At 45.9% G+C, this 72,089-nt stretch overlaps 1 protein-coding gene across 2 annotated transcripts; it reads right to left on the bottom strand.

The window, feature by feature from the left end:
- Nucleotides 1-25,807: 25,807 nt before the first annotated feature.
- Nucleotides 25,808-66,709, bottom strand: MYL12B (myosin light chain 12B). Of its 2 annotated transcripts, none has more exons than XM_078687473.1 (4): nt 66,532-66,709; nt 36,758-36,958; nt 28,226-28,387; nt 25,808-26,308 (listed from the first exon to the last, which is right to left on the bottom strand). In XM_078687473.1, the coding sequence occupies exons 2-4, from the start codon at nt 36,939-36,941 to the stop codon at nt 26,136-26,138; spliced, it is 519 nt and encodes a 172-aa protein (XP_078543599.1). In that variant the 5' UTR covers nt 36,942-36,958; nt 66,532-66,709; the 3' UTR covers nt 25,808-26,135. The 2 variants fall into 2 exon arrangements, with proteins under 2 accessions (XP_078543599.1, XP_078543600.1); XM_078687474.1 differs by lacking the exon at nt 66,532-66,709 and adding an exon at nt 38,544-38,680.
- Between the last annotated feature and the right edge of the window lie 5,380 nt (nt 66,710-72,089).

Below are 72,089 nucleotides of genomic sequence, written 5' to 3'. Positions count from 1 at the left end.
TCTCAGGAGCCATGCTGCCAAACTCAACGATGAGAGGTTGGGGTGCACCATCTGCCCCCCAAACTTTGTGAGAAGGTCCAGCCGACACAGCAGTCGCATGTGAGGCTGAAGAGACCGGTGGAGCAGATCCGTGAACCACCACTGTCGAGGCCATTCCGGAGCAATGAGGATCATCCGTGCTCTGGACCGGGACAGCTTGATGAGCACCGCCAGAATCAGGGGAATGGGTGGACAAGCGTACAGAAAGCTGTTCGACCAGCTGATTCGTAACGCATTCCCCAGAGTCCCCGGTTGGTAATACCTGGAGGCGAAGTCTCGGAATTTTCTGTTTTCGGCAGTGGCGAACAGATCTACGTCTGGAGTGCCCCACCTCCCGAAGATGCCTTCTAAAACCTCGTCATTCAGAACCCATTTGTGGTTTTCTTGCACGAGCCTGCTGAGGGCGTCCGCCTGAGCATTCTGCACACCTGGCAGATGAGTGGCCGTTATCATCAATCCTCTGCGCTTCCAGTGACAGAGTGCGCGATCTCGAGCCCCCCTGCTTGTTGAGATAATACATTGTGGTCGTATTGTCCGTCTGCACAAGCAAGGAGTTGGTCTGGAAGGACGATGAAAAGCCTTCAGTGCCAACTGAACCGCTCTGAGTTCCAAGAAGTTGATGTGGTGCGTGGATTCCGCTGGGGACCACGTTCCCTGAATCTGTAGCTGGTCTGAATGCGCTCCCCAGCCGAGGAGAGACGCATCCGTGACGATAGTATGACTCGGAATGTCCTTGTGGAATGGAACCCCCTTGAGGATGTTGTCCGCTGAACACCACCATTTCAGGGACTGTAGGGCGTGAAGGGACAGCCTGATCCTGTCGCCCCAGCTCCCTCGCCTCTGATCCCACTGGTCCTCCAGACATTCCTGCAACGTCCTCATGTGGAGCCGTGCATGTGGCGTGAGGAAGATGCAAGAGGCCATCGACCCCAGTAGAGACGACACCGTCCCCACTGTCGGAGATGGAACAGCCATGAGAGCCTGAGCCTTCCGAAGGATCGATAAGCATCGCTCCTCCAAAGGAGACACGCTTGCTGACAGCGTATTGATGGAGGCTCCCAAGTACTGTAGGCACTGGACAGGAGTCGGGACAGACTTGGACATTTTTATGTGCAAACCCAGCTGGTTCAACAGAACGGCCGTCCTGTTGAAGTGCAATTGCGCTTCCTGGAAGGTGGAGGCTTTGATCAACCAGTCGTCCAGGTACGGGTAGACAAACACCTTGTTCTTTCTCAGGTGCGCTGCCACCACAGCCATGCATTTTGAAAAAGTCCTGGGTGCAGACTTCAGTCCAAACGGTAGTACGGTGTACTGATAGCGATTGGTGCAGACTAGGAAGCGCAGGAACTTCCGGTGTTTCCGTGCAATGGGCACATGGAAGTACGCATCTTGCAGATCTGTCGCGCAAAGCCAGTCTCCTCTCTGCAGCAGAGGATAAATCTGGTGCAAAGACAGCATGCAAAACATTTCTCTGTGAATCCATTTGTTTGCTTGTCGCAAATCCAGAATGGGCCTGAACTCGTTCTTGTCCTTCTTGCTTACTAGGAAGAACCGTGAGAAAAGACCCTTTCCCCTTTGAGACAGAGGGACGTCTTCGATCACCCTTTTTTTTTTAGCAGGGTATCAGCCTCCACTTGAAGCTTGCGCAGTTGAAACTGCGAGCAAACCGGTGGAATCGCTGGAGGCGGGCTGATGAAACGCAGACTGTATCCATTGCAAACAATATTCAGCACCCACTTGTCTGGAGTAATTTTTCTCCACTCTGCCAAGAAATTTTGTACGCTCTATAGGCTGATCTCTTCTTAGACCAGCACCGGCGCAACTGTGGAAGCAGAGGACAGGGTGACTACCGAGTCCTGGGACACAGTCCTGCACCTTGAACGTCCCCTGGACCTAGACTTCTCTTTCCTCGACATCTACCTCTTTTTCGACATCCAACGTCTCGACGTCGATACATCCCTCAACGTTGAGCCTCTATTTGTCGACGACGAACGGCGGTGTCTCCTGGACCCCTCCCGACGTCGATGGTGTCTCGACGTCGACGCAGTCCTCAACGTCTACCTCGTCTGAGGTCTCGACGTCGGTCCCCTCAATGACGACGGGGAGCAGATGGTGGTCAACCCCCTCGACGCAGAGGCTATCGACGTCAACGGAGATCTGTGCCGTTTTCTGGCCTTGTCTTGACTGGGGAGCCCCCCAGAGGCCAAAGTACGGGCAGAGGACTAAGTCCCTCCATGCCCAGACCCACCTTGATCTTGCGGTCTCCTGAGCTCCAGTCCTTGGAGCAGGATCTTCTCTGTCCTTCAGGGTCCTCCTGGAGAATTGTTGGCGAATCTCACAGTCTTCAGGGACATGAGAGGATGGGAGACAGAGGATACACACCCTGTGAGGGTCTGACTTTGCTTTCTTCCTAAACACACAAGATGATGGACGGAATGTTGCACAATGGCAAAACATTCACCCCCAGTCACAGATCGGAGTTTAATCCATCGTTATATTGCTCACCAAGCCACCCCAGTTCAGATATGGCCATATGCAAATCAGCCTTGACCCTGTGCCTCATGGGAACAGTCCAGCCCGAACTGCCAAGCCATGTCTTCCCTGGACCGGAATCAAGCATCCTAGGACCGGTTTCTGGCTATCAGCCGTCTTCAGCCAGGAGAGCTGGACTCCAGTGGCGTAGTGAGCACGGGACCCACGTCTGGGCATACCCTTCCCACATAGGGTGAACAGCAAAACACACAAGATGATGGATGGAATGTTGCACAATGGCAAAACATTCACCCCCAGTCACAGATCTGAGTTTAATCCATCGTTATTTTGCTCACCAAGCCACCCCAGTTCAGACATGGCCATATGCAAATCAGCCTTGACCCTGTGCCTCATGGGAACAGTCCAGCCCGAACTTAGGCCCAGATCTCTGTACTGGGGTGAATGTATGACATTGTTATGCATTCTGTCCACCACCTGTTGTTTTTGCATTTGTCACCCCGAGTGGGACGGGTATGCTCAGACGCGAGTCCCGTGCTCTCCATGCCACTGGAATCAAGCTATCCAGGCTGATTAGGGCTAAAAACCCGAAACCGTTCCTTGGATGCTTGTTTCCAGTCCAGGGAGGACCTGGCTTGGCAGTTCGGGCTGGACTGTTCCCATGGGGCACAGGGTCAAGACTGATTTGCATATGGCTGGGTTCAAACTGGAAAGGCATGGTGAGCAAAAAAACAATGGATTTAGGCCCAGATCTCTGTACTGGGGTGAATGTATGACATTGTTCTGCATTCTGTCCTGCATTCTGTCCATCATCTGTTTTTGCATTTGCCTTCTTCCTGGCACCCTCGAACAAGGCAGGGATATTCGACAAAAGAGTGGGCAAAACTGGCCAAAAACTCTAGAAACAGGTAGAAAAACCAGTCAGACGTCGAGTGAAACACTCTAAACACTTTAAAAGTGCCAAAAAAAGTGAAAAACACCCAAAAAGGGAGAGCTCAATGCTCCAAGATCCTGCTAGCAGGAGCCGGGAAAAAGAACTGAAAGTAAAAGGAGTTTGCTGTGCATCATGGGATACCGAGGGTCTCTGGAGAGTTCCTTAAAGGCACGGTATCCTTTTTCCAGACATATAATGGCAGGCTATGGGGGCTTGTCTGTCCATCCCTTCCTCTCTATCATTCTAAGGATTTTGTGAAGGGGAAGTTTCTCTATGGGTGAAACTTAACAGACTGTGTTAAATGTGATGTTGGTGGAATATCCTTTGCATTTCTAGTTGAAGTACTGGACAGTGAAGCCTTGTAGGTATAGGCTGCATTATTGTCTTTAATTTTCTCTTAAGTGTCGATGCATGTCTGCACTGAGGACAGCTTAAGAGATTATTTTTGATTGCTCCGGGGTCCACGCACATGGGCGGGACTATTCACTAGATTACGACAATACACAGAGATCCCCTACTACAGAAAGAAGATCGCCTTCAAAAGCTTCAGAAATAACTGCACAAGAAAGCATTTATATTTGATCTACTAAAGAAGTGAGGACAGCTTGTAGGCATACTTCACAATATTTGTTACATTAGGCTTGTGTACTCAGCTCTAGGGATTGGAACATGTTAAACAAGCACTAGAGACTTTAATCAAGGCCAAATTCATTTTTCATAAGTCACTGGTAAATGAAGTTCTCCAGTATTAAGGGTGTCTTTCATAGATTCACATGCTTGAATATTCCCCGTCGTCGAAGTGGGAGTCCCACGGTAAATAAACTAACAATAATGCTAAATATATATATATAAACATAATACAAGATAAAGAAAAGGAAATACAACTGAAATCCTCTAAAAAACCCGATTCCTACATAGGAAGGCATGGTAAAGAGAAAAGCTATTTGTAACACATTAGTGTCATTATGTAGTCCAAATTACAGCCAATCAGGCACAAGCACCCTCTAGAACCTTCTCCTCAGAAGCTCAAGCCCTCAGATTTTTTACCGCACGTCGAGTCTCCCTCAGCTCTGCTGAGTTTTCAACTCTACTCTTCTAGTTCCAATGTTTATCTCAACATGTCAAGTAAGAAGTCTTTATTCAGACCTTGCTCTTCTTGTGGGAAGCTGCGCCTTTTTAAAAAGGACCCCCACCAGAAGTGTATCTACTGTTTATAGCCTGATCATGAGGCTGGCAGCTGCAAGTTCTGTAGAACTTTTTCTACAAAGACTCTTAAAGACCGAGAAGGCCGTCTTCTCTTTTGGCTGCAACGTCTAAAGGACAAGGATTCTGCACTGTCAGACGCAGAAAGTTTTCATTCTGGTCTTTCTACACCAGCCTCTAAGCGTGGTAGTGTTCAGAGTTTCCATCTCCTTTCCTCAAAAAGACGAACATGGCTTTGTCTCTGGCTCCTGTGGTGTCTTCTGCCACTCCTACCACCTCTACGCCCACGAGACCTGGCTCTCAGGCTTCTTCTGCTGCCTCTCGAGGTATTTCTACGCCTCTTAGAGTTCCGCCGTCACGAACGTCTACGAGCGTTCCGACGACAAGAACAGCATTACCTGCATCATCGACGACGACGCTGACTACAACTTCAGCCTTCTCGTCGTCGTCGACGGTCTCGACAGCCTACACGTCGACGAGGGTTTCGTTGCCGTCTAAGCCTGTTCCGTCGACGATTCCCATCTCCTCGTCGACGAAGAAAGAATCCTCGTCGACGAAAGTCCCGAAGAAATCTTCGTAGTCGTCTACTCCGTCGACCAAGGTCTCGTCGACGAAGGCACCGTCGACCAAGGTTTCGTCGACGAAGACATCGTCTACCAAAGCCCCGTCGACGAGGACTCAGTCTACGGAGGCTCTACCAGCGTCGATGACGGCACCATCGACAACTTCGTCTACAGCGGATCACCCGTCGACAGTGACCCCGACGGCTCCGTCGACGATTTGGCTTCTCCAAAATTATCTTCGTCGACAGCCAAGTCAGTATCGTTGACGTTTACGACAACGGCACCGTCGACGGCGGCACCGATTTCATTTGCCTCTTTGCCGTTAGTGCCATTGAAGACTTCAGAATTTTCACATCATCGCACTAACGTTCCGTGCCAACAGATCTCTGATCAAGAGCCGCAACCACCTTCTCCAATGTTTGCCACTACCTCTTGAGCATGACACAGACTCGGAACATGAAGGGGACACGTTTGGGGCGGCACATAGTCCCTCTGATTTAATAATTAAATGTCAAGACTCTGATTCGGACGACGATGGCGGAGACCAAGAGTCTCAGCAGGAGGAGCAGTTGGTGCAAGTTCCTATGGCTACCATTCCATTAACCTTGATCTCAAATCTCCAACATATGCTGGATGATTACAACCGCCGTTTCCCAGCAACAACGCAGACTACACCTGTACAATCTCCTGCTCCCGTGGCACTACCTCCACCTTCTCTGCCGCCTATCTTACCACCTACAACTTCGTCTCAGGTTCAAACGTCAATAAGAATCCATACAACGGTTTACCCGCAGGATGCGGATGATGAGGCGGTCCCAAAGCGTGAGGACGGCGAGGTCCCTGACAATTCGGATGACGATGCAGGCGACCAGGATATGATGGAATGGGACGATTACCGGGCACCAACGCCCTCTCCTCAGCCAGGAAACTCTGGTGAATCACCTGCTGTAGATATCGCCAGTTTCCATCTTTTAATGGATAAAGCGGCTCAGCGTTTCAAATCACCAAGATCACAACGCGAGGAGGACTGTTTTCTTTATGATTTTAAAGATAAACCTTATAAGCAGGTCCACACAATTCCTATCATCGATTTTGTTTGGAAGGAAGGAATTAAACTCATGAATGCTCCAAATTCCTTACCTGCTCAGATACCGCGCCTTGAGAAAAAGTACAAGGCCCCAACTGGTTCTCCGCTTGCCTGATTTCTCACCCCAAGCCGGACTCTGTAGTGACTCAGGCCGCACAGTGTCGAGCACGGAACCCAGCGGCTCCAATCACAGCCCCTCCAGATAGAGAGGGTCGATGCCTAGATGCTATTGGCTGCAAGTTTTCAACGATGGCTTCAACATCTGTCCGGGCAGCCAATGCCTTAGCCATCTTAGGACGTTATGACCGGCAGATGTGGTCAGACATTTCAGATTTGATGGCCCTCATACCTGATGGTTCCAAGGCTGACGCTCAACAGATTCTTCGCAATGGTCAGAGGGCGTCGGAAGAAATGATCGACTGCGCAGTCGATATTGCTAACACAGGTTTCCGTCTGCTTGCAAGTGCGGCTGCACTCCGACGACAGGGTTGGTTAAAGTCCACCTCCTTCCGGCAGGAAGTCCAATCCAAAACACTGGATATGCCATATGATGGAGAATCGCTATTTGGATCCCATATCGATGACGCCCTGGAGTCCATTAAGAAGGACACTGATACGGCAAAGTTTTTGGGCATGTTGCAATTTCGAAAGCAGTCCTTTCGAGGTGCGCGCGGACGCGGCACTTCTTCCAACGTTCGAGGTGGGCAACAATATCGCTCCTACAATCACAGCGGCCAACGTTACACACCCAATCAGCAATCTCGTCAGCAGCCCTCCAGACCCTACAGAGGAAAGTCTTCTTATCGTGGATCCAATCCTAAGCACAATGACTTTTGTCACCCTCAAAGTGTTGGAGGTCGAATCTCTCTGTTTTCTTCTCAGTGGTCCTCTATCACCTCGGACCGCTGGGTTTTGGACATTGTACGACGGGGTTATACTCTAGAGTTTGTAGAGATTCCTCCTTGTACTGCACCTCGTGGCCCGCCTCCTCCACATCTCGAGGAGCTTTACCATCAGGTCCGTCTTCTTGTTTTAAAAGGTGCAGTCGAAGTGGTCCCGAAACATCAAAGAGGGAAGGGGTTTTTACTCTCGATTCTTCCTCATACTCAAGAAGACCGGAGATTGGTGACCCATTCTGGATTTGAGGGTTCTCAACCAGTTCCTAAAGTCCCAATCAGTCCGCATGCGGACGTTACTGGAAATCCTGCGTCTTCTATCCAGCGAGGATTTCATGACCACCATAGACCTTCAAGACGCATACTTTCATGTCCCAATTATCCAACAACATCGCCAGTACCTGCGTTTCAAGGTGGGACCAATGAATTTTCAGTTCAACGTTCTGCCCTTCGGGCTGCTATCAGCTCCTCGTGTGTTCACAAAGGTACTGGCCCCTGTGGTGGCTCACCTGCGTCTACAAGGCGTTCAAATCTTTCCATATTTGGACGATTGCCTTCTCAAGTCTCAATCCCACCATCAGCTATGTCAGGACACTCGCCTTTGCCAACAAGTGTTTCAGTCTCTGGGGTGGACCATCAACGTCGAAAAGTCACAGTTTGCGCATCTGCAAACCAGAAACTTCCTGGGAGCAGTCCTAGACACGAAGCTCTCAAAAGCGTTCGTCTCGAACGAGCGACGTCAGAAGATCCTTCGTCTGGTCTCCCTCATTCGAAGAAAACAGTCCGTTTCTGTTTGAATGTTAAAGTCATTCTTGGGAATGGCTTCATCTTGTATCGCACTGATCCCAAATTGCAGGTTGCGCACCCGTCCCATTCAGGAAGAATGGGACTTACAGTGGCGTCAGGTCTCCGGGTCCTTCAACGACCTAGTTGCAGTCACAGCCCGCATGAGAAAGCTTGCTTTGGTGGGCACAGCCAACGAATCTAGAAATGGGAATGTCCTTCCTCGTTCACGCACCAGATCTTACGCTGACGACAGACGCCTCCTTGGAGGGGTGTGGCGCTCATCTCCAGGGCCTATCCATCAAGGGCAAGTGGACTCCGCCCCAACGCACGTGGCATATCAACAGGCTAGAATTGATGGCGATCTTCCTAGCGCTCAAGTCATTCCTCCCTGTAGTTCACGGGGAGTCAGTGCTTATCCAAACAGACAATACCACCAGTATGCACTACGTGAACAAACAGGGAGGAACCAAGTCTCCACATCGGTCTCACTTGGCCCAGTCGATCTGGGATTGGGCTCTCCGCCATCACATCACCTTGACAGCCATCCACCTTCCGGGCGTGTCCAACCTCCTGGCAGACTCTTTGAGCAGGTCCACTTCCTCAACACACGAATGGGAACTGCACCAACCGACTCTAGATCTTGTGTTTCGCCAGTGGGGTCACCCAGATCTAGACCTCTTTGCAACACCGGAGAATCGGAAATGCCCGTCTTATGCAAGTTGGCATCCCCACCCCGGGTCGTGCAGAAATGCCCTTTTGATCGACTGGTGCGATCTATTTGCTTACGCTTTTCCACCGATTACATTAGTACCGCGGGTGCTGTGGAAAATGCGGAGACAGCCCTGCCACATCCTGTTGATCGCACCTCGTTGGCCCAGGCAGGCATGGTTTTCGGAACTGCTTCTGCTGTCCCAGTGCGAGCCCATTCCTCTACATCCTCGTCCAGACCTCCCATCTATAGACAGGGGCCTAGTGTGCCATCCGGACCCATCCACGCTACAATTGTGGGCATGGAACCTGAGCACCTTGAATTCGCAGATTTGAACATCTCAGGAATGCAGAGACATCCTGGCTCATGCCAGGGCTCCGTCTACCATCAAGACTTACAAACTCAAGTGGAAGAGATTCTGTCATTGGTGCGCGGCAGCCAATATCCATCCCATCCATTCCACTCCAGAGCAGCTTCTTCCATTCTTCTTAAGCCTCGCTCAGTCAGGACTCTCTCATGCTACCCTGAGAGTTTTCTTAGCTGCAATATCTCGTTTCCGACATGATGGCTCTTCTTCCCTCCGTTCGTCCAGAATCATACGTCAATTCTTCAAAGGGCTTTTCCGCAAGTTCCCACCTGTTCGGCACCCTCCTCCATCTTGGCACCTCAATGTTGTACTCTCTCAACTTATGAAGTCACCATTTGAACCTATCCATAAAGCTGATATCAAATTCCTCACCTGGAAGGTTGGGCTACTTTTGGCTTTGACCTCATCTCGTCGCGTGAGTGACCTTCACGCCTTCACTGTCAAGCCGCCTTATCTTCAGTTCAAGCCTAACGGGGTGGCGCTCCGCACTAACCCCTCCTTCCTACCTAAAGTACCTACGGATTTTCATTTGAATGAGCCTGTGTTCCTCAAAACTTTCTTTCCGGACCCACAGTCTCCGGCAGAGCAGCGCCTGCATTTAGTGGACATCAAACGATGCCTTAAATTTTACATTGTCAGAACTGCCTCCTTCAGCAAGTCCGACCAACTGTTCATTGCCTACGGACGACTGCGTAAGGGACATCCAGTTTCCAAACCAACAATTGCCCGGTGGCTTTCTTCAGCCATTGCCTTCGGCCACCAACAAGCTGGCAAACCTTTGCAGTCTTCAGTGAGGGCTCATTCTACGAGGGCGATGTCTTCATCCACCGCCTTGTTTGCTGGTGTGCCTCTTCATCAGATTTGCCGTGCAGCGACATGGTCCAGCAGGCACACCTTCACCAAACATTACTGTTTGGATGCCATCAATGAAGCGGATACCGCAGTGGGACAGGCAGTGCTTCGCTATCTTTTTCAGTAAGGTGAGCCTCTGTTCCCCCCTCCTTAGTGTTTTGCTGTGATTGCTATGATGCGTTACATGACTGTATTATTATTATTATTACTGTCTTGGTTTATTACATATATGCCTAGCAATCTCAGTTCTCAGAGATTACTGCTTTCTATTCTATTCTATTCAAGCATGTGAATCTATGAAAGACACCCCTAATACTGGAGAAGAACAATTGTTACTTACCTGTAAACAGGTGGTTCTCCAGTATTGGTGTCTTTCATAGATACACATGTGACCCACCCTCCTCCCCTCAGAGGCTCTCTTCTCCTCATACACTCTTGGTTACTTTGTGCTACGAAAATCTGAGGGCTTGAGCTTCTGAGGAGAAGGTTCTAGAGGGTGCTGGCGCCTGATTGGCTGTAATTTGGACTACATAATGACACTTACAAATAGTTTCTCTTTACCATGCATTTCTATGTAGGAATCATTTTTTTTTTTTAGAGGATTTCCGTTGTATTTCCTTTTCTTTATCTTGTATTATATATATATATATATATATATATATATATATATATATATATATATATATATTACCTACTGGCGGTCGCCAGTAGGTATATATAGTTAGGATTTTTTCCCTATGGGATTTTTGAAAATTCTATGTCTAATAACTTTGGCGTTTGTGGACGGAATTGGCTGAAATTTTCAGGAAAATGGCACATTTTGTTTCTGAGCAGCCCTTGAAAATTTGGGTGGGGTTCATCAAGGGGGGGCCCGAGAAAAAAGGGGGGGTCCCAAAACGTGTTTTTAACATTGAGTTTTCCATAGGGCGGTTGGCCTCACTTTTAGCCCGAAGGGCTGAATGGATTTGCACGAAACTTGGCAAAATTGTAGGGACTGGTAGCCCGATGTGCCTTTTGTAGGTCTCAATATATGTGCTTCAGTGGATTTTGAGAAATTAACGTTCAAAAAAAGATATATATCTGTAACAGCGGACCGGGCAGCGCTCCAGTTCGCGTACTTTTCGCGCAACGGAGCTTTGTGAAGCGAAGCTGATTGGTTCTCCGGCGTCTGTAAACATTCCAAACAGTCCGTAGCGGCCGCCATCTTGTCTCTCGGTAGGATCGAGAGACAAGAGGAGGCCAAAGCGAAGGGGCAAATGACCATAAGGGGGCATAGTAGATCCTCGCTGACCCCCTAGGTTTGATGTGGAGGTTTTAAAAGGGCCCCGCGGGGCAAAAAAATAATAATAATAAAACGGCTGAATGGATTTGCACGAAACTTGGCAAAATATTAGGGACTGGTAGCCCGATGTGCCTTTGCTAGGTCTCAATATATGTGCTCCAGTGGATTTTGAGAAATTAATGTTCAGAAAAAGATATATATCTGTAACAGCGCTCTGCTTCGCGTACTTTTCGCGTTACGGAGCTTTGGGAAGCTGATTGGTTCTCCGGCGTCTGTAAACATTCCAAACAGTCCGTAGCGGCCGCCATCTTGTCTCTCGGTAGGATCGAGAGACAAGAGGAGGCCAAAGCGAAGGGGCAAATGACCATAAGGGGGCATAGTAGATCCTCCTTGACCTCTTAGGTTTGATGTGGAGGTTTTAAAAGGGCCCCGCGGGGCAAAAAAAAAAATAATTATAATAAAACGGCTGAATGGATTTGCACGAAACTTGGCAAAATTGTAGGGACTGGTAGCTCGATGTGCCTTTGCTAGGTCTCAATATATGTGCTTCAGTGGATTTTGAGAAATTAACGTTCAAAAACAAGATATATATCTGTAACAGCACTCCGCTTCGCGGAGATAAAATTATATCTGTATTACCTAGCTGTTGCTAACACCAGTTAGCGACGGCTAGTAGGAGATAGCGACCATCTTGGGCCCCACTTTGCATGTGAGTGATATTTATCACTAATGACATGCAAAGTGGGGATGCCAAGATGTTAGCGACTGGAAACAGTCGCTAACATCGCTATCTCCTATTATCAACTTTTGGAAATATTCGCGATAAGCGCGAATATCTCCAAAAGCTAGCACCTGCCCTGAGCAGTTCTTAGCCATGTCATCCAATGGGAGGTGGATAACATGGCTAAGAGCATTAGCTCGGTAATGCATGAATATCGCTGAGTTTTCAGCGTTATTAATGCATTGCGGTCGTTTATCGTATTTGCGATAAACCTTGATAATAGCAAGGTTTATCTGCGATAATTTCTGATGATGCTTAGCGGTAAAAAAATCGTTGCTAAGCATCGTTAGGGATAAATATCGCTTAACTTTGGTAATATGCCTCAACGTCTGTTAACGTTCGATTCGAAGGAAATCAGGAAGTGTTGAAAAACATTGTCTGCGCCATCTTGCCTTTTTTCAAATGCCACACTTTTGTCGTGCACGGCAGTCATTTTAGATGCCTTGACCAGACCCACTCTGTGCACGCTGTCGATCCTTAGCATGGCTCCCCACCCTCGCAAGCATCTCCCCCAGGCAGTGGTCACCCCCGCTCTCTGTCTTATGCATGGGTAATAAACCACCCCCCATCTGCGCTGCTCTTCCCTGAGAATCACACCCTGTGCCCGCCCGACACCTCCCTTTCGCCCTATTCACTACCGCACCCTCTGACACTCCTTTTCCTCTGTGTCCGATTGTCCAGGCCGGTCCTAGGGTATCAGCTAGCCCTGCAGATGTAGTTTATGGCCCCAGCTGTAAAGAATCACCCCTCTTCAAAGGAGTTATAGTAGATCAAGGCCCACACTCGATGAGATCCGTCACAGCAGACGCGTTCCTATTATCTGAAAACCATCCTGTATTGGGATTGGGGAGGGGACCGAGCCTGAAGAGGAAGATTCCAGGGCTGACTCTTTGTACATCAAAGTTTTTACAATTATGTGTCACATTAAAAATATATAGCACTCCAACAAAGTAGTAAGATTATAAAACTTTAATAACTTATAAATATATACAAGAAAACAAAAACAGTAATAACATATAAACATTTTTAGGGAAAAACAACGACGTAGCGGTCGGCTGTGCGAATAGTCCCAACGCAGCACAACGTCCAGATTTCTGGCGTGGGGCGTCGCGGGGGGTGGGTCATCAGTAGCAAACTGTTGTGCGAATAGTTCCAAGGCAGCAGAACGATGGCACCAAGGTGATGTCCAGTAAGTTGCCGCACTGGTTTTGGTATCCTACAATGCTGCTCCGAATAACGGCGTGGGGCGCCCCGGGGGAGGCGGCGTGAACGGGCCTCTCCAGGTGAAGTCTCATCTGTTGTAGTGGGGCGCCCCTTTACCGTTTCAGTTGCCATTCCATCCGCTTTTGGTCCACTGTGTCAAAAGCCGCAATTCAGCTGAGTTGCGCCCACTCTTGCGGTGCAGCGATAGGCGGCTGCGCCCACTCTTGCGGTGCAGCGATAGGCGGCTGTCACAGGACTCTCAAAATGGCGGCAGGCTGTTTCCTTTTTGGGCCTGGTCCACTGAAATGGCCCTGGGACACCTTGGAAATCGGACGCTAGTCTGCTAGGTCTTGGACCCCATTCTCGAAAGCGTCCCCTCCGCCTTGAGGATTCATCAAAAGTTTTGGGGGCCCCCGACTCCTGTAGGCTTCTGGTGGGGAGCGGCTGCCATGATTGCTCGCGGAATGACCACGACGGAGCTACGAGATGGTGGTGCTCTCATGCTGACGCCAGCTTCAGTCTGAAACATCCAGAAACAAGGTGGGGCTTTCATCGTTTGGGGAAAAAAAAAAAGTTTTCATCCAATGAAAAGTGTTGTTTTTAGGTCATATGATCAAGCCTTCCATCATTAGGAAACCAAAAGTAAAATGAACCAATGAAAAGTTTTATAAACAAGTCACATGACCTGTTATGCGGCATAGGGTATAAAATGCGGAGAAAATACGTTGGCACGTGAGGCGGCGTCAGTAGCGGACCGATGTGCGAATAGGCCGAAGGCAACACAACGCGCCAAGATCCGGATGGCACCGAGGTGGTGTCCAGCAAGTTGCAGCACTGGTGTGGCCATCTTACAATGCTGAAAGTCGGCGTGGGGCGCCCGTTGGCCTGTGAGTTTGCGTCAGTAGCGGACCGATGTGCGAATAGGCCGAAGGCAGCACAACGCGCCAAGATCCGGATGGCACCGAGGTGGTGTCTAGTAAGTTGCCGCACTGGTGTGGCCATCCTACAATGTTGAAAGTCGGCGTGGGGCGCCCTGTTGGCCTGTGAGATGGTGTCAGTAGCGGAACGATGTGCGAATAGGCCGAAGGCAGCGCAACAATATTTCCTGAATAGAAGACACCACAAGGCGCTGAGATGCCAAGATCCGGATGGCACCGAGGTGGTGTCTAGTAAGTTGCCGCACTGGTGTGGCAATCCTACAATGGTAAAAGTCGGCGTGGGGCGCCCCGTTGGCCTGTGAGATGGCGTCAGTAGCGGACCGATGTGCGAATGGGGCCAAAGGCAGCGCAACAATATTTTCGGAATAGAAGACACCACAAGGCGCTGAGATGCCAAGATCCGGATGGCACCGAGGTGGTGTCTAGCAAGTTGCTGTACTGGTGTGGCCATCCTACAATGTTGAAAGTCGGCGTGGGGCGCCCCGTTGGCCTGTGAGATGGCGTCAGTAGCGGACCGATGTGCGAATGGGGCCAAAGGCAGCGCAACAATAGTTTCTGACTGACACCACAAGGCGCTGAGATGCCAAGATCCGGATGGCAACGAGGTGATGTCTAGCAAGTTGCTGTACTGGTGTGGTCATCCTACAATGCTGAAAGTCGGCTTGGGGCGCCCCGTTGGCCTGTGAGTTTGCGTCAGTAGCGGACCGATGTGCGAATAGGCCGAAGGCAGCACAACGCGCCAAGATCCGGATGGCACCGAGGTGGTGTCTAGTAAGTTGCTGTACTGGTGTGGTCATCCTACAATGCTGAAACTCGGCGTGGGGCGCCCCATTAGCCTGTGAGATGGCGTCAGTAGCGGACCGATGTGTGAATAGGCCGGAACCAGCACAAGGCGCCAAGATCCGGATGTCACCGTGGTGGTTTCATAGTTGAGAGGCACTTCATCTGCAGTGGGGCGCCGAGATCCGGATGGCACCGAGGGGATGTCTAGCAAGTTGCTGTACTGGTGTGGTCATCCTACAATGCTGAAACTCGGCGTGGGGCGCCCCATTAGCCTGTGAGATGGCGTCAGTAGCGGACCGATGTGTGAATAGGCCGGAACCAGCACAAGGCGCCAAGATCCGGATGTCACCGTGGTGGTTTCATAGTTGAGGCACTTCATCTGCAGTGGGGCGCCGAGATCCGGATGGCACCGAGGGGATGTCTAGCAAGTTGCTGTACTGGTGTGGTCATCCTACAATGCTGAAACTCGGCGTGGGGCGCCCCATTAGCCTGTGAGATGGCGTCAGTAGCGGACCGATGTGTGAATGGGGCAAAGGTAGCGCAAGAATATTTTCTGAAGATGAGACACCACAAGGCGCTGAGATTCGGTTACCACCGAGGTGATGTCTAGCAAGTTGCCACACTGGTGTGGCCATCCTACAATACTGCTCCGAATAACGGCGTGGGGTGCCCGAAGGGGGGGGGGGGGGGGGGGGAGGTGGCGTGAACGGGCCTTCCTAGGTGGAGGCTCGTCTGCTGTAGTGGGGCGCCCCTTTACCGTTTCAGTTGCCATTCAGCTGAGTTTCGGCTGCTCTTGATGCTACAGCGACAGGCGGCTGCAACAGGACTCTCAAAATGGCGGCCTGTTCTTTGGATTTGGGCCTGGTCCACTAAAATGGCCCTGGGACACCTTAGAACTCGGACGCTCGATTTTTTTTCCTTTCCTGTACATGCAAAAAAAGGTAAATGCCCGGTACGTTACACGCTTCATCTGCCACGATGAACTCTCCAGAGGAACCGAAAAAAAATATAGTTATGGTAACTATACCATGCATCGTCATATGGAGAGGTGGCACCAATTAATTATAGTGCTGCATTAAAGAGATTTGGAGGAGAACCCCTGACCTGCTAGTACATTCATCAAAGAAGTGGCACTCACAGCATCAGAGGCAAGGGAAACGTCCCAAATATTTAGAAGAACTTTGGAAAGATTAAAATGACATGTTTAGATTGTGGCAAATTAATTTCATGTGGACAGATGAGTGTTACTCTAATAAATACAGCATATGAACATCATCATAGTCGATGGTTGGTAGAGACATTTTGACTATATCCTGGACCTGCCCGTCCTCGCCCAAAATGGCACCGGAATAAATGGGACTCGTAACTCCTTGTTGTGTACTGGTTGCAGAACCTTGAAATCACGATACGTATGCAGTTTTGAAGCACATGGCGGGCGGGGACGAGAATTGATTGAATATTTCGACATCCCTATTGATATTAAGTTCTGATGTGTTATTGATTACTGTACTATTGAAAGTTCGAATTAACGTCACCCATGGTACTTGCCCGCAAATGTATATCTAGATAATTTTATTGTAACTGGCCCGGTCGTATTTTAATTATAAAATGTACGTCCACCGATTCCGTAACTGTTAGACACCTTAGTTCTTGCAACCTAATGGCCCGCCCGTTACGTTCCTCTACAGTGTAAATGTCTACTCATCATATACGATTACAGTTTGCTCCGTGGCCGGGCCACGTGGTTATAGGCCCGTATTTGTATAATGAAATTTTCACAATAAAGGTTTTTAAAAGAAAACATGGTAGTAGTATATACATTGGTAAAGTTTTTAATAATAGTCACTGTTTTAGAATCATTAAAAGGCAAGTGAAATAAAGCAGACCAATTACATGAAGGGTAAAAGGTATAATACGAAGGAACGCAGTAAAGATAAATGTTCAAGGGCTGTTGTGTTTTCTATTCCTGCAACATAAAGTGATCGATAAGAATCTCATATTCAGGCGTATCGGCGACTAAGACAGCAGGTCGACCCTCTTTTGCTGAACGGCTCAGTCATGGGACGAAGAAACGCTCTTTTTCTCGAAAAAAGAATATATTTTACTTGCAGGACAGTTGTAAATTTTCCGGGAAAGTACATTAGCCTGGAACATTATAACATATATTTAAGAAAAAATAATGTTCGGAAGTAATAAAAAGCGTAATTTTTAGGTCATATGACCAAGCCTTTCATCATTAGAATAAGAAAAGTAAAATGAACCAATGAAAAGTTTTATTAACAAGTCACATGACCTGTTATGCTTACGTTACGCGCTGCGCGTCGCGCCCCGGATGACTTCCGGATGCGCTAACGCGGCGCGTCATATGACGCATTACGCGACAACGCAGGTCCAGAATATAGTCAAAATGTCTCCACCAACCAGCGGTCGGAACACAACCCCTTTCAGCAGGCTAAATAGTTCTGTTAAATGACAACAGAAGGGACAGGCAACAAGAACCATCAGTCAAAGAGGGGAGGGCTAGTTCTTCTCTACCGGGTTACATTGGGGCGCTACCGGAACTGATCGAATTGGTAGTCTACTGTGTTTCTGGATGTTTCAGACTGAAGCTGGGGTTAGCATGAGAGCAGCACCATTTCGTAGCTCCGTCGTGGCCATTTCACAACCAATCATGGCAGCTGCTCTTTATCGTTATTTTGGGCGGGGTGGGTGGCGGAGCCGAGCTGTTTTGCAGCCATCATTGTGTGGAGTTCAGTTCATTTCACTAGTTTTCTATTTGTCATGAGGGGTTGTTCCTAATGTTTCTATTTTAGCGAGGTCAAAAAGAGATCCCATTAGTGGCCTACTGATTTTGCTCGATTCCTTTTCTTTTTTTTACACGATTTTTCGTTATCTGCAAAGACTAAACAGAGTATTGCGACTCTGTGTTTGTTTGTAAATAGAGAATGAATCAAAGAGAACCAATTCTAAAACAGTAAATACTTGGATAACAATCAATCAAATGGAGAGAGAAGCAGGCACGACGTATTACAACGGGGGCAAAGGCCTGCGTTAAGTACCCTTCACTATGTGCAAAGAGAGAGTACTCCTAATAGAAATGAAGGGGGGGGGGCACCATTCAAAGCAGATCAGTGTGCATAAACACGAAAATGTTTTCAATTACCACGTACTTGACATTCAACAGCTTATGATATTTGCTATTAAAAAACCATTGAAATTCACTGAAAAAACCATAGGTTATAGACCATATATAGTTAGGAATTAGCATTTAAAAAACCTTATTTTACTCACACAAAACCATTGAAATTCCATATATAGTTAGTTGCACTAACTATATATCGCGCACCCGCAATCCACTGCTGATGATGTCACATATTACATCATTCATGACATGGTCAGTGACATCACTGATGACATCTCATTTGACATCAATGACCACATCACTGATGATATCATTCATGTGACAATACAATGCATCTCCTCACACTTTAATATAACCTCTGTTACACCCAGTGTTAAATACAGAGTATATTTTTTGAAACCATTGACACACCAATACTAGTTACTACATACGCACTCACTGATTCCTACGTCTACACACACATTCACCCATACAATCATTCATACATACAATCACTCATCTTTACAACACTATCATATGCACTCATACACCTATACAGACACTCACACTCTGCCACTCATCCATGGAGTTACTCACACACCTAGTCAGTCCTGTAAAGAATCAATCACACTTCCATTTTCTAATCTACACAGTTAAACATAGAGTACCTTACATTTTCAAACATATACTAACACATACTTACTCTTATAGAATCACTGATACAAGTACACATTGATCTGCACAGAGTCACACACCTCCCAGCCAGCCATACACACACTCAGTCTCCCATACAAATACTTGTGCAACCAATCAATAACGAATATAGCTACTTATCTAGCTACTGATCAACACATGCAGCAGCTTGCACAACAGACATACTGATGCACACTTTCAGACAGTTTAGTCACTAACCCGTGCATTTAGTAAGACGCATTTAATCACACTCATACAGTCAATCACGCACCTACTAAAACCTTCATTCAGACACTTATACATCCACTCATTCTTCAATATGTAAAACATATTTAAACTTTACAGAAACACATAATCACTGGATGTTGTCATCAGTGATGTCACTGACCATGTCATGAATGATGTAATATGTGACATCATCAGCAGTGGATTGCGGGTGCGCGATATATAGTTAGTGCAACTAACTATATATGGAATTTCAATGGTTTTGTGCGAGTAAAATAAGGTTTTTTAAATGCTAATTCCTAACTATAAATGGTCTATAACCTATGGTTTTTTCAGTGAATTTTCAAGGTTTTGTAAATGCTAATTCCTAACTATATATGGTCTATAACCTATGGTTTTTTCAGTGAATATATATTATATATATATTTAGCATTATTGCTATTTTATTTACCGTGGGACTCCCCACTTCGACGACGGGGAATATTCAAGCATGTGAATCTATGAAAGACACCAATACTGGAGAACCACCTGTTTACAGGTAAGTAACAATTGTTCTTATTTTGCCTAGGATCAAATGATGTTGAGCCGATGGCAGGACTCGAACCGGGGTCTCCAAAACCAAAGTCAACACCTATGGCATTATATCCAAATCCGCTCCTCCTTGAAACCTCCCAACGTTCCCACTAGTAGTGGGATGAAGAGGAAAGGAGCGAAGCTTTCAAAAAATAAAAATAAAATCTCTTCCCTGCCATAGAATGGAATCTTCAGGAAAGATACCATTGTAAATTCCTTGCAGTAAAATGCAGTAGCTGTCAGGGTACAAACCAGGGTAACCTTGATGGGGAAGGATTCAAGAGCGAGGCGAACCGCAGCAACCAGATGTCAAATTCAGCAACCACAAGGCAAAAGGCAACAGTGAAGAAGTGCCGTTTCATTAGCAAATTTGAAGTATTTTGCAACTTTATGTATACAAAATTTGCGGCACTCCCAGGCATCTCTGGTTGTGTAGCGTCTTAGGCTCTGCTTGCATTTTCCTGATTCATGCCCTTATATAGGCATAGAAATCAAGCCCTTATTTAGGCACAGTCCATGCTAGCCAAATACAGGCATGGCTACTTCCATCCGTTCACCAAACGTCACAACGATTTCTTGGAAAATTAGCTTAAGCCGTTAGGGACTTCCCCTTGCTTGAATATGGATTTCTCCAAGAACTCAGTTAGTTTAACAATGAACTACTACTCCCCAGGGGTTCATTCATGACGTTCATAGGCCCTACTTTACGTCAACTATGGCATTCCTAAACACCTTCAAGGTATAAATATACCTTCACTTGCTATAGCAAGATACGGTGGTTCTGAGCAGTTCGACGCAGCTCGCTACAGCAAGTGCCGAAGGAAGCAGACTCTCCAGCTGACGCACTGATCAGGAAGCTGCCCTTCTCGGACGAGAATCCAGCTCCAGTGTTTCTGGCTCCCCTTGCGGGGTGTTGGGAAATCGAGTCCCGAGACAAATACCAGACCTCCTTCATTCTAAAAAAATATGGAGCTGATTAGAACCCAGAGAAACCTTTGGTAGATTCTTGGCAAAAACAAAACCTATGCTAAACAATACTTACTTCTTCCCTCGTACTAGACTTAGGTTAGTTACATTGGGGTAGAAGTATTTTAGAAGCACCGGTTGTGTATTTTAGTCTATGTTATTTATGTATGCATTTTTAAATGGCCAAGAAACCATACAATGCTCTTACAGTAGGATTTCATATTACTGTTTACGCTGTACGCATTATACTTTGCATTCTGTCTAACGATTGTAGCAGTTCACCTCTCTTGCATGAGAAAGGTGACTGTTCAATAAATCTTTTATAGAAAACGTCCATCTCACTATTTCTCTGCAACTGTGTAGAAACTAAGTATGCACTATTGACCGAGTAAAATAGTTATCTATTGTTTCCACAACTCTGAGAGATATATTCTTATGAAACAAAGTCGTCATGTTAAAGCGGTTGTCGGAAACAAATCCCTTCTTGTTTATTCGAGAACGTTTCTAGTGACCTCTGAGCTAGCTGGCACTCACTATTAAGTTGAGTATATTCGATAGAGACCTATTGACTTAAGTCCTACATCAAATCCATAGGATATATTATCCCAATGCGCGGAGCCTATTGGGAATATAGGTACTGAATATATGACGATATTCCGCAATCCAACATCCCGCATACCATCACTCCGCAATTTTTAGAACGCTGGACTATTACTCCGCAAAGCCATCATTCCTAAAACTTTTACAACGCATATGACTTTATCACGCATGCCATTATAACGCAAATACATGTGTGGTAAAGTCATATACATTGTAAAAGTAAATAAAAAAAAAAAAAAAAAAATTATATATATATATATATATATATATATATATATATATATATACACACACACTTTTATTTAATTAAAACATTTATTCTTTTAAATTGCATTATTTAAATTATTTTTTATTACCCGTTACACCCTAAAAACTAATCCCGCCCAGGTCCCTTTAAATACCCCTGCACCCCAGAATCATAACCCACCACCCCTACTCCTTAAAATACCCCAACACCCTTAAACACTAAGCCATCTTAACCCTATAAATATACCCTGCACCCAAAAACCCAAACCTATCCCTGAACCCTTAAAATACCCCTGTACCCCAAAACCCAAACCTAGCTCTGAACCCTAAAAATTCCCCTGTACCCCTGTACCCCAAACCTACCCCTGAACCCTAAAATACCCCAAAACCCAGACCTACCCCTGAACCCTAAAAATACCCCTGTACCCCCAAACCTAGCCCTGAACCCTAAAAATACCCCTATACCCTAAAAATACCCCTATACCCCAGTACCCAAACCTAGCCCTGAACCCTAAAAATACCCCTGTACCCCCAAACCTATCCCTTAACCCTTAAATACCCCTGTACCCCATAACCCAAACCCACCCTTAAAATACCCCTGAACCCCTAAAACATATACCCCAACACCCCCAAACTAAAACCATATACTTACATTTAAAAAACATATGCTTTTACCATTCATACATGCATTTACAACGAATTTCGTTGTAAAAGCATGCATGGTAAAAGCATATAAAATGTAATGGTATGCGTTATAAAAGTATTGCAGAGTAATGGTACTTGCGTTGTAATGGTATGAGGAGTGAAGGGATGCGGAGTGAAAGATGCGGAGTGAAAGTTGCGGAGTGAAAGTGTTTTACCATAGGAACTAAACTACACTCCTGCTGTCCCAGTCATTGGAGGAACGTCAGTGCTGACATCAAAGCAGTGCTCTGCTGCAGGCACTACATGCTGATTGGCGGTACTGGATGACTACTCCAACCAGAGAGAGCCCTAACTGGAGGGGGTATGAAAAACAGGCAGCAAATGTACTTCTGACATGGGAAGCAACCAGGGATGCAACTAGTACCGAACTTCGAGGGAGGGGAGGGGGTGATTTGGAGTGCTAAGACTCCCAGCCAGGGCTGGCCCCAACACTGGTCGCCCACTGTGCAACGGTCTTTTTGAGTGCCCCCTTTCCCCATTTCCTCCGTCTCCATGAACTTCCTCACTACCACTCGCCAACAATGCCCCTCATCTCTCTATAGCCTCTTTCTGACAAACATTTCACTTTTTTATAGGGCTACCGTAGTTCACTAACTCTCAGTTCTGTGATCTGCATGGTACACGTTTTTTGTAGCAGGCACATTAGCCATCTGCACTTTGTGGGTGACAGGAGTGCCCATGTGAGTGCACGATGAATGGTGCGACAGTGTGAGAGTAGGAGAGGAGTGGCTGCAGAGTGAGTGAGGTGACCATTTGGGTGCAGATGTAAGTGCAGAGTGGAACAAATGAATGTATGGTTAGTGATGGGCTTGTTTGAGTGAGCAGTGAGGGGGACTGGTGAGTGAGGTGTCACATGGGCAGGGTAAGTAGTGTGCTTGTGTGACTACAGGGTGAGGTACAGGGTGAACAACGAAAGAGCATTGCGAGTGCAGAGTGAGCAGTGTGTTCAAGCGACTGCAGGGTAATTGGAGGGAGAACGATGGGAGTTCACGGTGAGTGGCATAAGTGAAGTGGTCACTGAGTGCAGGGTGAGCAGGTTGTGCGAGTGCATCGTGATTAGTGCGAGTACATTGTGATCCCTGTGAGTGCAGGGCGAGTGTGAAAGTGAAGGGCGAGAAGGAGGAGTGAGTTGTCTGAATGCAGGTCGCATTCCCAGACACAGTTGAAGTTATTCGGCAGGTTATTGAGGGCTGGCATAAGGTTTCAGATACAAGTTACACTATTGCTTTTATGGCATCATTCAGGGTCCAGGGATCGAGGGAGGAGGAAATAAAGATTGTGCTCATCCTGCAACAAACTTCCAATCTTGTGATTAGGGTTGCCAGCTCATTATATTGATGTCCCAGACCGTACAAAAATAAGCAGTCCCCTAAAGCCTATTTTCAGCACTTATCTGTTCATACTTTGAACAGGAAGCATTGTTAATTGTGTTCTAGGGCTGCCTGAATGATCCAGGACTGATAATTAAAGGGAACAAAGATTGAAAAGTCACATTACAAATGAATACATACTCTTTTATTTATAACCCTATTTAGTGTTAAGGCACGGCATTTGCAGGCTCTTTAAACAGATGGCTGGCATTTTTCTTTTGGTAACCCAACTTTATATTCCTTTTAATGAAATGCATTCCCACACTAAGGCAGTAAAAAGTAAAATCCAAATGTAAGAAATAGGCAGAGTGGGGGCCCAAAGGGTACTGGAACCAGAAAACCATCAGCCTCTGTAACAAGTTTACAAAAGATATGCAATTATTGCAATTGCATTTATATAGCGCTTACTACCCCAGACGAGGTGACAAATCGCTTTTTCGGTGAGTAGCACGCTACTCCGGAACCCATAAAGGATTAGTGTTGAATTAGTATAGTGAAATATGAAAGTGATTTAAGTGGTGGATGGGTTAGTCAATTATTTGGAATCGGAAGGATAGAATCGGGCAAAAAGGTTTGCATTTATATAGCACTTTAACCCTAATGGGGTGTTGAAGCGCTTTTTTTGAGGGGGCGAGTAGCACGCTACTCAGGATACCCACAAAGGATTAGTCGTCAATTAGTATAGTGAAATATGAAAGGCATTTGAGTGGTGGATATATGTAACCCACCCCAAACAATTGATCAAGTTTAGCAGTGCTCAACTCGTGTCTGGCAGCTCAATTACACAAGGTGTATAGTTGGCTACACATAGCAACATGGGTGAAATATGGACACGAATGTTCAGAGTTAATTTAAGGAAGCACCAGGCTCCCCTCAGCTTTGAAGCTGGGTCAAGTCCATTCACAGAGGTAGTGGAGCCTGGGTAAAGCGCTAAACATGTAGCCCTGTCCTTTTACCTGTGACATCGAAACAGTAGTAAGGTCAAACAAAAGCCTGAACAGAAAACACTACATAAAAAGAAGAAAAAAAAAGTTACATTATTTTCTGTTTTCTCTAAAGAGATTCCTCTTCTGTTAAGCCTACAATCATGCCTTTTATGACCGGAGCTTAGGAAGTATGAATGCCATTCAAATGTAATAGGAAAGTTTAAATGGTTCGCTATCAATAGGTCAGTTTTCGATTCAGACTATCCTCAAGCATACTTAAAAACCTGAACAGTTTAGCAGCCATTAACCAATCTGAAATTCCCTATTGAGGCAGCATAAAACGGGTCGCACTCTGGATGTGCATTTTGTGCTCCTTTCTTTTTCCTTTTGTCATTTTCTGCTTTTTGTGCCCTTTTGTGTTATTTGTACCCTTCTTTGAGCTTTTGTACTAGTTTGTGTTCTTTTGTGCTCGCTTTGAGCTCTTATTTGGCTCTTTGTGCTCGGTTTCCAAGATAAAGACCTGTGAAAAACTATGGCGTGCCAGAGATAAGACTCCAGACGCTGCCCAGACGAGTCCCCAGCAGCCCAGGGCTGCCGGAGACACACGAAGCCTACTGGGCCTGGAAAGAACAATGGAAGGTTAAGTGGTGGGGTGGATTGCGGGCCCCCACTGAAGGGATGCTGCACCCCCCCCCCCCCCCCCCCCGTTTGAAGACCTATGCTGTATGGAGTTTCCTGGAATAAATCTTAATTTTAGATTACATGCATTTGTGAGTCTTCTCTACAAGTCCACAGGGCATTAGGCAAGACAGTGAAGGTATGCGAGAAGAGGTTATCTGGGGAAAGAAGGAAAGCTGGGGATCTGAAAGATGTCAGAAATGGGAAGTGAGGGTGGTGGTGCCAAGTGACCAGTTGCTCAGGTGGGTTTGCGCACATTGGAGTGATTTTCGTTGCCTAGAATGATGCAGATAGAGGTGTAATAAAGATGAGGGAGGAGGTATAACTGGGAAAACAACAACCCTGGTACACCAAGTCGGATTTTCTTGTTTTAACGAATAGGGACTTCACGCTTTACTCCTTTGGCATTTAGCTGTGGCACCCAGAGATGAAGGAAAAAGAACTTAGGCCAACTGACTTTCCAGAGCCATCCATCTCAGACTAAATTCCAAGCAGACGTTTGTAGAGGATAGATGCAAAGATAGTGACCTTTCAGCAACATATTGTTAACTAGCAGGGAACTAGTCTTAATGCTCCAAACAGTTACTCCGTGGCACAGTTAACATGCTGCAATTAAAAAAAAAACAGTTTTGCTAAACTAATGCAAAGTACCTTCAGATTAATTGCAAAATTGCTTCCCAAAATAAGCAAGTAGCACACGTGAAGGTACACACCAAGTTAAGGGACGTAAACGTTCGTTAACAGAAGACTCCCGTACATACTACAAAAATATGAAGGCTACAAAACTAAGCTAGTATATAGTAATTTATTTCAAAACTGTTTTATTACAAAAATGTAAAAATCCAGCTTAACCAGAAACACTGAGATTTTTGTTATGGATTTCCAAGTATAATTGGTCTTTACTCCCCCCAATCCCCTTCCCCCTCAGTTAACAGAGCCATCCTTCTATTTCCAGTTGATTACATAGTTGCAAATGCACCGGGATGGCTTGGATTAAATCCATAAATACAAAGGCAAAAGCTGAAGAGCTAAACACATGCAACAAGTTCTAGGAGGGAAGGAAACTCCGAAATGTGCGCATGGGCAACATGGATAGAATTGCAGGTTTGGGAAACTTCTTTAATCATCTTTGTCCTTGGCTCCATGTTTTAGAATGCGTGTGAATTCAATGTAACTGAAGTTGCCTTTTTTGTCAATGGGTGCCTCCCTGAACAACTCATCCACTTCCTCATCCGTAAACCGGTCTCCCATGGTAGTCAGTAGCTCCCTCAGATAATCTTCCTGAATGAAACCTAAGGGGGAGATAAAGATTCATTACATATCAAACAGGGGAGGGATTTAAGTGGGCAAACAAATTAATAGTTGTTGTAAAGCCATTATTTTTTTGCATAAAAAGCACAAATGGGACCTTATCCGTCTCCACTCTTCAAAATGAAATTGAAACATTGAACTGTGTCATGATCTTATTTGAACAGATACAACAAACTATACTATTTCACAGAAATGTACTTTGTTTTTATAGAGAACCTGTTCCTTCTCATGCATATAGCCAAAACCTATCCTCTAGAATGGTTTGTCCTTCAAACTCATACGGATACATACTGAAATGTCTTCCTCTGGATTTTACTATTGCATCAGATCCGATTTCTACCTCGTTAAAATTAAGTTTTACTATATTTTTTACCTTCCTCTTTAGCAGAGCCAGTTAAGACATACATTTAACAACTCTAGCCAGTGTCCACAAATAAAAGTTCTACAGGAAAAGAAGATTCCTTCATGTAGCCAATCAAAGATTTAGAAAGGGATTGCATGATTAACAACCTATCACTCCGGTCCTGTTTTCAGAGATAGTGCGTTTGCTCAGAATGTAAACTATTCTGCCTAAACAAAACTCCTAGTTTTTAGGACCATCGGATCTGCTTGCAAAGAAAGTTTGAGTTTCCAATGACTACTAGATAGGGTTATAATTGCATTTGCTAAATTAAATAAAAAGGAAAAAATGCAAGATCAAATGGGAAAAGTTAAGTGCAAGCTATAATGGGCATGAGCAGACAGAAATGTGTAATAACATTTTTTAAAAATGTAAAACCTCAGCAGCTGTTCATTATTCGGTATATATACACACACACAAAGGTATCCCAAAGTAGTGCGACAAAATATTTCAACAGTTTACTTGCTAAGCTCACAGCAGGCAGAGACATCAAAGGGTGAGAAAAGGGTTCAACTGAAATGCAGGAAAATGCAAAAAGTGATTCAGAAGAATTCAATTATTTAACACCACCATTAGATACAGGATTGGAAAATGTCAAACTGGGATTTCACATGCTTGAGAGATCATCACATGGAAGTTCCTTTAAACGGTGTCAAATTAATGGGGGTAAGACTGAGATTCTACTGTTTGGGAAAGCTCTGCTTTACAGGTCAGAGGAATGGTGTCAAGAGGAACTTGCCCCCCCCCGCCCCACCCCCCAGGCATTCTCATAGATGACCCCTCTATGCTGAACCACATTTCCTCCTTATGCGGATCTTGCTTTGGTACCATGCGTCTCCTCAAGAAAATCTTTTGGTTGCTTCAGCTAAGCTCATGTAAAACGCTCATTCAAGCCCTTGTCTTCAGTCGTCTAGACTTTGGAAATACCCCTTGTCCTTGCCTCAAATTAATATCTCCTCTCAAACTGCAAGTTGATCAAAACACTGCTGTCCGTATAGTAAACACCATGCCACCTAGAACTCCTTCAGCCCCCACACTCAGAGACCTACATTGGTTACCCATCCGTAAAAGAGCACTGTTCAAACTTCTTTGCCTGAGCTACAAAGCTGTATCATGCTCTGGCCCAAAGTATCTACAGAATAGACTTACTCCCTACACCCCACACTCCACACAGGAAGCTGCGATCTAGCAACCAACTGTTACTACCCCAAGACGCATTTGAACTGCCAAATATGGAGGCAGAGCCTTTCCCCATCTTGGCCCAAATCACTGGAAAAAAGTTCATTCTTGCCTCTCAAAGTTTACTTTAATTAAAAAAACAGCTTATAAACCTGGCTGTTTTCAGAACATATCTACCCAGCACCTGTCACTCAACTCGCCGAGATGTCCCTACCGGGGATGAATCATGCGCTACATCAAGATGCAAATAACAGAACATGATTAAAGATCCAAACTTTAGCAACATTAAAGCTGATTGCAGCGAATGTTGAGCCTTTACCTGATGCTTCCTCATCGAAGCATGCAAAAGCATTTCGAATAACATCTTCTGGGTCAGTGCCATTTAGCTTCTCCCCAAACATAGTGAGGAACATGGTGAAGTTGATGGGGCCTGGAGCTTCATTCATCATGGCATCCAAGTATTCTTCAGTTGGATTTTTACCTAAAGAAGAAAAATGTAAACTGTCATTACACACTCAACATCTGAAGAAGGGATATGAAACCTTAAAAACTTTTAGAAAGTTTAAGAGCAATTATTATTAATTCTGAAGGTTTAAATGTTTGTGTTATAAAATGTTAATTCATCTGCTTTCTAAAGTAGACAACAGATTTACATGCACAAATTCTAAACTACCTTTGACAGAACATTAAAGTTGACCAGTAAATGGGGGAGGGGTCAACTAAAATGATCACAACTAGTACTCATTTGTGATGGAACATTAAACTTGTGGTCTCAAGAGATGAACACAAATCTAAAATCAGAAAGCTTGCAACAGAGAAGAGAAGTGCTACAAAAACACCTGAACTGCAGGATCTGCCATCGAGTACAAAAGCAGATCTCTTATTGTATCCACAATGTTCTAGTTTGAGCATTATTGCATGAATAGGACTGCAAGTTATTGTTTTAGGTCTCAAGAATTAAATTTGCAAGCTGGCATCGAGGTAATTATATGTATAGCCTCTTGTTATCTGTATGCAAAGGAGTACATTGAGTACATGACTACAGTTTCACCAGCTGTGCCAGTCTTGAATATCAGATGGTGGCAAAGAAAAATAACTTCTATTCCTTAAACTTTATTACAAGTCTATGGAGCTGGCGTTTTCTAGGTCGCAGACACTTTTGTTCATGAGCCTAGTATCCACTGAATAATCACACATTGCTTAATACACAATGATTGTTGAGCTAGGATTTGCTGGCCAGTGTTTTCCCATCGTGAAATAGTCAAGACACCAGGGACCAAAAAGATTCACATAATATGAATTCCCCTCTAATACTGCCCTTACGTCTTATCCAACAAGAAGTGCCTAGTCAAAATGCAAACAAAAAATATATTGCTCTCCATGAATACAGCTGTTTTACCATGCTCTTATCGCAAGGAAATTACAATTATCAAAATTTAGTAATAACTGCTTGCCAACTTCTCCTAAAAGAGGAATTAAAAAATTTATTTTTTTTAAAAAAGGAATTACTTGGGAGCTAGCTCACTGGATCACAAATGGGACCCTTTTGGGCACGTTTAGATATAGGACTTATAGTGTGACAATGTTTTTTTCTAAACTTCTCCACTGGATCTTTCTCCAGAAAAATCTGAGAATCAAGGTTGTGTGCAAGATGCAGGAAAGGCGGAACTGATTTAGGGCATCTCTTATGGAAGAGCCACAAGTTGATTGGGTACTAGGCAGTGGCTGAACAACTCTGAACTGATAACAAGGGTAATTAATCGTCTTTTCCCTTTGAAACCTCTGTCAACCATTTTATTAAACTTTCTTAATGAACTCCATTCCTTGGGCACGCAAATGCATCGGACTCCTACGCTAAATATATATCCGAGACACTGAATTGACTTTAAACTTCTCCCTCCCAGGGTTTAAAACGGTGCTCTTTACTCGTATGCAACTGCGCAAGAGAGTACTTGGAGATCCAAGGCAATGCACTATTGACTAATATTAGATCACCAGCTAAGGTGTACTGAACAGAAATGTAGTCACACAATTTGTCCACTTTATAGAATTTTGTAATGACAAATCATTGATGATCTAGACCACATTAAATAAATGCATTAACCAGTTTTACCCAACTACTTGAAACTTTCCTCTTATATACTATTTGCATCTTCTCTCAGATAGATTGCCCATCTAAAACAAACATGGTAAAAAAAATTCCTTCTTCAAGTCGTAGGAAGGCTGCATGGAAGAATTCGAATTAACAGGTACATGTAGCATAGACATCAATCTGCTCTGCCAACTCAATGTGCCACAGGTCAGAAGTAAAGTTAAATGTTCTGATTGGCCTCAAGCAAGACTACCAGCTAAAATGCCCCATTTTTAGGTCTCGTCCTTTTCCATTGCGAAGCAATGGGAAATGGGGGAGAATTCATGTGCTCCATCGGATAGTCAAACCACCACTTTTGTCCGTGGCGTTTTCTTCGAGTGCACGTACAGGCACGCGCATTTGGCCCATACACTTTCATGGCCATCTGTTCCTGTTCCTAATGGCCCTCCCCCAGCAGAGAGCGCGCATCGCGGCCGCACAGCACATCAAAGGGCTTCTCCCAGCGTGTGCTGTGCGGCTTCTCCTCCCCTAATTATGTGGCCGGCCGTACTTGTGTTTCCTGGCCGCTTCCCGGCCGCTCTTGTATTTAATTAGCATCTTCTTTTGTAACGAGCTCTTGGAAACTTGTGTAATGTTTGCGCTATATAAAATCGCATTAAATAAAGTCTACACTCCCACCCGTTCATCTCCCTCCTTCCCCCACCAGTCCGTGCCCGCTTTTGGAGCTTCTTTTGTAAAGCGCTCTGAAACTTTTGGGTAATACCAGCTTTTCAATTTTAATAAATGCTCGTATCGTGTCTACATATCAGTTTGCCATTTTCCTCAAATCACACGTACTGCTGCTGCACATGGAATGATTCTCTGTGCATCACATCTACCCCTAATGTGTGCTATGGCAAACAAAATATGCCTGAAATTACAAACATTACTCCACGGCCAACATTATATCACAGTTTGGCAGTGAGCAATCACCTTCCACACATACACATGCACGTTTTAATTAGGTTCCTCGTCTGACAATAAAATGCTTTTGTACAGCGCTGAGTACTACAATTCTGCCACCTCTAATCACTGCCCACATCAGGTGGTATAGTTACTTAATTGATAGCTAGTTATTTTACGGACCTCAGAAGGATAGATGGCGTTGTCGACAGCCTGAGATTACAACTTATGACTTTGAGTGCTTTCACAGATGTCAGAGTGAGCATTTTATTCACTAAGTTACCTTTACAGCATTGCCACATTTTTAATATAACTCTATTTCTGATGCACGTCAGCAATATTGTATAGTTTGCTGTGACGGTGGACTTGTTACTTTCCCCAATCTTATGTTTCATGAAGAAATGGTGCAAGTCTTCTTTTACACAAAGTTCACGTATTTCTAATGTGAAATACAAAACTGGCAACCTGCTTAAAACAAGCATTTGCAATGCAATAGGTCTCGCATTTACGCGAGTTTAAGCTACTGCCGATGTAAATAACATGCCTTTTATTTATGTTTGAAAAACCAAAACAAAAATAAAAAGCATTGTCATACAATGGCAACAGCTCAAACTCACGTAATTGCGAGACCTATTGCATTGCAAATGCTTGTTTTATCAGTGGTTGCGTGGTGACGTCTTTTGCAAACACCCTCCAAAACTGGGCTAGGACACCAACCTAATTTTACTGCTTTCCAACACCAATGACTCATTATCACAATCAACCAGGACTCCCCACGAAAAAGAGTGAAATACTCTAGAACCATGCAAAACTAGTGGAGGTATGCATTTCTGAACAATCTAAGTGATGAGCCTATGATTTCAAGAAAGGTTGGTATTCTGGCGGTTGTGACGCCACCTACTTCAGAGGGCTAAAGGACATTTTAAAAACACTGTTCTTCGAAAGAAGAGGCCGACCTGATGCTCTTGGGACGGCATTATGCATAAGAGCACTTGGCAGATCAACTGCAAAATAGAAATAAAGCAAGTCTGTCTCAGTTTAAAGCCAAGATTAACTGAGCAACTGGAAACAATATTAAAAATATCATTAAACTATGGATCTAAACAATCCTATGGGCCGGAACACAACTCAAATTTAACCTGGCCTTTCAAGTTAAGGAAATTAATTCAACTGCCCAACGCTCAGATTTTTTGTTCACTATGAGTGAACTTCCTATGGTTAACTTTTAGTAACTAACGGGGTTCTCTTAAAGAAACTAAATAAAAAAAACTATTAGTCCAACACTACATTATTAAATTTGGTGCCATTTAAAATCGGACCTCTTTTTTACAAGTTTGTTACATATGCATCACAACACCAAATTCTCTTCCTGCTATATTCTTTATGCACCAACTATTCAGTATTCTAGAGTAATATATACATTTAGCGTTAACCTCATCGATGCTGGTGACTGAACCACTCCGTCACCAGCCACGCACGAGCTGTGCTGGTGACGGAGTGGTTCCATCACGGCCCGGCTGCCGCGCCTGCGCAGCGCGTTCTATTGAGCAGGCGGGGCCGTGACGGAACCACTCCATCACAAGAACAGCGCGCCTGATTCTCATGACGGAGTGATTCCGTTACGAGCATGGCAGTGCCGCACGGCCACCGCTCCCACCTAGGGCTGTGGCGGAATTACCGCCGCAGCCAAGGGGTTAAAGATAATCTATAATGCACATACAATTACATCTGCTAAACACCAAAATGTAAATAACACTATGCAGTGTACCTCCTCAACACCTACAACTAGACATTCCCATTAGACAATAGTTTCTCATAACTGAAATTGAAAAAGAGTCAGCAACGCCAAAACATCTTTTGAAGGTCAGTCTGCCCACAACACCTGGCCACCTACTCATAACGACTATACGGTCTATTAAATATATACTTCTAAAATCTGACACAGGAGAAGCACGCACAATGGAAATATCAGATTTTGCACTTACAAATTAAATCCTCTTCCTCGCTAAAACATGGTTCTCATTCTTACACTTGGACTCATTCACCTGAAACTTTTAGTGACACTTCAACCTCATATCCTAAATGAATTGTCATAGCCACAAAGACCTCAAGAAAAGCTTAGCACTTGTAAAAAAACAAATCAATCCCAATTGATGACTGAATAAATGACCAGGACATTTTCATGCTTGTAGAAAATAAAAAGAAAAGATACGCTATTCCTAGTCAACGCAAACACACCTGAACCTTGATAAGCAGACCACAGTGTTCAAGAGCTTATGGTCCTCGATGACCAAATACGAGTTACAAAGCAAACTCGTTAACTCTGGACACTTTACCATCCAGAACAGGACTGCGTGCTCTTAAACAAGAAAGCTCAATATTTTCAGGGAGTGGGTAGAACAACAAAAAATTAAAAATAAAAACAATTTCAACACAGACAGCTGCCTAAATTAAACACGGCTTAGACATCTGATGAAAACAAAAGAAAGCCTCTGCTCTAGGTAGCATTCTTTCCTTCTGTTATCCAGACTTGGTCCACATACCAAAATGATTGTGCTCTCAAAACATGCTTAAAATTAGATTTAACACCTCCATAAGGTTGATGCTGAAATACCTACCTCTTAACATAACACTTACAACCAACATCTATCCTGATGGAAAAATGCTTTACTTGCATCAGGATACCACTCACTGCTGCTATACATTAATTATTCAGCTTCAAAAGAGGAACATCTAGACCATTTTAGCGCTGTGAATCTCAGCGCAGGCTCCAATTGGCTATTTAGAGCGAGTTACATCACAGACCAAATTATGGCTACTCCACCAAGCTCACTGGACACCAGCACGCCTAGCCTCTATAGGTCTACGGGACAACGACACCTGCTGGAACAGCGAAATAGAGAGGAGACCTAGAACACCTCATCTTCAGCTGCACAAAAGTCAAATGTTTCTGGAAACTTCACAAAAAGAACGCTGGGCTGCAGCCTTGGCCGCAGCCTTAGGCAAACATTCGCCACAATCATCACAGCACATATCACCATACAAACCCACTCAAGAAGACAAATCTCCTTGACTTCCTCCTCACTTCAGCAGCAAAGATAGTACTCATGAACTGGAAGGATACTGCCAAGGCCACATTCAAAGGGTGGCTGAACTGGGTGATCTTCCTCAGAGGGGCAGACTACACCACTCTCAGAAACACTCCTAGAAGACACCCCTACAGAGAGATGTGGGCTAAACTAGATAAATTCATAGACTCCTTCAAACCACCATAGACCTAGCATAACCCAACCTCTAATATGGTCGTATTCTTCGGTCACAAACAACCACTTCCATCTCTTGTTGTATGTTTTATGTTCTAACTAGAAACCAGCCAACGGCGACAATAAGTGTTACATGTTACTCGTGTGCTAGTCCGTCGGAGCGAACAAAGTCGAACAGTCAAACTCATCACGAAGTCCCGACGTGATGATCATCCAAATAACATCAAGTTTATATGTCTGTTATTGTATGTAACCTGTAAATACCAATAAAAAGATTTATTTTTTTTAATCTGTGGTCATATTATTTTTAGTCTTTTATATCCAGACAACCTTTTAGGGCCTTTGAACTTTAGTTTACTACTGTAGACATCCAACCACTGCTTAACATCCTTCAGGTTTGTAATGGTGGCTGGACCTTGTGTCCTTTCACCATTGAGGGGCATAGACCCCTGGTCCCAAAACTGTTCACATTTATAAACGGTTTATACAGCACTCCTGCAATAAAATATTTGTGAACTTTACATAACAAAAAGCTACAGAAAAGACTAACGTATCTTCATTTGAAACGAGCAATTCATTTGGATCCTACGCTTATCCCCATTTAACACGAAATATCTTGAGAACCACTCCAGTTGAATGCACAGGTTAAGTCACTGAGACCACGATACAAGCCGAAGTTGCCATCAATAACATGAAGACTAAAACCCTTCTTTACTCAAGCGTAACCAACCTACAAGATACTGAAACCCTAAAAGGTTGTGCTCAACTATAGATGGCATCCTTCTTAAAATGAATCCCATGAAGACAATATTCCTCTTGCTTTATAATGGTAGCTCTCACACTGGTTTAATCACGGCAGATAAATTATGAAGTTAACGCTTAGGGTTATATCAGGACTCTTATAGCAGTCCAAGTTAAAAGGGACTAACTCTCCAATCGAAAATAAGAACTGCAATTTTCCATCTATGCCTTTAGTTAAAGGCCAACAAACACTCACTCAAAAATGCTAGAGAGAGTCAACACCAGTGATGGTTTGACCACACCCACAATGAGTCATCATAGTAGAAGACATATGAAAAACAACTACGTTTCCTCCTTAACACCATCCGCGCTAAGCGTTTTCACGCTGTACGCTAAAGATTGGCAAAACCCGGTGTTCATGACGAGCTCAGCTCGTCATGAGCGTACGACAGGCATACCTCATGACGAGCGGAGCTCGTCATGAGCGTCGAAGGGGTTAAAGACATTTTATGCACAACAGCTCGCCACAGCACAAAAACAGAAAGAATGACCATGGCACTTCTTTGGAAACTAGTATTACCTTGAACATCTGCAGCATTGGCTTTAAAACCCCCAATTTTAGGTTAACTTTCATGTCTCCATGAGAAACTAGATTTACACACTCAAAACTCACACACTCAAAACTCACCAGGAAAACCTCAGGTCTGCCTTAACATTTCAAAACATACGAATATTTGAACTCAAATAAGAGTGCTCCAACTTCCCCACCTATCACAGATGCTACCATCTTAAATCACAACATACTTGTAGTCTGAACGTCATCAAGTACTGCTCTGATCATGTGAAGTGTGCACACATGGCAATATTTTAGAAGAGAAAAATGGGAAATTTCTTTACAATTTTTTTCCCCCATTTCCGGAGAATGCATTTCCCCTATTCACTTATACTGGGGCCTGAATCTGGTTACTTTCATGAATGGACTTTGCCAGTCTGCTGCTGCTGGATTAGACATTAGAAACCCAAATGTATGGGCGTTTCTTACTCGTCAGAAGCATGGAGAAAGATATGGAAGGCAGAGAAAGCGTGATGCTAATGTTGAGCACTGACCTGGAGGAGCAGGTTACAGACAGTGCATACACAGATTTACACAATATCAGGCCCGGTCAACTGAAGCCGGCGGAGGAATCAGGTTTTTTTGCTAGCAGGAATCGGGAGGCAGGAGACTAGCCTTCAAATCTGTAGTCTTCTTCTGCCTGACTTGGGTAGGTTGGCATGTATGGGTGTGTGATAGAAAAATATGGCTTCAAGTTGGCCAGGTCCTGGCGGTGCTCAGCACTGGCAGTTTTAAAAATTAGGTGCAGACATGTCCCTATTGGGCACTCCATTTTTGCACTCACCCTCAGGGTGAAAGATAACTCTGCAGCAGTGCCACCCTTCACTGCCTTTGAGGTAACTTGGATAAGACTTGCAGGTCTTTGACAGTATCATTTCAAAATGTAAGCATTTTAAATATATACAACAAAGCCATAGTTGTGGCTTATTTATCTTATGCAACTAACAACCATTGACAAAGCCAATAGTCCTGGATTGTTACATTCATAATGTTACTTGCTGTATTATATAGCTGATGCAATGACAAACAAAATATCAGTTGGGCCGCACACTATGTCAAGTACTGATTTTGAGCTTGGGCGTTAAAGCAACGCCCTTAATGACATAGGCCACGCCCCATTGAGGACCTACACCCCAGTTTTTTCATCCAACTGAAGGCAATATATTTTTTTCCTCAACAGGAACCAAAGGATAAAGTTACCAAGTGAGGCCAGCATGTCATGTAGATCCTCCTTGTCAATGAAGCCATCTCGATTCTGGTCGATCATATTAAAGGCCTCTTTAAACTCCTGGATCTGGGACTGATCAAACATGGCAAAGACATTGGAGGTTGCGCGCTGAGGACGCTTCTTGGTGGTCTTGGTCTTTGCTCTTTTGCTGGACATGATGGCGGTTTTGGTGGCTAAAAAATAAATACAAAAAAAATTAAAAACTGGTCACACAATGTTAACACAAGTACGTAAGTTATTGTAGATTTTTAGCACAACACTCTACATCAGCATATACACATGTGCAAGATGTCGAACCAACAAGCCTAAGCAGACTGTTAACATTTAATAAAGTAAAATTGCAAGTTCTAATCTAGCGTGAAGAAATCTACAGCGGATCCCCAGTAGCCCCTGCTATCGGATAGGGGGTGGGGAGGAATAATAAAAAATATAAAACCACTTACCTCAGAACGCAGCCGCCTGACTCCTACTCCTTTCTGCAGTCCAGCAGCAGAAGGAAGCACCCGGCACACATGCTCCCCATAGCCAATCACAACACTGCAATGCAGCATCGTTATTGATCTTGGCACCGTGGATAAGCACTTAGACTGGAACAGTGTGCATGTTCCTGACCAGGCTGTGTAATGCAGCCTGGTAAGAACATGCAAAGTGCACACAAACTGTTTGGTCGGCCCAAGAGGGCCCGCCAAACAGTTCATGCATACTTTGGTAGCACAAACCACTCCTCCCCTGCTCTGGCCAGCCCCACCCAAAGAGGCAGTTGACTGCATGCAATAGGAAAAGTAAAACAATACCAATACGTTACTGTCATTTTATTTTTCCTTTTTGGCAGAGGGGCAAAGCTCCTCCACCTTAGCGGAGGATCCGCCACTGCGGGTCCCACCACACTGTGGTTCGTGTAATGTAACGCGTGGGTTGTTTTAAACGTCATTCCACCTAGTACTACGGTATCACGATCCTGCACGTGACTGGCAAATTAAAGCAGGATTTGACATGGCAATCACTTCTTGTCCAGATGATTCTTCAAATGACATCTTCACTCGTTTCATCGCACCTGGGACGCATGACGCAGTTCTAAACCGCGAGTCCCTTCCGTTACATCCCAGCATGCAGCTCGGCAAGTGGGGCAACAGAGCAGGCTTAGAACAATTAAAGGCACACTTGGTGAAGCCTTTAAACCAACTCGATGGATCGTATTTCCTGCTGCTTCCAACACAAATGTGAGCTGAATCTCTGCATCCAATTTCTACTCCACCCCATGCCGAATAAATGCCAGCCAGCTTCGAGCAAGCCGTGAGTTCACCAGTCTCGTCAGTCTAGCAGACATACTGCAGTCAGGCCTAGAACATACGGTCAACTGTACTCTCCATCCACCAAGTTATATTTTGTGGCTAAACTAACAAACGTGCTCTTACAAAGAAATGCCAGAACTGCAAACGTCAAATCCAAGCGAGCATTAATGGAGGCAGAAAACAATAGTGCGCATAATTTACTGAGCCATAGCAGGATTATTCACAATATAATCAACCATTTCTACTCGCTATGGATGCCTGGTCCACCACCCTCGATGTCAGCCACCGCATACAACACGCATACTGTTTTTCCATGAATAAAGTTCCGGAGCTTTGCATTAGAATTTCGTAAGTTCAAGAAAAGGGAAGAGGGGAAAAAAAAACTTCAACCGACCCAAAAGTAATTTAAGCTTTTCCACGAACCAAACAATTCGCATACATTTAAAGCGTAAAGTAGACTGGTTACCTCTTTGTTGGGCGATGTGAACGGCGCGCAGTCGGACCTCAGGCTGAGGTACAGACCACAATGCATCGACTATATCTGACCGAGCCCGGCTACAAATAGCACTTCGGATTTCATGCACTGATCACGGTTACGCTTTTAATGCTTGCGTTATGTGGACAACATTCAGCCGTGACGGGGAGGAAAGACATCTGCCCAATGCTTTTAGATATAACTATAAATAAACAGGGCAGGAATGTGTGCGCAACAACAGGGAGAGGCAAATGTGCACTGGCGTGACAATTGGCCTTCCCTCGGCTAGGAAACAAACGTTCACAAAGCCACAGGGTGAAAAAGTCCATATAAACAAGGCAGACGTGAATGCAAAGGGGAGTCTGCCCAGCTAAAATGTAGAATCCGACTTGATGCACCCAGTCATCTCAACTGGAAAACAACTTCCCTACAGTGACTTGCATATCAAGGAACACACGTCACTAAGGGTCTACCTCCCATCACCCTTTATGTTTTGCTAAGAGGTGCTCAAGAACGTTAGTTGCAACAAAAGAAGCAGAGTGGTGTAAAAAAACAAAAAACATTGGACCAAGTGCACGTAGCACTACATAGTGCATAGCCCTAACCTATGTTCAAACTACTACGGTCCCATGAAGTCATAGCACATGTCCTCTGATAAGATTAGCTTTCTTCGGCCTGTCGTTACTATTTTACCATGAATCGGGGCTTTGTAAAGCACCCACTTGGTCCCGGTAGAGGCAGACCCGGATATCCTTGGAAGTATGTGTGCTGCCCTTTCCGAGAGAGACAGAGCAATGACTAAATTATCGAGATCCTCAGCAGTTCCACATCACAGAGGGAGCCCTCGCTTATCTTCCTAACATTTTTTTTTAACTGCCCGACATAGATCGGAGTTAATTCTCAATACCTTCAGCTCCTCATTAAAATGTTGATGATTCCTCAACCTCTGTGAACCAATTTATTGTCGCCATTACTAAATCCTACATTGTACCTGTCCTGATCATATTATTCGGATAAAGACCAAAACACCATCAACTATATATACAGACTCCGCTTTCGGTGAATGACACACACACACACACACACACACACACACACACACACACACACACACACACACACACACACACACACACACACACACACACACACACACACACACACACACACACACACACACACACACACACACACACACACACACACACACACACACACACACACACACACACACACACACACACACACACACACACACACACACACACACACACACACACACACACACACACACACACACACACACACACACACACACACACACACACACACACACACACACACACACACACACACACACACACACACACACACACACACACACACACACACACACACACACACACACACACACACACACACACACACACACACACACACACACACACACACACACACACACACACACACACACACACACACACACACACACACACACACACACACACACACACACACACACACACACACACACACACACACACACACACACACACACACACACACACACACACACACACACACACACACACACACACACACACACACACACACACACACACACACACACACACACACACACACACACACACACACACACACACACACACACACACACACACACACACACACACACACACACACACACACACACACACACACACACACACACACACACACACACACACACACCACACACACACACACACACACACACACACACACACACACACACACACACACACACACACACACACACACACACACACACACACACACACACACACACACACACACACACACACACACACACACACACACACACACACACACACACACACACACACACACACACACACACACACACACACACACACACACACACACACACACACACACACACACACACACACACACACACACACACACACACACACACACACACACACACACACACACACACACACACACACACACACACACACACACACACACACACACACACACACACACACACACACACACACACACACACACACACACACACACACACACACACACACACACACACACACACACACACACACACACACACACACACACACACACACACACACACACACACACACACACACACACACACACACACACACACACACACACACACACACACACACACACACACACACACACACACACACACACACACACACACACACACACACACACACACACACACACACACACACACACACACACACACACACACACACACACACACACACACACACACACACACACACACACACACACACACACACACACACACACACACACACACACACACACACACACACACACACACACACACACACACACACACACACACACACACACACACACACACACACACACACACACACACACACACACACACACACACACACACACACACACACACACACACACACACACACACACACACACACACACACACACACACACACACACACACACACACACACACACACACACACACACACACACACACACACACACACACACACACACACACACACACACACACACACACACACACACACACACACACACACACACACACACACACACACACACACACACACACACACACACACACACACACACACACACACACACACACACACACACACACACACACACACACACACACACACACACACACACACACACACACACACACACACACACACACACACACACACACACACACACACACACACACACACACACACACACACACACACACACACACACACACACACACACACACACACACACACACACACACACACACACACACACACACACACACACACACACACACACACACACACACACACACACACACACACACACACACACACACACACACACACACACACACACACACACACACACACACACACACACACACACACACACACACACACACACACACACACACACACACACACACACACACACACACACACACACACACACACACACACACACACACACACACACACACACACACACACACACACACACACACACACACACACACACACACACACACACACACACACACACACACACACACACACACACACACACACACACACACACACACACACACACACACACACACACACACACACACACACACACACACACACACACACACACACACACACACACACACACACACACACACACACACACACACACACACACACACACACACACACACACACACACACACACACACACACACACACACACACACACACACACACACACACACACACACACACACACACACACACACACACACACACACACACACACACACACACACACACACACACACACACACACACACACACACACACACACACACACACACACACACACACACACACACACACACACACACACACACACACACACACACACTCTTATGGGCTGTATCTCGGTCAATGCAATTGTGACCGTGTACTTTCTGGTCACACCAGGCCATTATCTCAGAACTTTCCTCACTCTATTCACAGCACACTGCAGTACTTGGTGTTGGAATTTTATTTATGGATGGATTATATATTAAAAATATGGTTTCGATTTGCATATGTTTAGCATTTTGTTTTACCTAGGGACCACTGCTGTTTCATAGTAATTACCACCAACTAAGGGCATCCTGGCTCTAGCACAGCAGACTACCAACCTTCAGGATTAAGAAGCGAACAGCCAAAAAGTCTTCAATTTCTTTCTGAAGACAGATTCAGATAATAATAATGCACATTTGTAAAGCACACAATCACCCGTAAGGGTCTCTAGGCGCTGGGGGCCGTCGGGAAGATTAAGCGAGCTATTGCCCAGAGTCACATGGTGCTGGGCTAACCTGCCTCCGGAGCCGGGGATCGAACCCTGATCCCCAGATTCCAGCGTCAGTCGCCCTGGCCGCGGCGCCACACCTCTCCCAGAAGGGACGTCAGGATTCATCTGGAAGTTTATTTCAGAGATTAGGCGCTAGGTAGCTGAAAAAATGCTGCTGTGTTTTGCCATAAACATGCAAAGTGTGGTGCCATGAGAGGAGCGCAGGTATCTTGTTCGTATTTATAGCTTGACCAGGTTACATAAGTATATAGTTCCAGAATTGTGAAGGGCACAATACAGAAAGAAGAACCAGTTGTAGATTTACAAGGGAATGGGGGGTGATAAGGAAATGGAAAACAATTTTGCAAGATAAAATGAGCAGCAATCAATGGACCCAAGTAGGTCATCTAGCCCAAAATGTGCAGTACAAAAGTGTTTTAATGAGACATTGGTCACTATTCATCCTTCCATTTCATTCTTTCGAAATAAGCCAACGAAACCGTTTTTCATATTTGTACCATAATAGGTCTCAGAGTTTATTCAAAATTTTGCAGACGCCCCAATTTAAATACAAACGTTTGGTTTTTATAATTCCCATTTCAGTAATTGTGAAATCCACAGTGCCCCAAAATCTCCTTTGTCCCTCAATCTTTGTAGGTCATCCATGGATTTCCGTGCAACTTCTACTTGTGGCAAATGGGCATCTGATGGAACCTTTAGTGTTCGACCTTTTCCGACCAGGAAAAGATCGAACAACTAATGCTACCCTCCTTCATGTGTTTTACGAAGTTATCCAGCATATCTATGGTTTTGTAAGACACCATAAGTGGTCATGAGAAATGTGTGCATTAATCACATGAAACGGGGATGTAGAGATCGGACATAAAGATTTAATAACCCTGACCAATGTTACATCACAACACCTCAAATAGTATAGATTTTAGTTGAAAGCAACTCCAAAAAGAAAACATAACTAACAGTATACCACCATACACATCCCTAATAACGAAAGGCAATCATATTTTATCAGGAAAGGTTTATTGTTTTAATTTTGTTGCACATTTTTCTCTGGCCTTCGTCAATAAACGGGAATAAAGACCACAGAAAACTGGTGCGGTGTTCTACATTCATAGCGCCCTGGGAGCAGCAGGTATTTGCGCCTCCTTTTTGAGCCCCAGGGGCACGATATCATGGAGGGGGCCACATAGGCGTGCGTGGCTCCTTCAGTAAAATAGATTACGCCTGTGCTAACTAGGAACTGGCACGATCCCAATGGACGTGCCCCCATTTGCATGGGGCATGGCCCACAGCAACTGGGAAGTCTTTGCCATTATTAATAAATTAGGAAACTATAAAACTATATGTTCAGTAAGATATGAGACTTTTCCTGGCACAAGAACAAAATGCCTGTATTTTGAACTTGGTGATGCCAAATTGTATGCATCTCAATCTGCAATAGAATAATAAGCAAACTTGGTAACAAAACTACATTTTTTTTTAAAAGTTGACCAGAATGCCAAATTATGTCTCGAGTGTTGGTCAAAGGTTCTACCCCTATCCCAAAAGCTAGGAACCACTGCTTTTGTGCAGTCTATCGACTGACCATGTGTTGTACCATCTGAAAAAATCTGTTCCCTGTGAGGGACTTCATGTCTTCTCTTTTGGATCGAATGCCTGGCTGGAGAATGTGCTAGCACAAAATGACCCCCACCATAGCGGAGGGTGACAATTGTCCTTTCATACCAGGCTCTGGGGCTCGCATTAGTGACATTGTATTTCTCCTGGATGGATGATGGGTTGTGTGTACACAAGATGTTCGGGATGCCCTCAGCTTAGTCCCAAAAGAACGATTGCCATTGGCGACTCCAGCTGGCGTTGCAGCTCTGTCCCCTGGTTTGTGTTCCTTGGCGCTCCTCCTTTCCATTTACAATCCCTCCACTCAGACCTCGAGTGATTTATCATGTTTGAGTTTTTCTGCCTATCCACATGTGGGTGAGAGAGGAAGTCCTTCGCTCGATATAGTAGCGTAGGTACCTGGTGGGCTAGTGTCTGCAGAATGTGAATGTTAGACTTGAAAGCACAACAAAGGCATATCCAAGGTGCACCTCTACAAGTAACTGATGGAAACAGTCTGCTCCACTACAAACAAGTGACCTCTTAGTGTTTCTGCTTCACTTGTTTTCTCTAGAAAAAAGTCGAAGAAAGGAGCACTTTAAGGATGGAATATAGCCACAAAACAGAGCCCGATAGAGACCCGTTTCGAGGCTCCCTTTAAAAACTGCCGGTGCTTAGCACTGGTGAGACCTGGCCCACCTCAAGCCCTGGGTGAACCAGCAGCTTCAAAAAGCTGGTTTGCCTTTCAATAATTTGATGTTCCCATGGCAGATGTGCGTCTACACTGGATCAACGCATTTTCTGTGATACAACACGCTGTCCAGGTCAGTGCCCTGGACAAATGCTTAACCTCTTCCATGAGGCACGGTTGAGCTGCACTCATGAGGAGCTAAGCTCGTCATGACCGTTGGAACGTTCACACGCGGGGATAATTTCTCCGCTGTGCTGAACGTTCCAAAACGGGTGTGGCTGTGACGAGCAGAGCTAGTCATGAGTGCAGCTGCACTGTGCCACATGACAAGCCGAGCTCGTCACAAGCACAGTGGCGCGCGGCCCCCCTCCCCTCCCCCGCACAGCAGGGAGAAAACACCCCACAGCGAAGGTGTTAAACGTGTGCTGCAGTGCAGAGTGGGCCACGTGTTTTAATGTTCCTTTCCCAATGCCAAGACACTTTCCGAAAGCACAAACACAGCGCCATGCAAAAGCAAAGCGATTTTGCCAACCACTCATTTCAAAAGACAAACTAAGCACATGCAAATTTCTCTTGGTACATGCGGAGGAGCATGGAAGCCTGGTCTGGAAGAGATCTGTCGCAAGCATTTATTGGTGTGTCTGCACTACATACAAGACCTAAAAATTAAGAGATATCGCTGACAACATGGAGAGGATGTAGCCTTACGACTAAAGCGGTCGACCTCGAAGCTAATGAACCGGGTTCAAGTCTCAGCAACCACGCTCAACATCCTGTGATTCTGGGCAAATCACTTAATCTCCAAGTGGCAAAAAAAATGAATGTGTCCTGTAACGAAACTGGTGCTCATGTAAAGCGCTCTGATACCTGATGTCTCGGGTCTAGTTTGTGCTATATAAAACCCTTAAAAAAACAAACAAAAAAAAAAAAAACACACCACACACACACACACACGGAACCGCAGAGCCAGGCTCTACGATTACCAGTGACCCCTCATCACAATTTCTGGCCCATACTGATACTACCACTGGACCTGGGTAAAAGCATTTTAACATCGGATTAACCCGTATTCCAGAGTTTGACATTGTAAAACCCAAAAACCACAGAAAAAAAAGACATAAGAATGCAAAAAACTGTTTAAGCATGGGTTGTAATTAAGAGTGTAAAGGTATGCAATGCATCTGATAATTATCGGACGTGTTAAATAACTCAACATTTGTGATTTCCGGTAGGTCAAACCTGCCGTAATTTAACAGGTAAAAGAATAGGATATTTACCGTAGTATGCGAGTGTTGGTGCGTTAAACACCAAAATCCGCATTTTAATCCCCATAAACCCATAATAGGTGTTATTTATCGCACCCAATGATTAACGAACCCCGTGGGATCGATATTTATCAGGGGCAATAAATAACACCCCAGCTTGTAATCAGGGCCATAGTTGGACAGTTCAGGGTGTTCTAATTCACCAGGCTATGAAAGTCCCAGCTTCCCTACTCCGCAGCAGAGCTTACAAAAACAGGCGAGTATAAGTGCCAGAGGTTTTGTTGAGCGCTTAAAGACTATACTAAGTGTCCTTTTATAAATGGAGGATGTCAGGTTTAAACTAAATTTAAACAGCTGAGGCTCATTTTAGGCATGCAAGACCTATTGCTATTAATCCTTTAAAATATACTATACGGGCTTTGTCCAGGCCTTTAAGAGTATTAACTCTTACCTTATGCCATGGGCTATTTGGTAGTTCCTATGGAGAGCTTGCATCATAGTTCAATGGAGAATACTTGAATTTGGCGGGGATAAAACTGGACTATATGAAATCGAGACTGCCCTCTACACTTCTTGTAATATTTGAGGAAACCCTAGAGTCATAAGCAAATTAGGTCATCAAATTTGGTGTGTCCTAACGCCTTTGTTCAGGCTTTAGAAACAGAAAACAGACATACTAGATGTTAACATGTTCCTCAGTGCCCTTTAACAGCAGAAGAATAGGCACACCTTGGACTGTAGGCTTCGAAGGGACAACATGAGCGCCAGGATTTCAATTCGGGTGCACCATACCTCCCTACTGCAATGTGTCACAAAAGCTGTGTTGCAGGCAGGCAGACAGTCCTGACGACAGGCGTTCACAACTTACTGCTGACCACCTCGAATCTCCCTCTGGAATTCAAGTTATTTGCAAGCTACTTGGGGGAAGTTCACAACTACCAAATGGCCGCCTCAATTTCCAGTGAAATATCTTACAGTGCACCACACAAAAGAAACCGGTTTGGTGGTCAGTCAGCCTATCCTAAATAGTTTCTGCGAGAGATCACCAAAAAAAATGCAGTCACGTCATGCAACTAACTACACGCAGTCACTCAATTGGTTTGTCTAGATCTGTGGCTCCCATGAGAACGGACAAGGAATTTATCACAAAGAAATGTTCAATCACGGTTGACTCCATACGGAGCAGGCAGGCTTCAGACTGCTCTCTGCAGCCATCAATTCACTTCAACTGGAGGCCCCACACAGGGTAGCTTGTGAAGTGGATGCTTCATTCAGGACCTTATAACCCTGGTGCAATCGCTGGTCCTCTCCAGACTAGACTACTGCAATTCTCTTCTTACTGGCCTCCCCAAATCTCACCTGTCCCCACTTAAGTCTGTTTTCCATTCAGCAGCTCGCTTCATTTATGGGGCCAAAAGAAGCGATCACATCACACCGATGTTAACCACCCTTCGCTGGCTTCCCTTCGAGGCTAGAGCTATCTACAAGACCGCTTGTATCACCCACAAAGCCTTGCACTCCTCCTCTCTTCGCTACCTGGCGAATAAACTGAAACTCTCTGGAGGCTCTAGACCTTCACGCAATGCGGAGAATCTACTGCTTGAACCTCCCACTTTCAAGAAGGAGAGAACAATGGCCCAATCCTTTTCAGGCAACGCAGTGAGAATCTGGAACTCCCTTCCGCCTCAGCTCCGGACCACCGCCTCCTCCCAGGCCTTCAAAAAGGACCTCAAAGCTCTCCTCTTCCAGAGACACCTCCAAAAGTAATTCACGTCCTCTTGCTTTTGGAGGAAGACTTCCCACTACTGATAACTTCCACGACCATGGAAGTGCCTTCCCAGGATATTCCTGGGGTTGGAGTGTCTGCCTCTTTGGAGTATTTTCCTTGTACTTGTGTTTGGTGCCCGTGTGTAACATGCACACACCACTTTGCCCTTGTAATACACGGTTTGCTACCTCTCACATGTTTATACCTTTGATACTTGCACAAGTGCCACCTTTGCCTACATAACGCTTGTTCTTGTGCGCGAGTGTCTAGCGCCTTTTGCAGTATTATACCTCAAATGATACTTTGTTTTCTCTTGTAACCGCACACCTGTCACTTTTTCCTCTTGTGCACTTTTACTACCTCATGTATTTTTGGCTGCTCACAATTATTACTACCTCATGTATTCGGTTTGCTCACAATTGTCATTTTTACCTTTACTACCTCATGTATTTTTGGTTGCTCACAATTTTTACTACCTCATGTATTTTGTTTGATCACAAATGTCACCATTACCTTATGTAACGTAACGTATGCTTTTGTAATGTTTCTCAGTATGTTTCATTTCTGTTCCTTTTGTGAAGCGCTCTGACACCTTCGGGTAAAGTCCGCGCTATATAAAAATGCATAAATAAATAAATAAAAATTAAAAATCCGGTGAACCTTCAAGGTTACATTCTGCTGCATCGCAGACTTCACTTATTTATAAAATATGTCCTCTAAGAGTTTGAAACCGCTCTACTTGTGCAATTCCGAATTCCTGCCTCCATGAACGTTTCAATATAACGGGTAACTTACCCTAAAATCATGTTTTTACACAACACAAAAGCCTTTAAACTCATGCCTTTCCAGGAAATAACGAGACTACACCAAAGAATCTGACCTCAATCACTTGATAAATATGAGGATTTGAATGTGTCTGAAGGAAGATCAATACGATTTTAGGGAATTCTTATCAACAGAAGTAGACGTTGGCAGCAAATCTCAAACTAAAACCATAGTTTGGGCTCTGTATTGTGCTCATTTGTGTCACTGACACCTTTCACATCAAAGGCTGAAGTCACTATTGTAACAAAGAAAAATGTAAAAAAAACACCCACAAAACGACTCTAAACAAAATGCGATACAGATCACAGCAACTGGTCACCACACCCAGCATTCACGGGATGAGTGTACCCTCATGCACATCCTGTTTTAGAGAGCTACAAATGGGCTGAGAAATAGGTTGACAACTTGAATCACGCAAAAGTGCTGCCAGTCCCACATCAATGCTACTTTATCCGAAAGGCTGAACAGCATAGCCAATAGTGAGCATACATACCATATAGCAGTTCAGCAAAAATACAACTATAAGAGCTAGTAAAACATTAGCATGTGTTCATACAACACACAACTTTTCCAAGCACAATATCTATATATTTTTTTGTTTAAACTTTGAGTTTCAGGCAATAAAAAAAAAAATCACACAGTACAAACCCTACACTTCTGTAAGAGTAAACCGGGCCCTCCCCTAGACCACCCAGCCACCCTGCAACATTGCACTTCAGAGCAAGAGTTAGTCTGTGTGGCGAATGTCCAAATTGGCTAGGTGGGGTGAAGGCCCCTGTGAGATACGCTGTGTAGAAACTCAAATGAACAAAAGGAAAAAAAAAAAAAAACTTTACCTCCCCTCACCCCCCCCCCCCTCCCCCGAACCGGTGTGCCATGATCATATAGATTTCCTTCAGCACCTGCGAGGTTTGAGGTGTAGCTATTCTTCAGAGGTGTCCCCTGGTAACGAGGTGTCGGTAAGTTGCAGGAGGCGGAGACATTCCGGGCATGTGATTTCGTTAAATTTCAGTGCCATTAGAGAAATTAACGGGTGCCATATAGTGTTAAAGGAGGACACAGACTGGGTGAGGTTAGCTTGTATACGCTCCATACCAACTATGTACCATAGCTTGTGTAGCCACCCCGTGTGTGTAGGGCAAGTCTGTGTACCCCACAACGATAGGATGTGTTGAACAGCTGCCCCCATTGCCAGTCCCATTTGTCTCCCCCTAACTGATTTCAGTGGAAACGTAAGTGCGTTTGGGTAGCCCCAAGTGCGGATAGGCTGGAAAACGAGGTATTTCGGTGTCAAATTGTTTATCGATGTCGTTAAGAACCTTCGTCCAGAATCACGTCACTTCCCGGCATTCCCAGAGATGAGTTAATGTGCCCTCCCAGTCACAACCCCTCCAGCAAGTAGGACTGCGGTTAGGATTACCCCTATTCAGTAAGACTCGCGTTAGGTACCAATAGGTTGCAACTTTGACCGCTCCTTCTGTACTCGAAGTGTTCCTGGCGGTATGGTTTGCCCTATAATATATGGCTTGCCATTCCTTTTCAGAAAGGGCTCTCCCTAGCTCTTTCTTCCAGCGTTTTTGCCTGGCTGATGTCCGCGTGGGAGTTGGCGGGCAGAGCATCCGGTAGAGTTCGGTGATCAGCTTTCGGACCGACTGCTTGTTAACAAGCCATTTCTCATAAGGCGTCGGTTTTCTACTTACATGTGGACGTATCTCTGGCTGCATCAACCAATGTCTAATCTGAAAGTACTGGAATAGTTTCGGGTCGGCAATGTCGTATAGCTGGGAGAGATCGGAGAACTTGAGGAACCCCTAGGTCAAATAAATGGCCCGCAGATTTGCACTCTGTGTTGCGCCATTGCGGAACGCTTGTCTTTCCAACCCAGGCACAAATTCAGGGTTGTGAGCAGTGATGGTAAGGAGGTAAGCTCCCTCTTTGTCGCTACCGTATCCCATACTCTCATCACTATGCGAGGGATGGGGGACCTGTGAAGGTATTTCGGCCTGTCAGAGCGCCTCAGGAAGGGTATCCTCCAGAAGGCGGCCTGTGCCATCGCCTGGTCTTGAAAGAGCCACCTCTTCTCCGATTCGGGCCGGCTCCATTCCACTAAGTATAGAAGCTGAGCTGCTTGAAAATATTTCAATATGTTGGGGATCCCTAGCCCTCACTCATCTGGGGCCCGGTAGGAGAGATCCCTGCACATCCGCAGTCTCTTCCAGCCCATATGAATTGTTGTATTGAGTCTTGTAGCTTGCGAATGATTCCCTTGGGGTGCCTGACTTGGATGGTTTGGAATATATACAGTATTTTAGGTAAGATGGACATCTTTACCGCCGCAATGCGGCCAAGTAGTGATAGTGGTTGTTGCAGCCAACGTCTCAGATCTACATGTATTAGGGAGGTGAGCTTCGCTTAGTTCAGGGTGACCGTCTGCTCTGAAGACGGGGTTAGAACAATCCCCAAGTATGGAATAGAGGCCAATGCCAAAGTCTGCGAACGTTTGGTCTAGATAACCCCAGACCACCCTATTGAACGCCTTTTCAGCTTTTAATCGACAATAGCATGGCGCCCAGCCCATGGTAGTGAGCCTTGTCGATTAGATGCAGGAAGAGTTTAGTGTTGTCACTGCATTGCCGGTTTGGGATAAACCCAGATTGATCTGGCTCGATGATGCCAGGCAGTCGTGGACCTAATCTAGCTGCGAGGACCACTGTAAAAACTTTTAAATCTAGGTTAAGGGGGGAAATTGGTCCATAAGCGGCACACTGGGTGCCAGCTTTCCCTGGTTGGGCAATACAATTATGTCCGCGGGTATGGAGCCTGGTCCTTGAAAGGAGTTAAAAAGTCGGGGGGTTAGAATTGGTGCCAGGAGCGGGCAGAAGGACTTATAAAAACCGTCTGAGAAGCCATCGGGCCCAGGAGCTTTTAGGGGTTTGAGTCGGGGGGATCTCTCCAATCACTTCTTCTATTTTAATAGGTGCATCTAGGGCAGCAGCACCGGTTGTGTTAAGAGCAGTTGTCGCCGTGTGTCGGAGGTAGGACTCTCCGTCCTAGTCGTCATTCAAGTCTTTGCTATAGAGGGTCGCGTAGAACTCCCTGAAAGTCTCCGCAATTAAGTAATCGTTTTCCACCTTTCCCCCCCCCCCCCCTGTGTGTTGTGGAGAGCCGTAATTTTAGATCGTTGAACTCGAGCTCTGAGTTTGCTTGCGATGAGACGCCCTGTTTTGTCTCCTCCCAAGTAATCTGTGTGCTTGAGCCGCAGGGCTGCATACTCAGCCCGGTCAATTTCTAGGCCTGCAAGCTGTGCCCTTGCAGCCTTTAATTGCCACCATATCCTAGGAGCACCCGTGCAGCTATGCACTCTCTCTAGTTCTACTACCTTGGCTGCAAGTGCTTCTCGTTCTTTTCGCTCTTTGGTTTCTGCTGCTGATATTGCTATTAGTTCTCCCCTCACCACCGCTTTAGGAGCCCCCACTGCGCGGTCAGAGGTGTATCAGCCTTGCCGGTAGTCAGTGATGCTTTTGTTTAGCTGTTGGGTCACCCGCTTCCTTTGTAAAAGGGACTCCCGCGGTCTCCACCTCCCCCTGGATGTTTTAGTGTGGTGTACTGTGAGGGTCACGGACACAGCGTCATGGTCAGAGTGCGGCTGGGATAATATCCACCTTGTCTACTAGTGTATTGAATTCAGAGGATCCAATCAAGTGATCCAGGCTGGCATACGTGTTGTGCACATGTGAGTAGAAGGAGTATTGTGTGCTCTGGGGGTGGGCCTCCCGCCAAAGATCCAACAGTCCCCTACGTCTCATCCAAAGCCTCCCCTCAGCCGATATCGCTTCTGTGGAGCCATAGCGGTGGCCTGACCGGTCTATGTCTGGATCCATGACCAGATTGAGATCACCTCCCACGAGGACGTGCCTATCTCAAGGTCACAGAACCTCAAACAGAGCTCCCTTAAGAAAGGGTTCCTGACCGGTGTTAGGGACATAGAGGGATCGGATCCTATAACCAGCGAGGTGCTCCCCACCTTCACCGTGTGCGCCAGTAGTCTGCCCTTAATCTCCGCCACCCTGTCGCCCACTGTGCCCTGGAAGTGCCTAGCAAACAGTAAAGCTACCCCCGCTTTCTTATCAGTAGACGAGGAGTAAAACTGCTGGGGGAAGCAGAGATCGCATTCTACGCCAGTCTCTGGGTAGGAGATGCTTTTCTTGCAGGCGACAGAGCGAAGCGCCCCAATTCTTTAGGTATGACAGGATGGCTAGTCTTTTAATGGGGGTTTTTAGCCCCTTCACATTGAGGGCGATAACTTTGGTAGTATGTTTTGACATTGTTTCCTGGTGGAGTGATTCACTGTTGTCGTTGGGAGATCTGCCCATGCTAAATGCCCCTCGCGGGAGCTCTCCCTGGAAAGCACACCGGTTCCTCCCTCCCCCTCTTCCCCCGAAACCCCAACAGCCCTATTCTACCCTCATCCCCCACCCTCCAGTTGTCCCCCCCTTCCCCTCTCCCTAACCCCAACTGAACATTCCCAACAGGTTACCAGTGTCCAATGCCGCTCCATTTAAAGATTAGGCAAAAGGGGTGGCCCCAGGAGTACGGCACTCCTTTGTCTTTTAGGTAAGTGGTCACTTCCTTGAATGCTTTCCTTTTCTGCAGAGTGATGGTGGCCAAATCTTGATAAAGGGCTACGGGATGACCCTGGTATTTGAGAGGTTGTTGCAGCCTTGCCTCCCGCAATATGCGTTCCTTCAATGGAAGTATGATAGGAAGGCCAGAATGTCTGGCGGCGGAGCCGGCACTCGCCTCCCGGCTCCCACTCAGTGTGCTCTATCGATGCGGATCTCGAAATCAGAGGACTCACCCAGGATCTCCCCGAAGAGGCTCTGGAGTTATCCGGCCACGTCCGCCCCCTCTTCTTGCAGCGGGACCCCCCCCCTACGCGGATGTTATTGCGGCGCAACAGATTCACCAGGTCCTCTGTAGGAGCCTGTAAGTCCACTTGCTGATCCTTCGGGCGGATGATTTCTTGAAGTAGGAACTTCACCTCTTGATTTTTGGACTGTTCACGATTCTCAATGGCCGCCACGCGCTCCTCCAGCTCGTCGACATCACGGCGTATTTCTCTTACTTTGCCTGCCACCTCCTGCTTAATCATCTGGAAGTCGTACCTGAGCGTGTTAAAAAGCATTCCCAGAAAGGCCTTGGTGATGGGTGTGTAATTTTGCTCTTGGTCAGAGTGTGTTGGGGACAATGAAGAGGCAAGTCCCCCTTTGTCCCCAGTTGTGGGGCCCTTGGTGAGCATTTCTCAGAGTGACCTCCCCCCCTTCTTCCTCATTGTGGCCATCGTGGGCTTCTCACTAGTCCTTTGATCTTCAGTTGCACTCTTGTGTAGAGGTTGCTAGGGGGTCCAAATGACATCTGGGTGGAGTGAGATCGCTTGTCCCCAACCGGCGCCAGTCTTATAGTCGTCCTATGGGTTCACTGTCTCTTGGATGCTTAACAGTGGGATCCTCTCTGGGCCCTCGCATGCTGGACTGTTGTGCGGGAGGCATAGGAGCGTGCTGCCCTTCCCAGAGGCTTTGGTGATAATTCCATGTGTGCCTGCCACGGTACGTGAACCTCCTGATCTGACTGCTTACCGAACCCTCTCAACTACGGCCCTCCAGGTACTGAGTCGCCACCAATGTCTGCTTGGGTGTCGTGGTAGGCCGCAGGCGAACAGTTAGTCTGTGTAGTTGTCTGTCCCGTTGTTGGGGATTGTGAAATACACCCAGACAAGAGCCCCCAGTGCGATCTCTGTACCTTGCAGTCGACCTCAGGCATGGAGCCCTCGCTGTTGTGTATCTGGTTTTGTTGGCTGTCTCTCTCCGCCGTCAGGATGTGTGGGTTCACTAGGTAGCTGTGCCCTGTACGCGGAGAGTTCCTCGCCGGGGAACTCTGGCACGGCCCGCTTCACGTGTGGGCCTCTCCCTGCGTCTAGGCTGTCTGTTGTGGTTGACCCTTAATGCCAGACCCACCACCTGAGGTCTGTAGGCAATGAGCGCTCCCCCAGGGTGAGTGCTGTAACGGGCAGAGCCCCGCCTGGGCCCCTGGGTCAAGTTCCTGCCCGTGAAGGCACCCCAACGTGCTTTGTATTTTGCGCCTTTTCTCGGTGGGGGGGTCCACAAGTTTTTGCTCACCGCTACTCCGTATGGGGTGACGATGTTGCAGGTCGAGCTCTCTCTCCGCTCCCAATCATGTTGCTATCCACAGCGCCTAACTCTTGTCCCGCTGCCTTGTGGCCGTTTCGCTCACCGTAGTCGACGGCCTCCAGCACTCGCTTGTGTAGGCCCCATGCTGCGGTCTCGATTTCCACGTCTTGGCCCGCCGTCACCCATACACCTTCTTAGCGTAGCCAGAGCTCGCCTCCACTCACGGCCGCACGCCTTTTCAAGTCTGCAAGCGCCCCCACTGGAGGCTGCCCTTGGTCCAGCAGTGTCTAGTCAACGCTAGGGTCTGGAGGCCGTTGCCATCGGCCTAGTTTCGCTGTGTTGACTTCCTGGGCGACATTTGCTGGTGGAGAGTGTCAGGCCCGCAGAAGTGCCACCGCAGCATCCTCACGCTGACAAAACTGCTCCCCAAGTTGTCACTCCGTTTTCCCAAGCTGTGCCCCTTTTTTGGGTGCTCAGTTGGGGATCTTGCCATCAAAGTAACCGGGAAAGGGGACTTGTAGCGGGGAGCCTCCGGGAGTTGCATCCGATAAGGTTGCCATCTTGGCCACGCCCCAGCAATATCTATATTTTTAAGGAAAGGATGCTTAATTGTAAAGCAGTTCAACCTGCATAGGAATATCTAGCAGACATTGAGTAAAAAAAAAAAACTACACTGCCAAATAATGGGTTATGGGTGTTTGGTTCCCAACTATGGGTAGAACCGTTGACCACTGTTTAGGTCTCGCCTGAGCCAGCACATGCGCTGTGAGCCAGCACATGTGCTGCCCTGCGAGACATTTAGTAAGTGGGGTTAAAAAGTGCTACCACAGGCTTTTGCTGGCCTCAAGCTTGCGGTTACACGCAGGCGCCATTTGTCTTTCCGCCAACACAGGTCATTAAGTGCATCGCGATCACTTTCACGGCCAATGCTTGTTCTTTGTATTTACTGAGCCAGCTAGTTTTCCGTTTGCATACACACATTACCTTATTAACAGTACCGGCGCATGCATTTCAAAACACAAATCAACTCCACCTGCAAGACCTCAAACTTACAAGGCAGACTGCATCAGGACTGTATGAACATGGTAACAGTTATGGTTTGCTCTTTTAGAATACCCCTATATGGATACTTGTATTTACGTCTTTTTACAGTGTTTTTATGATTTATCTCTCCTTTGTACAGCTCGACCGCGACTTGACTGCGTCCACACTATCTAAAACAAATCTCAATACAGAAAATACAATTCAAGCATAAGGCAGTTTATTTGGAACGGAGCTACCAAATTTCCCCAACGCCATGTGTGTACCCTTAGCTCAACTCTAGCTTTTTATAATCTACACTCACAAAGTGAAAAACGAAACTTCAATTCACACAATCGTTCCCATCTGTGGCTCTTGGGAGCAGGAAATAGCATGCACACAAGGGGGAGGGAAGGGGTGTCAGAGGGGCGTGACACCGCAGCGCAGAGGCCCAAGTACTGCTGCCTGCAGAAGGATGCTCACTCCAGCTCCCACGTGCTGCAGACAAATCCAGTCTCTCTGGTTCGGAGGTTGCCACGTGCGATGTTTTTTCCAAGCCAGTCTGTCCTTTCCCTCAGATACAGTTGATTTTAGTCCAAATGCCGAAGCTGGAATTAAAAGCCAGGCTTTCTAATACTGCCACCCTGCTAGTGTCTTAGTGTTGGGCACATTGGTGATAGTCTGGTTTTGGGGGTCGTTTAGGTTAAAGTGGACAATACTGATGTGTGTCAGACGACTATTGGTGCCATTACATTATTAATGGGTTTGTGCGGGGCCAAGTCTGAAGAATGGTGCCAGTTTGTGTTGGAGTTGAATGCCTGTGTAACGGATTTCGGGAGCTCAGTAGTACAAGGACACAGACTACAGCCGTACTGCCAGCTGTAAAGTGTGTGCTTTTAAAAGACAGGTATGAAAACAAGCATTTGCAATGCAAAGGGTCTCACATTTACGAGTTTAAGCAATTGGCTATGTAAATAACAATGCCTTTTATTTAGGTTTTAAAAACGGAAACAAAAATAAAAGGCAGTCATTTACAATGTCAATAACTCAAACTCACGTAAACGCGAGACCTATTGCATTGCAAATGCTTGTTTTGATCAGCATGTCGTTTAACCATCTTTAGAAAGTCTTCTGTTCCCTGTGAGGGACTCCACATCTTTTGGATCGAATGCCTGGCTGAAAAATGTGCTACCATAAAATGTATCCCAACCCTAGCAGGGGGATGCAATTTCTTTGCACCAGGGAGACTGCAGGCTTTTCCTGTATCCGAGGTACACAAGCCTAGACCCTGCATTTCTCCTGCATGGATGCTGGGGTGTTCTTGTGTGTAAGGTTTGGGCAGGCCTCAGCACGGACCCAAAAGCGTGTCACTGCTTACACTTCAACTCTTGCCTCTTATTTGTGCTCCTCGACATGCCTCTATTCCATGTATGAAATCCCCCAGTCAGGTCTTGGACTGTTTACCATGTTCAAATCAGAGGCCATCTTTGGACATTAGATCATAGAGCTTTATGGCCAAAGTGAAATAGGTTTACCCAAAGGTTTGGGAATCACATCCTTTTCACTTACAGGCACTTTTTTCTTCAGCACGTTACACATTTTTATTTCTCCAGTTGTAATATTTGTAGACGCCAGTTTTTGAAAATGCAAGCTCCGACTACACATTCACCGTTATTTTATATTTTCATGTATTACAATGCACTTTAGTTCCTAAACCAACATCACTCTGCAAGCACAAGCCCGATTACCACTCTTCGAGCCAAGGCCAAAAGCCAGGACGCCAGATTAGGACTGCAGTCGGACTCATGTCCACCTGCCACCCTATCGAACAAACAGGACTACCTGACATGCTGACGGCGGTTCCATCAACCTCATTAGAATGCGACGCCCACAAGGCAGTAGCACAGTCGATCTCCTGTATTGAGGCAGGTGCTGAGGAACACGCTGCAGTACAACAAATAGACAGGGAACATATCCCTGCACCATGTGGCAGGAACCGCCTGGTGCCTGCCACGTAGTGCTGGAATATGTAGGGGTCACCATATGTGCACCCACAATCAAGGTTGAGGGGGGAAAGAGGGCCCACTACATGTCCCCAATGTCCCTTTCCATGGCGGTGGAACTGCCATTGAAAGGCTGGCAAGGAGGGACATCGTAATACCTACGGCAGTGCCTGGTAGGTACCGTCACCATTGCAGAGATTGCGAGGCCCTCGGATGCACCGGCAAGCTCAAGGAGCCAGTCAGATGCATGGCAGTCGGCATTTCAGACCGCCATCACACCGCCCGCCATTGTAATATGGCAGGCGGGAAACATGTCTCCGATGGCGGTGAAACCAACATTGCCTGCAAAGCCACCATGCATGGAATGGCTGCTACCACATCTGTGGCCAAGCTTACGAGATGCACAATTGAAGACACCGATCATACAGCTCAAAACTAAAGGGGGGGGGGCTGACCTGTGACAGCTATGCTTAGGGAAGGCCTTTAGATGTTGGGATGCCGCTGACAACAGAACATACAATTTGGAGGGGGCGAAGTAAACTAACGAGGCAAACTTCTTTGGCATGCAAAAAGGAATTGGCATCAAGGATAGTGCCCACTTTCATTAGTCCAGACAGCTTGTGGGCCACGACTGGGACCGCCGTGGCCATCACATTTGCAGACTACTACAGATTTCTATACACCACAATTTTGTTAGGTGAGAGACTTAAAAAAAAGTAGCCTTGCGCCACTGCCAAGGGGCGTTTTCACCTGTTTGCCCATTTGTGCCCAGCACAGGCACTCATGATCTCTGCAGCAAGTCAGTGCGCAAGAGCTTGGGATACTACAAGGGGTGGTTTAGCCGAGGGTCGGTCATAGAAGGGAAACATCCTTTACAACGAAACTTTTACAACGCAGTTCTTTTACAACGCAGGTTTTACAACAAAAACCATTACAACGCATTGCGCTGGGGGTCGCTCTAGGATAGGGAATAGATTTAATTTACTATCCAACACCTTCCCTAGTGTCCACGGGGACTGGAGTTGGAATAGTAAATTAAACTATTCGCTATCCAGCACCCCAAAGCGCTATGCGTTGTAAAGGTTTGCGTTGTATCAGCATGCGTGGTAAAAGCCTGCGTTGTAACGTCATACATCTGTCATAGAAGGGCTGAGTTCAGTGAAATGTCCCGGGATTATGGCTATAGAGAGAGTTTATAGCAGGGTCTTCATGTTAGGGCGCCGATGAAGGAGTTTAAGGTTGAGTCCTGACTCTGGGATGCAGATGCTCGATTTTTGGGCTGGGTATTCTTGAGTATGGGGTGCAAAGTCCTGAGTTTAGCGCATACTCCACTCCCCTGATTCCTACGCAGAAAAATCTACACCCACCCTCTGTTCGGAAGTCCTGAATGTTGGAATTCGACCATATGGGACAATTCGCAGCAACGGACTCAATGATCTTTTGGCTGCAGTTAATGTCTGATAACGTCTAGTTGAGCCCTTGAGCGAGAACAGCAGAGATTAGAAGGAGTATCGGGGCTCTAATCCCAGCTCACCATTAGCCATGTGCTGTGATCATGGACACAACCGCATATTTTATGCAATATTCACAGCAAGATGAAATTGGACAAATGTCATAGAACCTTCACGAGCACTGTAGCGCCTGAAAGGGTGCATTGTGCGTGTGCCCAATCACGCTTTCAAACATCTGTCCCCCTTATTTCATGCCTTCCACCGCTCTTGGGGCTCTGGGCTGCCAGCACTTGCCTTTCGTGGAACCGGAATGAAGGGTGACAATAACACATAGCGCTCACAGCTGCAGCCCAGCGCAGTAAATAGCGGCCTTCATTATCGTCATCAACGGCACTCTTTTTTAGCAACTTCGAAAGAGTTCAAATCTGAGTTGGCACTGCTGGGATCAGTGGTTAGGTAAAGAGGTCTGTGCCGCACGGATAATAACCCACAAAGCTATCTCCTTGGAATTACGGTGCTTTACACAGCCTATAAATGTGTAGGGGGAGCTTAACCTGTTTAGCTAGGTGTTCAGTGTTTGTGGGCCAGCAACGATATCCTTATTTTATGCGCTCTTTTACCATCGGTAGAACAGAAAAGACACTGAATGTGCCAGGGAAGAGATTATCAGGTTGCCTATTTAGATATTGAAGACGTATGCTGCGAATACATTCCTTATCATGACTGAAGTATAAATTCCAGGGAGTTCCGACGATGATCCTCTGAAACAAGATACAACTGGAGATTTAGTGTTAAGGCTCTCTATAAAACACTGCTGTGCTGCCGTCAGCGGTACTTCCTCGTGCACAGGGTTTTATAAAAACTTCATTCAAAGAACTTAAGTCTCCAACTCTAAAGCATAAGAAGCTTTGAATCCAATGTTAACCCAACCCTCCCGTACGGTTCTGGTAATGGTATACAGAGATCTCTCCCTCCCACCCTGTTTCTCCCCCTTACTCTCTCCCGGTCTCTCCCTCCCACCCTGTTTCGCCCCCTTCCTTCCTCTCTCTCCCTGTCGCTCTCTCTTCCTCTGTCTGTCTCCCCTCTTCCCCTCTCTCGCTACCTCTCCCCCTCCCATTCCCTCGTTCCCCCTCCCTCTCCCGCTTCCTGTCCCTCTCCGAAAGACAAGGCAACAGTCTCAAAAGCATTTGCAATTCAATAGGTCTCACTTTAATGAAACTTTGAGCTATTGGCATTGCTAATAATAATGCAACGCAAATAGCTCAAACTTCCAGTAATGCGAGACCTATTGCATTGCAAATGCTGGTTTAAAAAGCCCCAACGTCCCCATTTACATCAGAGGTGTCCCATCTTTCAGCACACATAATGAGGCTGTTGATTTTACAGGTTCCTTGGTAAAAGGTAGCTGGGTGCGCAAAGACAACGAAATCAGACTTAAATAGCCAAACGTTCTGCCAGCTGCGAGGTACAAGTTTCTCACGAGGCTGCCGAGATAAAGCAAGTCCTAAGTGGGATGTTTCGTCCCAAGCACACCTTTGGTTACAGAATACTCAACTCAGTTTGTTTACCTTCTATTTTGTTGCATCTTCAATGTTTCCATTACAAGCATCTGAACGTATTGCAGTAGCATTTTACACTGGCACGACAGAACTCAAATGAAATACTTGGTTTTAAATGAACAGAACAAACCAAATTCTGAAACCGTACACTGCTGTCCATGTTTCTACCCAAGTAAGCTCAGGACACACCAATCGCGGTTAGGTAAGAAGCGCAGCCAATGCAGGAGTATACTTTGTGGAAAATAATACAATTACAACATTGGTAAACTACATGTGGCATTTAAGACAACCCTGACAGACTATGTTTAAAACAATAAACAAGTAATTTGCCACGGGTTGGTTACTTGATAATCATGCACTATAAAACACTTTGTGGTGGGGGATTTCAACTCCATTTTAAGATGGAAGGCTGACAGAACCCTGGCTTATTTGGTTACCATCTCCTCTTCAGCCTTCGGGACTTTAAGGTACTTAGAAAAGAAAAAAACATCAATAGGTCTTCTTGAGAAATATTGACAGAATGTGTTAATTGGGTGGGCTCAGCAGTGCTGACAGAATACACTCGGTCTTGGTTGTTCATGTTCTTGTATTCTGCCAAAAGCGCATGTCCAATGACCTATGTAAGGAAAAAATATATTGTATGGTGTGGGTAATTTGTAGCAGCCCTAAATTCCTAGAGGCATCGCTAGTTTTCTAAAACTGACCCATTATTTGACTTCAATACTTGTGTATGGCACAAGAAATCCACCCAAGCACGAACACCACACCATAAAACGTTATGTATCATCCACACTCTTCTACTAAACCAGTTAATTGGAAGCATATGGAACTTGGGGGTGGGAGCACACTTTTTCACCACAGAATGCTTTGTATTGAGAAATCATAAAAGTATATGTTTAAGATACTAGAAGCGTGACCAGGCAAGAGGACAAATTAGTTTACATGGAGAGGAGTATTCCGGAAGAGAGGCGGAAAGCAGATTACATTGTGGAGCCTTACTGCAGGAAGACTCGGACCAAGGAAGTAGCATGAAAGGAGAGATTCATTAAAGGGTGACGAGTACGCACAGGAGGGGCAGCGGGGAGGGATGAAAAAAAAAAACTTTGGGAGAAGAAGAGCGATGACATGGAGTCCCTGCTACATATAGCTAACCAATCAAATGCCCATATATTACACTACATCCTCTTCCTTCCTTCTTTTGCCCTAGTGCAGGACAATATAAAAGCATGCACTTCAACAAACTAACTTTAGACCCCTTTGCAATCTGGGAACACTGCTCTTTTCCTCTTGTAGGCAAAGACAGGAGTGCAGTTTAGACATGCCGAACCTTCAGAATGAGGCGTACATGAAATTACTTGAGAGAAGTTGTATGCAGCTGTTAATCAAATTCCTGGTCAAAAGAGATCAGACAACCCTTGTCAAGCAATTTATTTGGTTGATGGAGGCACTATAAACTCAACTGGGTGCATTCATAAGAGGCTCATTAAGTCATGTATTTTATGTTGCCGTATCTTTTGAGTTACATTTCACCCACACCAGGGGCGCGTTTGTTTCGACTCACAAAGCCAAAATCATATCTCATGCTCCTATGCAGAGCTCGGATCTAGCTTTCACAAAAGCTTCATGAGAGCTTGTGCTTCCCCATGCCTATCCCCACCCACAGTGTTACCAGACGTCCACTGCAGGAGAACAACTATCCTCCCATCCCCACTTAGAAGGCAACAAGGAAAGCAGAGCTCTCCCAGGCTAACGAAGGAAAGGTACACACTCCTTTCAACCTCCTCAAAAACCTGTTTTCACACCTGGCAGGACCAGGGAAATCATGTGAAGCACTTACCACCCTTCTCGAATTCACTACTGGATTCCTGAAAGGCAGCCACAACAGCAGGTGGAAGAGGCAGCACGTAGAAACTCAAGCAATGCAATGAGTCAAAATGACACAGCTAAAGGGATATTTTCAGAAATGATGGGGTGAGAGACGTAACTAAGTGTAGGTTCAGCTTGGATATGGATTGGTATGGCCACTAGGCAGCCCTGTTCGAAGTGAAGCATGGCCACTGCAAACGGAAGCCCACCTAGAGGGCCTGTCTGCATAAAGCACAGGTACCGAAAGTACAGGACCACAGGACCATCTCTGCATGCTTGATGACTATCACCACATTGTGCGGTTTGTCAGAAATTATTAAGCACTGCTACCAAACTGTCGCAACTCCGTGGCCACATGGTAGGCCTGTTTGGATGAAGTCTTGGACAGTACTGGCGGTTGAGAAGAAAGTGCCCAGCAATGAGTGTTCAGGGGAAAAAACGACTGCAAAGCTATCTTCTCTTTAAAATGTACAAAGTAAAGTGAATTTGGAACGATTGCTTGTAAGTAAAAGCAGCCAATAAATTGCAGCCTTTACTCTCTCATACAAGTATTGCCTCAAAGGAGGCAATACTTGTTTTGGGCGAATGTGGATGGGCGACTATCAGACAGTAAACAGCCATTACAGTGCGACTACCTTTACCATGCATAGGTAGATGGTAGAAATCCTTTATTGTTTGATTATTTAAAATCTTACAATATTGTAAACACATAAAATGTACTGTAATGTATAAAACTAATAAGAGCCATTGCACCATACAAGTCATTAAATTTCATTAAACTACTTCATTTTAAAACTTAATCTCCTAATTTTGTTTTCGCTGTTAGTAGGAACCTCACAAAGGTAGTGTTCATAGCTATATCGTTCGATTCAAGACAATATTTCAATGCATGCCTACATGTCCTTATTCCCCGTAGATTAAAAGGTATTTTAAGTAAGAATCTTCTTTCTTTTTGGAGTCCAGGACAAATACATAAAAGGTGGACAATGTTCTCCTCTCCCTTTTTACAAAGTCTGCATAATGTGCTATTTTCAGTATTTTTCCACGGGGGGAGATGACAAAGTCCCGGGAGTATTCCAAATCTTGCCTTGAGTAGAACTTGTTTATTTTTTTCCGACCAGGGTGTTTACAAATATTGTTGTACCTTCTTTTTTTGTAACCATTTATTATTGTCCAAGCATGTTTTCTTTTCGTTAGAGTTTTTGTCCTTTACGAGGGAGTTTTATTAATTATTTTTTTGAACGATGTGTTATTTATCGTATTGTTCCAGATTGTAATAACCGCAAACTCATCTATCGCTTTCTTAAGATAATTCCATGCAGTTGACTTAACATTATTATTTATTTATTTCCACAACAATATTATTTATTTATTTCCACAACAAATGGGATATCTGATAGTTTTTTATCCGACTCCGGGTTTTAATGAAATGACCCTTTCTCACACGAACTTCAGAGCTGGGGGCCTGATTTTAGAGCCCAGGGTGGGGGCTGAGGTGCCAGTTTCATGGCTGTGGTGGAATGATGTATAAGGCTCAGGAAGTGGAAGGGGCTGTGGTAGGTGCCAGCGGTTACAAAGCAGGTACCATTACCACACAACCTTTACCAAGCGTAATTCTTTACAACGAAATCCGTTAATCCGGTAAGGGTACTGCATTGTAAAGGAATGTGTGGTAATCGCATGCACGATTCCATCATACAACCATCTCAGATGTACCACCACTACACACTTTGTGAAAGGTGATGATAGCTGTGCCTGGCTTCTGCTCAAGCCCAGCAGTCGACCGTATTGCTATATAGAGGTAGCTGGATGGCTGTATCCAAGCACACTCTTACATGAGGGTAAGTTCCAGTACCAAGTACAGAGCCTGTATCATTGCGGTTATGAAGCCTATCCACCGTTAAGCAGGCGCCAAGAGCATATGGGGAGTATTTGCATAGGGTTACCCTATCAATCCCCCTTTTAACAAGGTAGACCCTGCTTACCTTGTCCACCAATTTGGCAAGAACTAAAAACATACATTCAAACTTGCATGTCTTGGAGTGTGACTAAATAAAACTAATACAAGTATACAAAAGAATGAGTGCAGTACCTGAACCTTTGTAACATTTATTAATAAACCCATAGCATAGAGGTCAGCTGTCCCCAATTTAGCAGAAAAAAGTGTTTTGTCTACATTACATTTTTGCCTTCAATTATCCCTCGTCGGTTCTCATTATGCCGGCACGACTGTAATGCTGCTAAACACTTTTGGGCCTAATGACGCGCTGCACCCACCTCACAGCTTCAAGAGCACTCCACAGCTCATATCACATCAATAGCCAATATAGAAGTAAATTTGCCGGGCGGTTTCTCCTTTTGAGGGGGATTGAGGCTGCTTTCTCAGTGACGGTGTTAATGTCTATATGCGTATGCGGTTTAACGCTTTTAAATGCCAAATCTCTAGATGTATAATAAAAAAAGCACAGTATGAAGGCTTCCAGCACACTAAACAAGCGAAAACATATGGAGTTTGTTAGGAGTTGCCAGATGTGGGCCGATTGCGCAGTCGTGCAGGATTACACAAGAGCAGTGAGGCAATAGCCAGGAGTTAATTAAACCGACGTACACTTTACGGAGGGAAAGGTAAGCAGAGAGCCCGAGGACGGTTCGCGAGGCGGTGCTCGTCGCTGTCTGGCTTCCCACTCCACATTAAAGCAAACACCTCCTGTTTCACAGCCACGCCCAAAGAAGATATGCGACAGGCAGGCGAAGGGCCAGGTGAGCCTCACTATCTCAGGAGAACTACACGTGTACAAATAAATTGCAGCCGCAAGTGGCCACAGGCTTCGTACCACCATCAAACAGATTACTGCATTTCAACTAGGAGTACTGCATGTTAGCATCTACTATTTCTTTGGCATCCGTGCACGGTGCTTTACAAACTTGAGCTTGCAAAGTTATTGTGGTTCAAACGTGTTGGCTGACTGGGGGAAAAGGGGGGGGGAGGAGATCGCATGGCATGGGAAAACTGAAGCCACGATAAAAGTTCAACTGCAATGACGCCTTTCTCCTGCACTCGAGTTAAGTAGGAGGCGGTGTACGTTAACTTAATAAGCACCCAAAATAGGGTGAAGGGTCGCACTCCAAGCGAGCATCCTTCGTAAATAACCGGTCAGTACATATTATCCAGGGAAACGTGGAGGCTGTGTATTTTTAGCGAGTACGCCCTGTACTACATTATTTTGACGGCAGAGACACACAGCGTTTAGTTAGTTATACGGCGGTGAGGCAAGAAACAGATTAAAAAAATAGATACACGTAACCTTCCACGCTATACGTCAACTCCCCCGAATCGCGAAACAAAAATAACATATCAGCGTTCTCTTGCTTTAAACGAAAATCAATTTCGAGGCAAATAAGTGGGAACAATAATGGAAACTATAGTCAAAGGTAGCCTCTCCTAATTCTGCTGCTCTTATGGCACACAACTCAGGAGATGGCCACACCCCAACAACTGTGCCAAGCCGAGAGCACAGCTCCCAGCAAAGCAAGAAGCCAATTTGTGACCCTCAAAGATTCAGCGAAGATCAAATCACCCCCTAAACTTAGGAAACACTATCAACCAAGATGACCCATATTAATGAGTATTACAATTAGCTTCGCACGGACATTTTAGGATTAAAAAAAAACACATTAAAATACCGATTTGGGCGGACCCTTGACAAGGCCGCGCTCCCTCCAGCTGTCCCACTCCCTTACTGCCACTCACCCGAGGCTGCGGTGGATTGGAAGGCGAGGAGAGAGCAGTGCGGACTCCTTCAGATGTGACAGACCTTCGACCAACAACAGCAGTGAGAGCCCGGCCAAGAAACCCACCAACGCTCACCCTACCCTGTCCAGCTGCCACTTCCTGATCCAGAGGTCCCCGGAAGAAGAGGGCGGGCCACGGAATCTACCAATGCAGGGAGACTGAGGCGGAGGGGAATCGATGACGTTTCAACGGTCCACTAAAAATGCTGCTTTCCTTTCACCAAGGGCACACATTATTTGCTTTTAAATTAATGTGTATCATTTTGAATAACGTTCGCAGATAGTCATGCTGTGCTGCTGGGTGCGGATGAAAACAAGCTTGTTATCTCCCCCCACATACACGTTTGGTACAGTCCAGTTACAGCCGCACATTCCGTGGCTCCAAACGGCGATTGGCTGTGAGTGAGCATGTCCTTGTAGGGGAAGAAACGCTGGAATTTCCTGTTTGTGACATCATAGAATGGGTGGGGCTCCAAGAGCTCTTCAAAATGGGTCTCGGCTGCTTCCTCCCTGTAGGTTTTAGAGTTTATCGGTTATTGCCAGACTCTGGAGGCCCTCTCCGAGAGCAAATAGTATGTTCACTTACTGACCTAGAACTGATTAGTTATACACGCATCTCATTGTATGAATGATGCACATCCAGGGTTAATTTATTAACTTTCTTGTAACAGTTTTAGGACGCTTGGGGGCCCCAAGAGTCATGGAACAAAAATATTGGCTATAATATCAACCAGCATGGTATGGTATCCTTAAAAACCTCAGTGTTGCACCCACGACGCAGCACAGCATCCCCATAACGCGACTAAAGCAGTTCATAAATAATGAAATTGACCAACAGCAAAACAACATAAAGAAGAGAGGTTCCCATCCACACCTAAACTTTGTAAATAGTGAGTGCAGAGATCCATCCTTAGAGCCTGGGTCAAAAATGTATGCGGGCACCCCTTCCCTTGGCGACTTTAAAATTAAACATTAGGAGACATTTCTTAGGGTATATGTGTGAAATTGTGCATTTAAATCACACTAGACAGAAAAGTTAGTCAGTGCTTAACAGGACAAACAACTCACACAGGATTTAGGGTTAGTTATTCTGGGCATGGGGTATCCCTAAAATCATATACCCCAAAAAAGGCACCTCAATAATACAGTCATGGGTAGGTGAATCAGTGATGGTGTTAAATCTCAATTATAAATAGTCTTAGGATGACCTAACCAAAATCACGATCGTTGGTTGATTTGGCTGCAGGTTCACCTGGACTGTTGAGGGTGTTAGCGCTTTACACAAATACATTCTAAGAGCTGATGTGCAGGATTGGGGCTGTGCGAGTCTCAAAGGACAGTGCCTTCAGTACAAATAAAAAAAACCTTCACAGGAAAATATTCAATTCAAAACCATTAAGGTTTATTCAAAATTAAGAAACATTACAAAAGGCTAAACGTTGTTAGTTAGTCAGATTCAAATCAGCACCATGAAATAAAGCCAATTGCCAAACATCATATTATGACAATTAGCCATAAACAAAATATTCAGTAATGGATTACCATAAATAGCTATATATAATGTAAATATTTTAAATGAGTGGATGGACAATAAATTAGCTATCGATTGCTATCCACACTTGTTTTTAATTATATCCATGTCACCCAATTAATAAAGGAAAATTTCCCTGGGATGATCTGAGATATTTTCAGATCTGGATCCTTGTCTCTATCCAGTACTATTTATAAAAGAACTCCCGGAATCCGGTTGACTCCACGGTGGTGGTACTATTCCTATCAAAGTGTGGTAGGTCACCTATGATGAAGCATGCCACGACATGTGGGAGAGGTGACCTATCCAAACATCTTCTCCTACAGACCTCTTGTTTGCTTATTTTGTTTTTGCTTGCTTTTAGAATCTGCACACTTTACCACTGCTAATGTGCTCTCTCCTTAAAACATGGTAGAATCAGTTTATACCCAATTGACATATTTAATTTACTTGTAAGTCCCAAGTAAAGAGGCACTACCTGTGCCCAGGGCTAATACATTAAATGCTACTAGTGGGCATGCAGCACTGGTTGTGCAACCCACTTAAGTAGCACTTTAAACATGTCTCAGGACTGCCAATGCAGTCTGTGTGTGTGCTGTTTTAAATTGCCATGTCGACCTGAAAAAATAAACATTTTGCCAGGTCCAAACCTTCCTTTTTAATACATATAAGACACCCCTGGGGTGTGCCCTGGAGAACCCAGAGGGCAGGGTGCAATGTATTTAAAAAGTGGAACATGCAGGGCGTGACCTGACTCGCAATGGATTAAGACGTGAGCTTCGGCCTCTATGTGCCCTGTGAGGATCCGGAGGGTATGCTCAGACGTGAGTCCCTTGCTCATTGCACCATCAGGATTCAAGCAAGCCGGGCCGAAGAAGGCTGTGATGCCAGAAACCGGTCCCCGGAAGCTTGTTTCCTTCCCAGTATAAGAATTGGCTTGGTAGTTTGGTTTGCCCTGTTCCCATCATGCACTGGGACAGGAACAGACTAATTTGCATATAGCCAGGTTCTGAGCTGGGATGGTGCATTGAGCTAAAAAAACGGTGATGGATTAAAACCATGATCTCTTGACTTGGTAAGAGTATTCTGCATCATTCAGAAACTCTGTCCATCACCACCCCCCTTTTTCCAAAATCGGTTTATCCACACTATGTGTGGGAGGGTATGCTCAGACGTGAGTCCCTTGCTCATATAGCCAGGTTCTGAGCTGGGATGGCGCATTGAGCTAAAAAAACGGTGATGGATTAAAACCATGATCTCTTGACTTGGTAAGAGTATTCTGCATCATTCAGAAACTCTGTCCATCACCACCCCCCTTTTTCCAAAATCGGTTTATCCACACTATGTGTGGGAGGGTATGCTCAGACGTGAGTCCCTTGCTGATTGCACCATCAGGATTCAAGCAAGCCGGGCCGAAGAAGGCTGTGATGCCAGAAACCGGTCCCCGGAAGCTTGTTTCCTTCCCAGTATGAGAATTGGCTTGGTAGTTTGGTTTGCCCTGTTCCCATCATGCACTGGGACAGGAACAGACTAATTTGCATATAGCCAGGTTCTGAGCTGGGATGGTGCATTGAGCTAAAAAAACGGTGATGGATTAAAACCATGATCTCTTGACTTGGTAAGAGTATTCTGCATCATTCAGAAACTCTGTCCATCACCACCCCCCTTTTTCCAAAATCGGTTTATCCACACTATGTGTGGGAGGGTATGCTCAGACGTGAGTCCCTTGCTCATTGCACCATCAGGATTCAAGCAAGCCGGGCCGAAGAAGGCTGTGATGCCAGAAACCGGTCCCCGGAAGCTTGTTTCCTTCCCAGTATAAGAATTGGCTTGGTAGTTTGGTTTGCCCTGTTCCCATCATGCACTGGGACAGGAACAGACTAATTTGCATATAGCCAGGTTCTGAGCTGGGATGGTGCATTGAGCTAAAAAAACGGTGATGGATTAAAACCATGATCTCTTGACTTGGTAAGAGTATTCTGCATCATTCAGAAACTCTGTCCATCACCACCCCCCTTTTTCCAAAATCGGTTTATCCACACTATGTGTGGGAGGGTATGCTCAGACGTGAGTCCCTTGCTCATTGCACCATCAGGATTCAAGCAAGCGGGCCGAAGAAGGCTGTGATGCCAGAAACCGGTCCCCGGAAGCTTGTTTCCTTCCCAGTATAAGAATTGGCTTGGTAGTTTGGTTTGCCCTGTTCCCATCATGCACTGGGACAGGAACAGACTAATTTGCATATAGCCAGGTTCTGAGCTGGGATGGTGCATTGAGCTAAAAAAACGGTGATGGATTAAAACCATGATCTCTTGACTTGGTAAGAGTATTCTGCATCATTCAGAAACTCTGTCCATCACCACCCCCCTTTTTCCAAAAAAGGATCCGATACTCATCCAGAGCACATAGGCTGGCTCAGCTGCCATAGGAGACAGGAGAGATACCAGCTCGACTCCCCCTGTGTGGCAAGGGCGGCTGGCAAATACAATCCTGGATTTGCATTGGGCCTTGCTAACTCGTAGCTGCCATCTTGGTAAGGTGGCGTGGCTGCGACATAGACAGCACTGCTTCAGAGGGGCGAGACATGGGGGCGAGAGAACAGAACCTGTCGGAGGTGAAGGTGAGGGGATGAAAGTTCTCGTGTAAAATCCACACGGCCGCGACACTGTGGACTGCCGGCCACAGCAATACTTCGGGCTACCTGCTGGATGAGCCACGGCTGCTGCGACGCAACTTGGTGGGGCCCTGCCTGTGTGACACAGCCAAAGCAAACCAGGCAAGTGCTGCGGCAGCACTACATGGGCAGGATGAAGTGCACACCAGCCGGTCTACAAACAGTTACGTGGAACAGTGCCGGCACTCTAGTGGGGGCTCTGTGCTGTAGCTGAATCCTGGGCCCGCCGGAGGGGGCAGTCAGGCGGGTGTGTCCACAATGCTGTAACTTTGTGATTACCTTGCATGAGAAACGTGCCCTGGTTTTGCTTAAGCCCTCCTTGGGGGTGACATAGCTTGAGGAAGTTTACCTCCGGAGCTTGGTGCTTTGGCCTGGGACACACAGGGCTGTTGCTGTCCTGGGCACTTGCCAAGAGGAACTGATGAGCACTGCAACCTCGGGCACTAAGGACTGGCTGTCCTCATGCAGACACCTACTAGACCACTCGGGGCCATCCCAGACACTCCCCCCAACGCAGAAGACTGGGGGTTCTGCACTGCACAGCAGCTAATAGCAAGCACATGGGAGAACTCCCCCTCCCTGACCAGCCCTCACTGTGGAGTCTCCGTTGCTTGTCCCTGGTGGGAAAAGGGAATAGTTTCCTGCCACCTCAGGACTGGACCGACGTCTCCTGTGCTTTACCTGGTGGGCCCTGAGCTGGGGCTGGATTGACTGAATTGGGGGGCATGGGCAAAATAACAGCCTCCCTCCCAGAATCACCGCAGCTGAATCTTCGAGTGCCCTTGGCCTTGATGGGTACGCCTAGGGGGGTAACCTTCAGAATGTGACCGCTCAGCCCTCCACAGGGCTTGGTCGCCCCACTCACTGCTGCCGCTCCTGCCTGCCTTTGCCGCCTCCTGCCTGCAGATTCCTTCGCTCGCTGCCCGCTGCTCCTGGGAATTTCACGCTGCTCCTGGGAATTTCCCGCTGCCCGCTGCTTCTTGGAATTTCCCGCCGCTGCCTCCCTGCGGCCCCCCCCCCCTGTGATTCCATTCGCCGCCCCGCTCCCGCCACCCAGCTGCTCCTCCCTCCCGGCTCCTTACTTAAGGGGACCACAGAGTGTGACCGCTCAGCCCTCCACAGGGCTTGGTCGCCCCACTCACTGCTGCCGCTCCTGCCTTCCTTTGCCGCCTCCTGCCTGCAGATTCCTTCGCTCGCTGCCCGCTGCTCCTGGGAATTTCCCGCTGCTCCTGGGAATTTCCCGCTGCCCGCTGCTTCTTGGAATTTCCTGCCGCTGCCTCCCTGCGGCCCCGCCCCCCTGTGATTCCATTCGCCG

This window comes from Lissotriton helveticus, chromosome 4_1 (assembly GCF_964261635.1).
Source record: "Lissotriton helveticus chromosome 4_1, aLisHel1.1, whole genome shotgun sequence".
Lineage (NCBI taxonomy): Eukaryota > Metazoa > Chordata > Amphibia > Caudata > Salamandridae > Lissotriton > Lissotriton helveticus.
The sequence above is the reverse complement of the archived record's forward strand: the minus strand, read 5'-3'. Positions and strand labels throughout refer to the sequence as shown.

Excerpts from the sequence above, each read along its gene's own strand:
- MYL12B (XM_078687473.1), bottom strand. The coding sequence starts at position 36,941 with ATGTCCAGCAAAAGAGCAAAGACCAAGACCACCAAGAAGCGTCCTCAG. Across the intron at positions 28,388-36,757 it reads TGACATGCTGGCCTCACTTG|GTAAAAATCCAACTGAAGAA; the intron begins GTAACTTTATCC and ends TTTCTTCTTTAG. Across the intron at positions 26,309-28,225 it reads CTTCGATGAGGAAGCATCAG|GTTTCATTCAGGAAGATTAT; the intron begins GTAAAGGCTCAA and ends TCTCCCCCTTAG.